This window comes from Micrasema longulum, unplaced genomic scaffold (genome assembly GCF_059751315.1).
Source record: "Micrasema longulum isolate JH-2025_06_02 unplaced genomic scaffold, ASM5975131v1 h1tg002432l, whole genome shotgun sequence".
Classification (NCBI taxonomy): Eukaryota; Metazoa; Arthropoda; class Insecta; order Trichoptera; family Brachycentridae; genus Micrasema; species Micrasema longulum.
The window spans coordinates 1-72,089 of NW_028279577.1; the positions used below are offsets into that span (position 1 = coordinate 1).

Here is a 72,089-nt window from a genome sequence, read left to right on the forward strand (position 1 = left end):
TGTTCGTGCGGTTATTTATGTTAAATTTTACTTGGATCTTTAAAAGGTGAGTACCTATTTTGTTTATATGTTGCATAAATTAATTATGCATCTTCTTATTACAGCATGTTATTATGTTTTTTTTACTTGTTAGAACTTTTTTGTATGACTATGTTTTTTTTAAAGGTTATAAAACTTTTAAACCAAACACAATATAAACGGCATTTCGAAAGGTGTTTCAACTACAGTGTCTTATGCACCACTAGGTTTACTTCAATATTTGGCAAGGATTTAGAAAAAAATCATCATAATACCCATATTTTATTTTAATTAACTGTTAATAAATAGAAATCACTGTTTATTTTTAACATCATAAAATAATAAATTAATGTGAATTCCTCACTCCTTTAAATCCACCTAGAACAAAGTGGTAAATAAATGTACCACCAGAATTCAGGTATTTTTTTGTGACATTTTGTATTAATAAGTCTTCTCTGTCGAAATGCGATCGCTCAGGCAAATGTGTGGTAAAACTATGTACAATATATGCACAAATGTTGAGATCCGTACATTATGTAAGGCTGAGGTGAGCATTATCGACGAAATCAAAAAAGGAGCTCTGCGTTGGTTTGGACATGTAGAGCGAATGGACAGCAAAAGAACGGGTAAAAATATTTACAATGCGAATGTTGATGGATGCAAAAATAGGGGAAGACCGAGAAAGACATGGCATGATCAAATCCAAAAAATACTTGAAGATGGACGCGCGATAATCGGCTCGCGTGCATTAGAAATTGTATAATTGTAGAGAAAGCGAGATCTGTGTGCAACGATAGAGTGATTTGGCGTTCTATCCTCTCTGCCTACCCTTACGGAGAAACAGCGTGATAATTTGTTGTTGTTGTTGTTGTTTACTAGCTGGACCGAATAGGGGGATTTGAATTCGAACTGATTTGGTCAATTTCACTTTATGTACCTAAGTATTCGGCAAACTAACAAAAATGAATAAAATACACGAATGAGTAAAATATGTGTACCCGAAAACATGAATAAATTATTGCACACTTCCAACGTGTTACTCTCCTGACGCCATATACAAGTAGGCGCTGGGGTCGTTTGGTCCCCCGTTCGGATCATGTGTAATTTTTGGATGCTTAGTGGGGGAAAGGTTAATGTTATTTTAATTAACTGTTGAAAAAATATAAATGACTTTATTTCGAATGAGATTATCTCCCATCAAAATGAATTAAAATACAGTCGAACTCAGTTATAACGATTACGGAAATAGCGAGATCTCGGATGTAACGAGGGAAACATTAGTTGACATTTTAGTTCATGGTTTTCTCCATACAATTATTCACTGTTGTAACGAGCTACTTCTCGGATATACCGAACAAAAAAATTATACACAAAATCTTCAATTGTTAAAAACATAATTCTCGAAATAAGAATCTAAGTAATAAAATCTAAACAGTCGGCTAACGTAAATGATAAATACCGCCGGGCGTTGGGATTGGATTATGTTTATGATAGCTATGTAAGTGTCTGGGTTACCTAATTGGATTTTTCACCGACAATATTGAAAAATGAACACACATGGTTTTTTTAAAATCCAAGCTTTGTCCGGCACATTGTTACAATTAACAGCTGCTTTTGTAGTTTATGAATGACATGCTTGTTTGGGGGTTTATACTTTTTTTTTAGATTTTTTTATATTCTAGGCTTATTTCAATACACAATAAACATTGCAAGTAGGTGATATCAAATGAGTTCTAGACCAGATCAGTCAAAACCTATCCCCTGTAAAAAATTATGTTTGAATTATATGTACACACATGTACTTGTTAACTTAGTGACAATGTGCAATACCGATTGTATAAAAAAAACTTTTCTCTGGTACAACGAGTAACGCTTATAACGAGCAAATTCAAGTGGTCCCATCTTCCTCGTAAAAACCAAGTTCGACTGTATTAAAAAAATAAAAATAATTCTGCATGAGTTCGCTTGCCGTGTAAGCTCGTAATAAATATTTAGGTGCAAATGTGAATATGTAAACTAATATGTTTATTACAATATTTTGAGTTTGTCCAAATGTTTGTTGACAATAAAATGGATTTCGACCCCTAGGGAGTCATAAGATTTGATGATAAAACCAACTGGTCCAAGAAGACGCTTAAAAATAGGAAAATTGTTTTCAGGCGTTGCCTAGGATGTGAAATAATTCGATCAGATGAACCTCTTCAAAACAATAAAGGTTTCAGCTCTTTTACTTCACTAAAGTCAACAGATGGAAGAATTGAAGAAATATGGATGTTCAAAGATAGGCAAAATAGTGAATGTGGCCACTTAAACCATCCAATGACAGGTCATAAGCCCTGTAATGCCTAGACTTCCATATTCCCTTCTCTAAAATGTTTACCATCCCCGTTGTAGTTTGTTAATATGTTTATACTTGATTAATATAATTAATTCATGTTTGTATGTAAGAAGAAAATATGTGTGTTTATGATGTTGTGCATGTAAGCTACTTGTTTTCTCATAATTCAGCCAACAGCTGATCATATTGTAGATTCGGAAAAGGATTTGGTACAAAGTTATGTAATAAAAATTACTTGTCGATGTAATTTTTCAAAAGACGGACCCAATTTTAGTTTTATCATTTTATTGACATTTTATATTACTTAAGTATACAACATTGGTTTCAGTTTTATTATACGTATCGGTATTTAAAAATACTAGTTTCATTTAAGATTATTTTGCTTTATTAGGTGTCAACCTGAAAAATATTTTCAATAATTTGCCCAGAAAATTCTGATTTGTAAAACTATACTTCTGAAAGACACTTTAAATGAATATATTTTGGCATGGGCCATATAAGATAATATTTTTCATTATTTTTATTCAAATGTGTTGAGCAAACTCGAACAATTGCTTAATTCTTCATTTGAAAATATATCTTGGCACCCATAGGGTAGATATTTAGTTTCCTACCTAAAATTAAAAAAAATATTTACATTTAAATTCTCAATTTAAAAATAACTGTCAGTATTTTATTGTCTACATAGACATTTTTTTTATCCTGAGGACATCCTCAGGATAAAAAAACTGAATGCTTGAAATAACTGCGTGTATTTTATTTTTTATGGTAGACATAAAATTATTTCACAACCCGCATTTGTTTTACTGTAAAATTTTTAGAACATTAATATTTTTAACAGTTTGTGGCATTTACATTATACAATCTAGAATCCACATCATGGACCTTTATAATTTACGTTCAGTTGTACATTTTTGACACACTTCATAAATGAATGTGTAGGCCATATTTTTTTATTCTCTTCATTCAATTTATCTATAGCATTTAAAATACGAACTTTTGCAATAATAATAAATTACATAGGAACTTAACTCAATATTATTTCAATTATAAATAGTTTTTTTCTTTTTGATTTCCTAACACTTAATTAAAAATAATTTCATATAAAATTGTTGTCCTAATTAAGAATAAAATCCTAAAATCTAGATATGTTTTTTTTCACTGTACACATTTTCGAATGGTAATTTTACATTAATAAACTTTTCAAAAACACATTAACAATATCAACATGCCCTATGTAAAGTACTCTGTAAGTAACATTGTTGAAGATCTGAGATTTTTAATTTTTGTGCATATAAAAAGCAAAAAATATATGTAAAGACACATAATTTAAAGACGTATACAATTCAGATACAAAGGTTAATTAATTAAAAATATGTGGTGACAGAACTCTGTAACCCGCCCATTCCTGTGATGTAACCGGCATTGCAAATTGCATTTAATTAATTAATATCTCGGCAACTACTGTGAATATTACCACAATTTTTTTGTAATCTTCAAATAAACCCCAACACATAAGAAAAAAAATTATATCACATATTTAGGTATATTAGATATTTATAAATGAAATATTTTGTCCATCAGGATCTCTGAAAATGACAAAATATCGAGTACCCTGAGACATATACGAGTATATAAAACATTCATTTGAGAGAAAGAAATGTAATCTAATTAGATCACTAAGCAAAATGGGCATATTATTTTGATAAAAATTTAAAAGACAGTGATAATCAAGCAATCATTTCCTAACCTCAGGTTACCACACAGTGACTCGAGGGAGTTTTTTCACACAGTATGTTAAAAGTTAAGCTCCCTTGTGCAAAGTATGTAATAAATTTGCAGATAGAGCACTTTACATAGCGCACATCAATATGTATATACAGGTATAAATTAATTCGTTTTGGTCTGAATTTTAGCATTATAATTTTTTTCATTTCAGAAGTCACTGTTTTGATATATATAAAATAGACTAATTGCACAAACACACTAGGCCTCATTGCACATTTAAGTAAGTCGGTAAATAAATAAAAAAACGGTTTAAGAAGCAAAGGCGTTACATTATTATACCTCTAGATTGTTCTAATAATGTTTTTTAAAAACTTTTTTATACAATTCTTAGTAATGATATTATTAATGCCACTTGATATTGTTACATGCAAGAATTCAACAGCTCTTGATATTCAATTAATTTAACCATGTTTGAGCTGATATTACTCATTTTACTTGGGTGAATCTATAAGATAATTTCTTAAATTAAGTTTTACAACTTTAGATGATAATCTGCAACAGAAGATTGTAAAACTGTCGACTCAGTTTTACGAGTTACTTATGAGAATATACAATTTTCAATGAAATAGTATGAATGTATTAATATAAGTGTATTTTTAATGTTACTCACTTAACCTTTTAAAAAGATAGGAATGTGATTTTTTGGCAGGAAAAATCATCGATGTTCTCATAGAGTGAAAAGTTACTTGGTGAATTATGTAAAAAAAAAACAAGTTGCTATTTTTTGTTCTATGCCTGACATTAAAAATGTTTCTGCTTCTTAAAATTCACAACCAATAAATAGACAAGCTAAATAGATTGCATCAGCTAGTAAACTCGCTCTAGTGTATTGAAAAGACAATAAAATGGTCACTTTTTAAGATTACCGTCACTTACACTTTAAAATATCTCAATTGCAGTTTTGAATGTGGACTCTAGAGCAAGATTTCTGTTATGATTATTTAAAATACTGTATTTAACTATGATGAAAATAATATTAAATAATGTTAACAGTAACACTTTTATTTGATCACAGAGGTCACTAACAGTTACAATTGATTATTAATTATAGCCCATTGAAACAGTAAACTCATAACTGTGGCCTAAATTTTAATCGGATGTTACAAATTCAACAACCTCAGAGACTAAAACTTTACAAATCTGTGGCCGTTTATTTTTTTATACAGGGTGTTCTTTAAACCCTGTCAAATCCAAAACCACGATGAGCAGTATGAGCAAGAAGACATATTGGCAGATTAAAATAAATTTTTAGAACGACTAAAATCTTAAAAACTAAAAGATAAATAAAAAACAAATGGTTGCCTACTTCTGCAGGGGAGAAACGAGGAGGGGGGAGTCTGATACACCGTCAACCGCACGGCCGCGCCCTCCTCGCTTCTTCCCTGTAGAAGTAAGCAACCATTTGTTTTTTTTAAATATGCTAATATGTCTTTTTGCCCATACTGATTATCTTGGTTTCAGATGTGACAGGGTTTAAAGAACATCCTGTATTTCATTAACAAAGTTAAATTTTTATCGGTTGATAAAATAATTCTTCACATAAAATTGTTCTGCTTAATATGACGGACTGTCATTAAGGAAAACTATAAGGAAACTTATTTAACTACTTAAATCTATTCTGATAATATATTTATATCTATTTGAAAATGTTCAAAAACTTGGTTTCACTGATTAGAAAAGATCTCTGTTTTAACATATTTAATTGAGAATAAAGTTACGGTGAAAAAATAACAAATGTAACTATTAAATTAAAAAACAAATTTATATAACATCACAAAAATAACTGCTTACTTCAGCTGGTAAATTTCAGATTCTATGTGCGAATTCCCACGTTGTTATAGCTTGTTTTCACACCCACTAAACACTTCAATTATTTTGCTAATCAAAAAGAATCTCTTGTAAGAAAATTGTAAGCAAGAGATGTTAATATTTAGAGTATAATAGTTGTTTAGCGATATTACCTTCGATGAATAAATGTGAATTATATACTTTTAATTGATCCTAAAACTGATATACATTAAATTTGTAGCAATCAATAAGTTTTATGGTACTTTGATGACTCGAACATCAAAGCCATAACTTTTTTATTAAGTAGACTCACACTGACTACGACCTACTCTCTCTAAACCATAGATTTATTGACAGAGTTTAAATCTTGTCTTGACTGGCAATAGCCATACCTGGATTTACTTTCTTTGAGGGTCATAGCTGTCTATGTAGCTATTAGACCTAGTCATGACAGGCAGTAGACATGCCTTGATTTATTGTAATTATTCTCTACGGATCTAGAAAGATTACACCTAGTCACAACTGGGATTAGCCATTTCATTATTTGTTCTCTCTAGATTTGTAGATATTTGACCTAGTCGTGACTGGCAGCAGCCATGTCTTAACTATTCTCTACAGATCTAGAGCGATCAGACCTAGACATGACTTGCAATAGCCATGCCTTGACTCACTCTTTTGAGGTATAGACAGATTTAGACCTAGACGTGACTGGCAGTAGCCATACTCACTCTTTGCAAGTCGTGAATACATAACTATTATAAATAACAACAACAAAATAAAAGAATTTCACAAATCACTAGCCATAATTTTTCTATCAATTCCTGATGACTACCATCAAGTCTCGAAGTTGACGGGCATCAGTCATCATATAATTTCGGTCATGACTTTGTTACATGCCAAGCACACTTTGACTGTCATGGAGTCATGAATTTGACTACCGCGCCGGTCCTCGTGGCGAGGCCGGGCCATTGTCAGACCGGGGAGTGGGTGTTTGTGAAGCTGGTCGCCGAGTCGAGGTTCCGCTTCATGCTCTCCAACTTCTCCATGTCTTCGGTTGAAGAGTCGCACTTGTGGACCACCAGAGAATGGTAGAAGTGTACAGCAAACGCCACAAACACAATGAGAACTACAAATAAAATCAATAATTTTATACTCGTACAGAAAAAAGTCATCTTTACTTTATTAAATGTAGGCATGTATATGTGCACTAATCGACCCTGTCCGCACCCGATGGTGTATAAGGCACTAAATTGGTACATTAAATGCAGTGTATATCAATCATCTGTTACATGAAAGTAAAGTGATTAACCTTACTCTTTGGGTGTCAGCCCAGGAACATGAAATGTTGAAGTGTAGAACCACATTCTTAATAAATATTTCATGTTTACCTTCCCAGGAATTGAACCCGGGACCTCAAGTATGATAGGCGAACGCGCCAACCACTATTCACAAAAAAGCAGATTTATCTCCACTTGATTTCAGGGCTTATGACCTGTTTATTAGCTGGTTTATTTGGCCATTTTATGCACTGTGTAGAATACATATAGAAATTAATTTCAAGCATGTATCTTTGTTGAATTACCTAATAAAATAAAATAATTATTTTTTTTTAAAAAAGCGTGTCCATTATATGAAGCAAAGTCTCGTCGCATTAAAAAAATAAAAATCTTCAAATTAGTCACTCTCTGTAGTCCGGAATACAACCGCTGGTATAAATAAACAAACTCAGTACTATGGGTACGTTTCATGTCACTACTTTTCAAAATAGTTTACTCTATAGGGCGCGTCTATTTATTAATATATCAATGGTAACCGCTGGATATCACGGTCGATATATACATATATATCAAAAACAGAGAAAATATCCCATGAAAGAAGGGAGTTTTATATTACCTTTAATTATTGAACATTGTATTTAAGAACGGTTCAAAATGAATAATACAAATTATATAAATTACTAGCGAACCTGACTGACGTTGTCCTGCCCAAACGTTGGTTTGCTTGCTGTTAGCTTGGAAAAATACTTTAACCCTTAGACTGCTAAACAACGATATATCGTTGTTGTTAATCCCTATCATAAAGTTCTAACTAGACTGATGCTGACGTCATAATCCCCAAAAGGGTAAATGAATTCGAGAACTGCTTGTTGCACTTAACCGTCAGTGGTATAAAACATTTTCAAAACATAAAAAATACTTATTCGACGGGTTATTATTCAGTTTCGTACCTATTTCAGCCCTACGGAAAATTTAATACAAAAAATGTTTTCTTACGCGCGGTGAAAATTCGAGCATTAAATTGTACAGCAAAGTTTCTTGAAAATTAATAAAAAATAATAAAAAATATTTTAATAAAAACGAACTACTTTGAACGACGTCACTTGTTTATATGAATCAACCAATGATAAGAGGGTTGTGGAAGATTTCCGGTTTGCTAATCGTCAATGGAGCAATCAACAGAACAAATCAAGAAGAAGCGGAAGAGAACTTGTGACGTCACACGCGGATTAATTTCGGAAATACAAAACTTTAAAAAATCGTAGCGCTGATAATACGATACATAAAAATTGAAAAAAAAAGCTTTGTTTAGTAGTTTATTAACAAATATATATATTTTTTTAAATAACTAAATTTCCTCATTATACATTTATTCATGATGTTTAAATTTGCAGTGATTTTAAAAAAATAGAAACGACTAAATACAGAAAACTTCTAGCTAGCCGGGAACGGAAACAGGGAATTTTTTACATTGCAAAAACAGTGAAATAAAAAATAAATCATTTTAATATTTAGAATTTTTAATCACTTATATGATATTTGAGAAAAATAATTATATTCTGTGTCTTCCCTGCTATTATACCCGATCCAGTGATTACAAAAATATTGATGTATTTCCGTAATGAATAACTAATTGAATACTTTACCTTTAATATAATAACTCTTATCTAGTAAGGTCCCTATATCACCGGAAAACCCCGTAATTAAGAATATAAACAAATAAGTAAAGAGCCATAAAATATAAAAAATAATTCACCATGGAACCTAAATGATTGTCAATTAGGACGTTTGAATATTAAAAAATCATTTGTTGATTTATTATAATGGGTACCTACAGTAATGTGAAATTTAAATGTCTTAGCTTTTCATTAGGTAGTAATTATTACTCTACAAACAAAACGTAATTATTACTATACAAACTCTATTCTAGAAACTATTCTACAAACAAAACGTAATTGTGGTAAATAAAGTATATCAGCTCGATCTTGATCCAAAAATATTTCAGAAATGCTTCTTCGATTTTGAGCTCTTCATAAGAGTCATATAACTATCATCACTATCACTTAGAAGTTGATCGTTATTGTCGAATTCACTTTCGGAATAGGTTGAGCAGCTAAGGCTTCCGTGTTTCTAGGTGAGGTATTATTATTTCTATATCACTTTTAATATCCGTTATCATTTTTAATGATATACTTTGTATATTTATTCACAATAAAAAGGACCCTTTGCAGAGTTAACTTGTCAGTTAGAGTAATAAAGTAAGATTAAAAATATATATAAATGTACACAATATGTAATTTACCACAGCTGTTTGTAATTTCAGCAACTGTTGTCTATCTCGCTCAATCCATTATGCGCGAACTAGCTATTAGTGAAACGGAATATTTTTCTTGGAACTGATATCGATTTGTGAGACAGTTGTACGAAAACATTATTTTTTAAATTAAAATTATATTATAACATCTACCAAGAAATAACATCACTTCTTAGTACATTTACCCGTTATCATGAAGTTTCAATCTAAATAACTCCATACAAACATTTGGACATACTCAAAATATTGTTGATCGAAATAATTTGCATAAAAAAAATATTTTTTAAGTATTTTTAGGCATTACCTAGGAGGTGAAATAATTTATCCAGATGAAACTCGCCGAATTCAATAAAAGTTTCAGCTCTTTTAGTTTGCAAAAGTCAACAGATGCAAGAGTTGAAGTAATGTAAAAATAATCGTGAATGGTGAATATTTCGCAGTGCGTAAAGTGGCCATTTAAAACAGCCAATTACAGATCATAAGTCCTGTAAATGCCTAGACTTCCATATTCCCTTGGCAAAATGTGTTCCCTCTCTGTTGCAACAAATTCCAAGATATATTTTACTCAAATTTTGTTTAGCATGCGTTGATGGAAGTGGTAGGTTTGATAATAAGGGCACTTTGCCCCGCAATCAACAAAAAAACCAACATAATACTGTCGTTTCAATAATAGTTATTAAAACAATGCGCCTTGAGATTGCTGCGCAAGATCATTTTTGTTTGTTTTTATTTTCCATTAAGAAAGGGTTTACAACCGCTGTACGAGAATGTGTTGCGGGCGGCACGAGTTGTCCATCTTGCTCACTCCACTGGGCTTGAAATAGATATTTATGAAATGGAAGATTTTTCTTGGAATTGCTATTAATTTTTAAAACAGTAGTGTGTTTGGAAAACAACGTATTCGATAAAATATTTTTAAAATGTATTAATAATAAGATTTCTGATTAGATTCTTGAAAAACTGCGTAGCAGCGTAAGGGTTAAAATGATAACTTGGTACCTAGGTACTTGTTTATGGTTGAATTCCAAAACATAAAATAATTTATTTTCAAATATAGAATTATTTTTGCAAATGACAAACTCGGCCCTTTGGATGCACTTTATACATGAATGCGATTTGTAAAAATTGACTTAATATCAGTAATTAATATTTTAGTATTACCAAAAATCCAGTAAAAATAAATAAATGGGAATAAATTATAAGGAATGTAAGGAAATAATCTTATTGGGATCCATAAAAAGCGAATATTGTTTGTAAAAATTAAAAAACAAACCTTTTTTAAACACAAAGAAAAACGTTCTTGAATTTTTTTTGTATATCGTCGAATGCAACCCTGGTAGTCAAAAAAAGAATTATGCTTCTAACTTTTTTTTACAGATTCGATTGAAAATTTTAATATCTACGAACACGCGCGGCGTAAAGATCTACATTTCGCTGAAAACCGCACGTAAATCGGTTAAGCCGTTTAAGATAAGTGCAGTGACATCACACGTACAGAAGAATTATATATATATAAATATATACTAGCTGACCCGACAGACGTTGTCCTGCCCGAACGTCGGCTTGCCTTGGAAAAAGACTTTTCATTGATAAGTAGGTACCAAGGTACTTGTTTGTGATTAAATTCCAAAACTAAAAATTGTCAATATTAAGAAAATATTGAATTTAAGTAGGTACTTGTTTATGGTTGAATTCCAAAACATAAAATAAATATATTTTCAAATATGGCATTCTTTTTGCAAACTTCAAGCTCCGGTTGTCTCACCAACAAAGGGATGTACTTATGCAGGAATACGATTTTTTAAAATTTATTGAATTTAATATTATTTTAGTATTACCAAATATCCAATAAAAAGAATTAAATGGGTAGAATTATTTAAGGAAAGAATCTGATTGAGATCCACAAACAAAAATGTTGTTTGTAAACATTCAAAAACAAACTTTTTTTATACACAAAAAAACAACATCTTTCCATTTTTTTGCAAATGCATTCTCCTCGAATGCAACTCTGGTAGATCGATGAATAAAATATTTATGCTCCTAACTTCTTTTTTACATATTCGATTGAAGATTTTTATATCTACGAACACGCGCAGCGCAAAGATCTACATTTCGCTAAAAAACCGCACGTAAATAGGTTAAGCCGTTTAGGAGGAGTACGGTGACATCACACGTACAGAGGAATTATATATATAAAGATAAAGATTATTGACATTGTAATGTAACACTTGATATTAACAAATTACAACAGGGATAGAGAATACCTTAAATAAGGGAATATGGAAGTCTAGGCATTTACAGGGCTTATGACCTGTCATTGGGTGATTTAAGTGGCCACTTTACACACTGTGTAACATTCACCATTTTGCCTTTTTTCTTGTTTGCAATATTTGGATCACATGCGGTACGTGGTTTTGAGAGTGAAGTAGATAATTAGCCAAATATTATCTATCAATAAATTTCTTTGAAAAACAGTTCGAGTAATTTTCTTGACAATACCAGCATCCTAACACTTGAATCAACATGACTCAGGTGGGTTTAATTTTGAATAGCTAATAAAGTATTGTATCTTGTATTCTAAGTAGCAAATGGAAATGCGAAAATTTGTGACTTCTGCGTGATTTTTATGTTTTTTTACAATTAATTTAAGCTAATCACATATTTGCACGTTTGTATCAACACCTAGAGTTTTTCGTTATTTATAGGAATATAAAATTATGTAACTATTTATTGCAAATATTCGAAATGCACATAACCCTAAAAATTTGACCTAAATAATGATGACAAGTTATAGTAACTTTAACCTCAATTTATCTTGCAACTCCGTGACACAAAATTTCATAGTTTCTCTAAACATCTGGTTTCGTTTAAGGTATTCACAATTACGTACGGCACACCACAGACTTTAAAATTATACTGTTTAGTATGATATTTACCTGGGATGACAATGACAGTAGCTGCGGTGGCTGCCACAAAGGAATAGTCCCAGAATTTTACCCAACACAAAATGGCGATCTCAATCAGGAAGAGAAACAGACCTGAAATATTTAGAAGCAATATTACATATAGGTAAATGAGAGTACTACATCATACTAAAGTTTGCCCACCAAATAACGCATCTGAAGACTTAAGTCTCCTTGACGGTGTCCACATACAAACGACTCATAGAAACTACCTGTAATCTAATGGTCTAAGCAACTCTTATATCTTCATTGAATAAAAAAAAAGAGGTATGTGAACCTTTTACTGACCGGGATCAAACTAATTGAACATAATCAATTAGCATTATAATACATTTTAAAAGCTTTGAAATTATCTTTGAAAGCCACCAGATCTGTATATTTGACATGGCCCATAATAAAAGAGCCTAAGATAGTAGCTAGAAACATAGTAGTAAGTAGAAGAAGAAGGAAAGAAAGACAAAGAGACAAGACAACAAAATGTGTTACGGTTTAGTTTATTAGTGTAGAGGGCAGTTCATGAGTTCCTAGTCCATGGCTCACTTATATACATACGCAAATGGCGCTTTTTCTTCTACTTCAGTTTTGATCCAAGGGGTTGGTTGGCAGTAAATCCTTTCATCTCTTCCTTTACTCCACTCAGTCTTCAGCGATCCTCTTCAACCCTGTATAGGAGTTACAGTCCAAATCGTGGCATATTTGCTCTGCCAATCGATCCCTCAATCTCTCCAGTATATTGTGCGGGAGATTTTCATGTCACAGCAGATGACCTATCCGTCCTGTATACCTTTCCGATATGGTATTTGATAAGTGCCTGGTTTCTTTGATCCTGCTGAGAGCTTCGTCTATACGTCCACATTTTTGGTCCACAGCGCTTAGTTCTTCCAAAAAGGGTATTTGAGTCTAGGGTATTTGATTTGAGTATGTACTTTCTCAGGCCTGTTGTCGCAGTAATTACTATGACTCCAACTTGAGAAATACTCTCTTCTTTTTCTTCAGCCTTCTGTGTTCCACTGCTGGAAAGATCCAGCAGTGGAAGATGCCAGGCAAAGATGCCTCTTTCATATCCTTCTTCTTTCGGCCGGTTGCTGCTTGCAGCCAATATTAACTTTATTTTATCGAACCATCTCTTTTGAGGTCTTCTCTTATTCTCCCAAGATCTCCATCTTAAAATTTTAGGGGTCTATATTGTGGGGTCTTGTCTCACAACATGTCCTGCCCATCGTCTCTTTATAAGGTCAGAAATGGGTCGCATACAATCGGCGTAGATTCAAAATATATTTTAGATAGACATTTGTTCCAGCTTACCCAGTACTGTGCTGAACGCCCACGCCAGCTCTATGAATCCCCTCATCCTCTCGTGAGGAGACTCCCTCAGCACGTCCCCGGCGCTCATCTTGCTCACGGCGTCTATAGTGGGCAGCAGGTACGTGGATATCATCAGGGCGAAGATGTGGACAGCCACCAGCACCGTGGTGCACACGGCGAACATAACAAATAGCCACTCCGGAACGTTCGTTGGCTCGTTTATCTGAAGCTCCACCATCGCTATCATAGCGAATCCTGCAAATTCCAACAATATTATGAGCATATTCAAATTTAACAAACGTACCAAGAAGTCTGTGCATAAATAAATACATACACAAACTATTGGCTTCTCTGTACGCTAAGTACTCACCATTTCCACAGCGCCATGTTAAACAAACATGAAAATGTAGATTTATTTCATGTATCCTTATTCAAAGTAAAATCGATACTTAACACGATTTTTAACAGAATTCTTAAAGGAATCATCATCATCCTCTTTCCGTACCTAATGGTGCATAGGGCACTGCATTGGTACACCAATCGCAGCGTATCTTAATCATTTTTGCTACCCGAAGGTAAGGTGAACCGTCTTACGCTTCAGGTACCAGTCTAAGGACTATGGAATATTCTAGTGTGAAAACACACGCCAACCATGCCGGGAATCGAAGCCGGGTTCATGCAAATATACTCATACACAAATATCAGTTTATATTTATAGACAGTCGAAGATAATTCTGTTAACTTCCCATTGTAATCGGGGCCCTGAGCCCTGGGCTTAAAATTAATTCAATTTTAAGTATCTTCGTCGGTAACCTATAATTAAACGTAGTTAAGCAGAAAGCAGCCAGTCCACAATTTAAAAAAAATGGGATATTGATGTTATCGGGCGCAGTAAGGTCAATTCTATGTTCTGCTAAAAACAGCCAAAACGCTTTCATACAAAACATTGTTTTAATCACCTTCTGAAAATGTTGTCCATCGCAAAAACGGCATTTTTCAATTTGCAAAAAACACCCACAGCACTAGAAAAATCTTAACCTATTTTAAAAATCATTAAAACTTATCAAACTTATAATTAAATTCTTGTTTGTACAAAAAAACTGATAAATTCCTTGTTTATCATTTCAAGTCAAAAACATTCCAACTGTAGTGTAAATTTGTTTTTTCACTCTTTTCACAAAGGTGCTATTATCTCAGTTTCACTATTCTATGGCTGGCTGCTTTCTGCATAACTACGTTCAATTGAACATGTTTAGAAGAAAAAAATGTATGCATATTCTTCTTTTCATACAGAAAACTTAATTTTACTTTGTAGATAAAATTGAAGATAAATATTAACTTCTCATTGTAATCGGGGCCCTGGGGTGCTATTCTGAACCACTCTCGTGAAATACCAGCCCAGGTCTATAAAGAGCCTGGCTACTGTGTGGAAGGCGAGAGTTTACATTTCGCTAAAATAATTTTCTTGTAGCTATTACAGTTTTCCTTAAAAATTGAAAAAACTGTCAATAGGGACATATTTCAGGGTTTGGTGAGGTGAAGCGTCAAGTGGAGGGAGAATATTAAAGTTTGAACACCCCATCCAAAGGTATCACATCACCTTAGTTTCAAAACTATATATTTATTTGTTCATTTCAAAAACAAAAAAATACTGGACTGTACCTGATAGTAGCTCGCTCGTGGTGGCCGTAGCCTTCAGCTTAGCCCGGGACATGTGCAGGCGGCGCCAGGAGAGCCCCTCGGCTGACTGCGGGCTCGGGGGCTCGGGCTCCCCCGCGCAGTGGCAGCAGCAGCGGCAGGACCGGGACGACGCCCCCGAGGGGGTCCCGAGACGGCGGTCTTCGCCGTTCAACTAGACATATTTTAAACAATTATTTAGGACTGAAAATAGATTATACATGCCACAAAACTAAAAAAAATGAGGGCCGATTAAAAAAAATACATCTGACTTTTATTACGAATTTTACAGCCCATACATAAATGTTACACATTATTACACTGACTTATAAAAAAAAACATGTTGTTGCCTTACCGACCGCATATCGTATTTAGCATTTTTTTTATTTATTTGTAATTAGACTATCTATCAAAAATAGCAAAATATTTTTTTTTAACGTTTTTATGTATGGCATTTTCAACATCGCTATTTTTTTAAGTTTTGTGATTTGGGAATTACTCCGCCTGTGACGTCGCGAGTTCAAGTCGGTGAGTTGTCCTCACATTTAAAATTAGCACCCCGTAGCTATCTAAACACACTAAACGTTAAAACACATGACTACCCGGATGCCGGAAATCTATCACAACACATAAAACGCTATAATTTATTGGTTATTTTCACGAAACCCGTGACGCTTCAATTTAGTTCATTTTTATAAAAACCGTCTTGATTAATTTTTTATACATTTTCGAGGAATTTCGCCGTACAATTAATTGCTCTCGTGTAAGAAAACATTTTTTTACCTAATATTCCGTAGCACTGAACTTCCTGTAGAAAAATTAGAAAAAATATGAACCAGGTAAATTAAATAAATTTATTCGAATTAATATTATTATGTAACAATGTATTATTGTAATAAAATGCAAATTGTGTTAATAACTATATTATTAAAAACAGATCGTTCATTTGAAAATGGCGTCTATATTGTGACAAGCTCTTAGCTACGTGTTAGCACAATAGATTTGTGTTATATTATGTATTAGTATGCCAGTCAAATAATTACAAATTCAATTCATCTGAAATCCAAGCCACCATCTTGTAAATGTGAATTTACTACATACAAAAATATTTCAACAGAAATGTTGACTTTTCAAAATTACCCACATCTGTTATTTTGTTAACATTTTGTTGCAAATAATTATTAAAGCATAATGTATTTATAATGTATGTATATTAATTATTCATCTTCATAATTCAAAGTACCAGGGGCGAATCGTCTAAATAAGCGATTATGCAACAACAACAAACCATCACGCCGTTTCCTCGTAAGGGTAGGTAGAGAGGATAGAACGCCACATCACTCTATCTTTGCATACAGATCTCGCTTCCGATACAGATCTACATTCATGCATCTTCTCATGCACGCGCGCCGATTATTCCGACTTATGACATGTCCATCTTCAAGTATTTGTTGGATTTGGTCATGCCATGTCTTTCTCGGTCTTCCTCTATTTCCGCATCTATCAACATTCGCATTGTAAATATTCTTAGCCGTTCTTTCGCTGTCCATTCGCTCTACATGTCCAAACCAGCGCAGAGCTCCTTTCTTGATCTTGTCGATAGTGCTTATCTCAGCCTTACATAATGTACGGATCTGGACATTTGTGCATCTATCGTACATGTTTTTACCACACATTCGCCTGAGAGATCGCACTTCGATAGCATTCAGCCTAGTTTCATCCCTGTTTTTCCAAGTCCAATACTTCGCTCCTATATATCAGGGTCGGGACCAGGACTCTTTTATGAACTGCTAATTTTGCCTCTTGCGACAAACATTTATTTGGTGATTTAAGTGCACCGTTCACTCTGTTCCCGGCACTCACCCTCCTTTCAATATATTTCTCTCAATCCCTAGTAAACATACTTCCCAGATGCACAAATTCCTCTACTTGTTTTAGTATAACTCCATTCACAGTGATTTCACATTTAGTCATACTTTCATTTCTTTCATAAACCATCACATTCCATTTATCGACATTTTTTATTTGATTTTTTATTAATAAATTTCATAAAAGATTCATGTTTTTGAAAAATTCTATACATATCTACTTTAACACATCTAGTAAATGTTATCACTGTAACTCTCCAAAAAAGAGACTAACTCTTGTGCTTGGAGAGTGACTTACACTGTTGTAGTTGTTTATTTATAAGAGTTTATATAATTTTAAATACGAGTACATCAGAAAAAAATAAAAACATAGGATATATAAAGAAAAAAACATAAAACAATAATACATTCCTACTAATTAAAATTTAATGTAGTTTTTACACTTGTTCTAAAAATTTCTTTAGATTGACTTTAAATTTATTTATTCATATATTATTTTTAATAGTTTTTAGTTCATTGTGAAGATTATTATAATTTTTTACACCTTTGAGTAGAAAGCTATTTTGACCGTGACTTGTAAATGTAAAGTAAAAGAGCTGAAACCTTTATCACGTGGGTGAGATTCATCCTTCACGAATTCAACTTCACAAAAGTCAACAGATGGAAGAGTTGAGGAAATGTGGATGTTCAAACATGGGCAGAATGGTGAATGTTACACAGGGTGTAAAGTGTTAACTTAAACCAGTCAATGACAGGTCATAAGCCCTGTAAATGCCTAGACTTTCATATTCCCTTCTCAAAAATGTTTTCCCTCTCTGTTGAAATAAATTTAAATAAGTTATTACATTATCACATCATCGCTTACAAGTTTGACGCCAAAACGCAGCACGTGCGTTTGTCCCGCAGGGCGCGAAACGTCTCGTTTTCGGGTAATTCAAACCATGCATATTTTAAGCCTTTGCCGAAAATTTATCCGGCGTCGCTCGTAAAATACTGCAATTTTTTGTTTATTTAAAAATAATTTCAAAAAGTGAATAGATCCTTATTGATAACCATTTCTGTTTCTACAAACTTATGAGCTATTTCCGTTTCTTAGATTTTCAATGTCAAAGACTGCTGATATGTGCAAGGTGAAAATATCCTCACCTGACCTTCCTTCGTCACAATTTACAAATAACGATAATGTCCGCTCCGATAATTCCCGCGTTACCAGATTCCACCTTATCTGAGCTTCGTGTATTGTTTTTTTAATTGTGCTATCGCTTTTACAAGTTAAGTTTCACAATATTTACTTGATCATCACCAATAACAACGCATGCTTTATTTTATCGAATGTGTTCGTTCTAGTTAGCGTGCATTCAATTTATGGATTGAATTAAGTGAAACGGTGGGTGAACGTGGATTCACGTTAAAGTTAATCTACTAATCTTCGCGTTAAGGTATTTTCTCAATAAGTCGTTTCTAGCAACCTTGGTTTTGTCGATTGGTCTGAAAAGGAAAACTTACGAATCATGTATACTACCAGTGACTACATTTGCATTACAGACCATGGCCCTCACACAAAGAAATGTAGAAAAGCTCAAATGTACACAGCGATCCATGGAAAGATCCATGCTTGGAATAAGCCCAAGAGATAAAATAAGAAATGAAGAAATTAGGAACAGAACCAGAATAACGGATATTATGGATCGCGTAGCAGGACTGAAGTGGCAATGGGCAGGACATGCTGCGAGACAAGACCCCACAAGATGGCCCCCTAAATTTTTTAGATGGAGACCTTGAGAATAAGCGAGGCGTCGGAAGACCTCAAAAAAAGATGGTCCGACGACATAGCTGCTGTAGGGGGTAATAATTGGCTGCAAATAGCAACCGACCGAGAAAAATAGAAGAATATGGATGTTAAGCAAATAACAGCATTTAATGATAATATTCCTGGCCGATTACCTTTCGTTCCCATCCTTCCTTTGACCCATCCTTGTGGTACCTACTTAACATCAAGATAGAAGATATTCAAAATTAGAAGATTCGGATTTAGAACAAAAACCAGAAAACATTTTTGACTTTACATAAAATTGGATAAAAAAGTGGTTGGAACCGTCGCGCGTCGTGGAAAACATTGTTATATTTTATAGTTCATTTTGTGATCTAGTGCCAGAAATTGAAGAACATTCAGATAATATTAAAGGTAGGTATCCATTCCATATTCCTATCCTTTCTCAAATATTTCCCAATTCACAAAACTGAATGGAATTCGATTTTCATTTACAGTCCGCCTTTTCGTTAACAATGGAAGAGGCCTATATCCAGCTGCGCAGGATAGAAGGCTGAAGAAGAAAGAGAAGGAGAAGAAGAAGAAGACCAACCTTGGACCCTGGAAACACCGTCTCCATGCTGAGATTATCCTTCAGCATCAGGCAGTCCAGACTGCTCGCAGGGCTGTCAGCCACGACGGTGGAAAAGGGGCGTCGTCTCGCCAGGTAGGGCGGCACCTCCCAGGGCTGCGCGCGCGGGGGCGGCTGCCGCGGGCCCCGCGGGATGCGGCTCAGGTACTCCGAGGAGTGGTGGAGCAGGGGCCGCGGGCGGCGTGCCGGGAGGCCCGCTTGCGTGCCCTGAGACACTTGTAGCGGCTTGGGGTCGGGGCCCTCAATCAGGCGCGAGTCCGGGACGCCATTGCTGTCTAACATCTAGAAAGAAAGAAAATCGTAAACTCGGGGATGTTTTGAAGTTCGTATTATCGTTGTGTCTAGGGCGAAGAAGAATACAGTTCTGTGGGTGAAATAGAACCGGAATCCAGGACGAATGTTTTCTACTCGATGGATGTTGTTGGATAAAAATATAAATGGCTAATGGATGAAAAAAAATTAATTTTATACATTTAGAATCTAGAAACAATGACATAAAATATATGCTTTCATAAATGATGAACGATTAATTGAAATTGAACATGTTAAGTCCTTAGGACTAACAATAGACAGACGATTGACATAGATAATTCATACAAATACAAGAGTTACTAGATACTCCACCCTGATGCTGCAAAAACAATTAAAAATTAATTTAACTTTCGGTCAAAGAGGATTGGCCTACTACTCGGTTAAAATGTACAATCTACTTCTATTATCCATAAGGACAATTGTGAGTACTAACTTCACAATACAAAATTGCTATTAAGAAATGTATGGTGGAGGTGGATTGCGCACGGATCGATAAATGGATCAAGCCAAATAGGTAAAAAATAGTGCACTGTTTGTGAAATTTGGTCTACAGGTCTTTATAAATTGGTTATGTTTTTTATGATTATTTTAGTTTATATTGCTTATCATGTTAATTATAATTGGGTTAATTCGATTAATTACGTTTTTATTGTTATATGTTATCTCGGTTAAATAACTAATTTAAGGCATGTTTTGCTTATTGTAAAATGTTTCCCTCGGCACGGGACACCCTAGTGAGAGAACATTATTCTGTATAAAAAGAAGAATACAAACATTGTAAAAGTATAAATAAATAAATAAATATCAATAATTTAATTAGCAAAATAGCAACATTGTCGATTCTTTTTTTGCCGTACAATTTAATGCTCTTATTTTTACCGCGCGTAAGAATACATTTTATATATCCAATTTCCAGTGGGGCTAAAATTCCTCGCACAGATTATCGTCGAAATTACTTGATATTTTCATACAAATATACACATTTTCGTACATAAATTAATACCGTCTCGATATGTACCGATGAAAATAGCGTTTGCAAGCACGGCCCTGTAGCTCAATCACAAATAACTATCGACGTGCTTAAAAACATACTAAATATTTGAGCGATCACATTTATTTATTTATTAATTGTTTATGTTAGCGTACGCTTCTTATACAAAAGCTAGTCTACTTGAAAGTTAGTGCTTACTTCTATAGTAGTTGCCTCTAAAAATATACTCATTGTTTCACTTGACGGATGCAAATTGATTGTTAGCCATTATTAATTATTCCTGTCGCTGAAGATAATTGGTTTAATCTCTGGTATGTCCATAATATGCGCATTGGGGATGTCATTTGCACTGCGCATTCACAACCTGATAACTGATAACTCATACATAACTACTGCTCTGACATATTTGTGTTATTTTTAATTATGTGCAACATTACCTAGTGCATGTTGTGCATGTTCAAACATACCTTTAGATAACTCGAGTATTGTAATGTTAATATTAAAATATTTCTCTTGCAGAACCAAATGTTTCTTTCTTTATTCGGTAATTATATAAATCAACGCTGTTTGCACCCTTTTGAAGTGATTAAACATGACATTAACATCACTGCAAATCGATATATTTTATATGATAATTTTAAAATGAGAACTAAAAGTAAAACTATATGGTAAAGATCAACAAATTACAACAGGTCTGGAAAACATTTCAGAGAAGGGAAATGGAAGTTTAGGCATTTACAGTGCTTTTTAAAAAATGTTTATTTATTCATATTTTTTCTCTTACAAACTATAATTATTAATAAAAATAATGTGACCTCACTGAAATTACCCGTGCCGAGGACAGTTAACAATATACTTTTTTTGAAATATTTTTACATTTGAGAATAAACAAAGAAGACTTACTTAATAAACAGAGATAATTAACAAAATGGTGACAGTTTTAAACACTATGTATTAATGTTTATAATTAATTTATGTACATCTATATTATTTATATTACAAAACGCACAATGAAAGAACAAAAACCTAACATAAACTCTACACTTGTGGAGCAGTTGATTCAATATTGGTTTGGGCGAATGAGATAATCCATTTTACTTCTATCTAGCTCCACTATCCATTTTTTATAGCCTTTTTGAACATTTTCTCGTTACTAATTGTTTTAATAGGTAGTGGAAGTATGTTATAGATTTTAATTGAATAAAACTCTCCTTTTGTTTTTTTTTGTGTCCAACTTTTACTTTTTTTTTTATTTTTTATTATTTGTTAATGTAATATTTCTAGAATTTTTCTGTTTATTCTGATTCTGCTTTATTTTTATTATTGTAAGTCTACGGTGAAAAATGTTGAAGTCAACGGAATATAATTTAAAGATAAATGTATTCGATAAAACCTTGCACATAACAAAAACAAGGTACAAATAATTTGCAACTACAAAAAAAAAAAAAAAAAAAAATTGAATAAAACTCAAAACCCCTTTGTCCGAAAGTGGTATTAGTTTTTATTTCATGTTATTATTATTTTTTTATTATTTATGACCTATCATTGGCTGCTTTTAGTGGCCACCAATTTGCCTATGTTTAAATATCCGTATTTTTTCAATTCTCCCATTTGTTGATTTTAATGAAGTTAAAGAGCTGAACCTTTATTTTTGTAAAAATATTCATCCGATTGAAATATTTCACATACTAGGCAACGCCTAAAAACATTTACCAGTTTTTAAACTTCTTCTTGGACCTTAAGCCCTTTAAATGCCTAGACTTCCATATTCCTTTCCCTAAAATATTATCCAACCCTGTTGTAATTTGTTAATCTCAGTGCCTCCCCACGGGGTGAAATCCAGTATTTTGACTACAAACATTTTTGGACAAGCTCAAAATACAGATAACTATGTAAAAAATTTTAGTAGGTACATATTGTTAGCCCAAAACATCATTGACATAAACCCGAAATTTTCGATTTTGAGATACACATGCAAATATGTTAATAAATTAAAGTTTTCAAAAAAGAAAATCTTGAAGTTAGATAGTTGACCTATGTGAAAATGCGTACCAAATATATTGAATTAGTAACTTATATGTAAATATGAGTTATTACATCATTACAATGGAATTCCATCAAGAATTGTCAACAAATAATTTTAATCATAAAAATTGTAAGCAATGTTTATTGGAAACGCAGCCGGCGGTCATAACGCGTGACGTCAAAATGACGTGATGCCAACTGCGAGCCGCTTTTTATACCTATGTGCTCATTTTTAAACCCGAAAATTAAAATTAAAATTTGTTATAAATACATTGATAGTTGTATCATTAGAATCGTAAAATCAGCTCTAGTAATAAGTATTATTATGATTTTTACGTTATTTCTGACTTGCGAAAATACGCTTTTATATATTCCAAATACCGTATTGTGGAACTGCAATTCTTGGTAACAAAGGTCTACGACGTATGCAAGGAAAGCGATTTGTTGATGAATGTAAAATTAAAATTTCTAAATTCCTCACAAGTAATGGTCAAAATAGCTTTCTCCTCAAAGGTGTAAAAAATATAATAATCTTCCCAATGAACTAAAAACTATTAAAAATAATATATCAATAAATAAATTTAAAGTCAATCTAAAGAAATTTTTTGAACAAGTGTAAAAACTACACTAAATTTTAATTAGTATGAATGTATTATTGTTACATGTTTTTTCCTTTATATAGCCTGTTTTTATTTTTTTCTGATGTAGTCGTATTTAAGATTTTATAAACTCATAAATAAACAACTACAACAGTGTAAGTCACTCTCCAAGCACAAGAGTTAGTCTCTTTTTTTGGAGAGTTACAGTGATAACATTTACTAGATGTGTAAAAGTAGATCTGTATAGAATTTCTAAAAAACATGTACCTTTTATGAAATTTATTAATAAAAAATCAAATAAAAAAAGGTCGATAAATGGAATGTGACGGTTTATGAAAGAAATGAATGTATGACTAAATGTGAAATCACTGTGAATGGAGTTATACTAAAACAAGTAGAGGAATTTGTGAATTTGAAATATATTGAAAGGAGGGTGAGTGCCGGGAACAGAGTGAACGGTGCACTTAAATCACCAAATAAATGTTTGTAGCAAGAGGCAAAATTGGCAGTTCACAATGGAGCCCTGGCCCCGACCTTGATGTATGGGAGCGAAGTATTGGACTTGAAAAACATGGATGAAACTAGGCTAAAATTGCTGTCGAAATGCGATCTCTCAGGCAAATGTGTGGTTTAACTATGAACGATAGATGCACGAATGTTGAGATCCGTACCTTATGTAAGGCTGAGACAAGCATCATCAAGAAAAATCAAGAAATGAGCTCTGCGCTGGTTTGGACATGTAGAACGAATGGACAGCGAAAGAACGGCTAAGAATATTTACAATGCGAATGCTGATGGATGCAGAAATAGAGGTAGACCGAGAAAGACGTGGCATGACCAAATCCAACAAATACTTGAAGATGGACATGTCCAAAAGTCGGAATAATCGGCGCGCGTGCATGAGAAGATGTATGAATGTAGAAGAAGCGAGATCTATATGTAAATATAGAGTGATGTGGCGTTCTATCCTCTCTGCCTACCCTTACGGGGAAACGGCGTGATGGTTTGTTGTTATTGTTAATCTACTTCAAATAATTTAATTTAGTCTGATCCTTTGCACACCTCTAAATCCGATTATCTCAGAACAGGTTCTTAAGATATATCTCACTGTTGCTCCAAAGCAGCCCAAGCTAGTGATATAAATATAATAGGGAAATATATATATTTTTTAAACACTTTTTTTACGTAATATAGGTCTATGAAATACTGTCAAAAAATATTGATACTTATTAGTAGAATAAAAATTATTTTTTAAATTGTAATTTTGAATTCCCGCAAAAGTGGTCATTGCATTGGCCACGCCTCTAATACGTCACGATTCATTTTCATTTTCAAACTGTTAAAGTTTTTTTTAGAACATCGTCACGAATTTTGAAGTCACAACTATCAATGCCAAACATGTCGCGTTTTTCTAGTCTTTAAAATATAGCTTGATTAGAATGACAGTTGTCAGCAAAAGTGACGACATAACTTTGTAGTTACATCTAAGGAGGGATTTATATTGACACACGAAAAATCATTCGTATCTCTGGCGTGTTAATTTTTTTTATACAATGCTTGACATAATCAACATAATTATATAAAATCAGCTATAAAACTAAAAAAAGCCTAATTATTAATGATGTTCTTACAAGATTACATCATTTTGCTAAAATGTTAGAAATGGACAAATTGATCAATGTAAATCGATCGAATAAAAAAATAATTCATTCGATGTTGTTCATGAAAAAAAGTATAAAATGTCTTATTTTTGCTATACAGGGTGTTCTTTAAACCCTGTCACATCCGAAACCACGATGATCAGTATAGGCAAGAAGACATTTTGGCATATGTAAAAAAATATTTAGAACGAAGAAAATTTGTGAAAATAAAATATTAAAAAGAACAAATGGTTGCTTACTTCTGCAGGGGAGAAGCGAGGGGGGCGCGGCTGCGTGGTTAAATGTGTGTCAGACTCCCCTCTTCCCCCTCGTTTCTCTCCTGCAGAAGTTAGCAAACATTTGTTTTTTAAATATATATTTTTTAAATTTTATTTGTTCCAAAAAAATATTTGAATGTGCCAATATGTCTTCTTGCCCTTACTGATCATCGTGGTTTCGGATGTGACAGGGTTTAAAGAACACCTGTATGGGCTTGTTTTTGCGTTTTTATATCAATTTTCGGAAACAGAGTTCAGTGATCAGTACTTTCCCACCACTAGTCACATTAGTTTGGCAGCTGTCATTTTAATCAAGCCTTATTTTAAGGACTATAGTGAGATATATTTTTTAATTTATTTTTTTACGTTACATATTTATTTTTATGTATTTGTTTACTATACGGCACAAGTGCCTTTAACAATATCAAATATACAAAATAATGAGTTAGTTAGATATACAAAAATTCAAAAACAATATTAAAACATGGGTATAAAAAGAAAAAGAAAAATAACAAGAAATATATATATATACATGTATAATGTATATATGTCAGCATACAAAAGGTATTAAAAATATAAAATGAATAAATACCAGATCATTAGCATAAGTAGCTTTGAACACATTTCTCCACAATATCCATATTGATTTAGAAAATACAATTAATTATTTTAAATCCATTTCATATATTTTTATCGGTACGAATAGCACGTGATATTTCCGTAGTATGCTGCAAGGATTTTGTACTAAAATTCGCTACGTGTGAATTTGGCCTAAGGCTCTGAACTAAAAAAAGGCTTTAAACTTAAACCTTTCCGGTTATAGCTGCTTCATTGATTAGTAATTAAATCTATAAACACATATTATTTTTTCTTGTAATTAATTAATTTGTATCGTTTCATCGAACACAACATAAAATTAATCGGTTTCAGGTTCATTTTTAAGTAAAAAAAGGCTTGTAACTTTTTGGGTTATAAGCTTCACTGATCAATAATTAAATATATGAACGACACACGTTTTGTTTTTTTTTCTTTTGTAATTAATTAATTTTAGTTCCACCGAATACGTAAACTGAAATAAGTTAAAAATAGAGTCTGGTTAATTAATATCGGCGGCCTCCGTGGTGTAGTGGTCAAGACGATTGACTCACGCACGGAAGGTTCCTGGTTCGATTCCCGGTGAGAACACAAAAAATATAAAATGTGATTTTCCTCAAGCCTGGTTGTTCTGTAATGTAATTCACCACTGTAATTGGGCCTCCTGGCCTGTTGTGGTGCAAAAAAAAATATGAAAAAATGAAATGAAAATATTATTTAAAAAGTTATTTATTTTATTTTACTAACATAAACGGCAAATCTGCCTTTTACAAACATTTATAATACTAACATATTTGGCCTTATATATTTTTATTTTAATAAAAACATAAATTTCCTTATACCCAAGATTTATAAAAATAAATTAACCTAAAAATTATACAAGATTTATATTTATAAAATTAACCTAAAAATTATACAGCATATTCAGTAGAAAGTACAGCATATTTATAGAAGAGATGCTAATCTGAGACTTGTCTGAGAGATTGTCTTCATTTTCAAATTATAATAATGATTTTTTTCAATAAACAAAAATCTTTTTAAAAAAAAAAAAATTTTAAAAGTTCACCATCAGGAATGTTCCTCTGATGTCTCGCGGTCTGCCCCCGACACACCGTGTATAATTTCGGTAGTTTTTCTTAGTAAAAATAAATTAACATATTTAATGTCAATTTACTAGGAATTGAACCAGGAACCTTAATTATGATAAGCAAATGCGTCAAGCACTACCAATACAAGGCGGAATTATCTCCACTCGATTATATTCTTCAGGATTTTTACCTGAGAAGCCATTAAGTCGAAAACGCGTGAAACATCTAGTGAAAAACTGAAATCCTGGTTCTATTTCACACAGAACTGTACTCTCCATCCGCCCGGACACGGAGATATGAAAATAATTGGAGTCGGGTTGTGGTCTAGTAGTAGTGCCGGGGACGAATTAAATACCATGGCCGCGATTATGAACGGCTATCTTCGAGATGGTATACAGGATGTTCATTACACCCTGTCACATCCAAAACCACCATGATCAGTATAGCAAGAAGACATATTGGCATATTAAAATATTTTTTAAGAACGAATAAAATTGAAAAAAATAAAATATCAAAAAAAGCAAATGGTTGCTTACTTCTGCTGGGGAGAAACGAGGAGGGAGAGGGGGAGTCTGATACTGCGCCGCGCTCCCCTCACTTCTCCCCTGCAGAAGTAAGCAACCATTTATTTTTTTAAATATTTTATTAAAAAAAAATTCTTTGCTCTAAATATTTTTTAAATATGCTAATATGTCTTCTTGCCCATACTGATCATTGTGGTTTCGGATGTGACAGGGTTTAAAGAACACCCTGTATACTAATATCAATATTTATGTACGAAAGTGTGTATATTTTTATGAAAACTAGAAAAAAAGTATCTTTCGCCGGTAACCGATAATTGAACATGTTTAGAAAAAAAATTGTTTACTGTATTGTATTTTTTATACAGAAAACTTTATTTTACTTTGTAGATAAAACTGAATATAAAATTTAACTTTATATCAGAATACGTACCCATAGATCGTTAGATAAATAATAGTTAACGATAAATAACTAAAACATCAAAATCGTTACCTAAACACATCAAAATCATCACCTAAACACATCAAAATCATTAACTAAATACTTCAAAATCATTATTTTAAATTAAATTCATTTACCTTGTTATTGTGATTCAAATCGACGTGGCACATGTATCCAAAACCATTTCGGAAGTCCAGAATTTCAGATTCGTCACTTTTATTATTCATACTAGCTTATTATTTTGATTTAATTTAATCACTTATGTGGCACATTTTTACACAAAATGTTTGCTAACACGTTTTCCATTAAAAACCTAGCCAAAATTTGGCCAAAGAAAATTTATTACGTATCGAAAATCTTATTTATCCAGTTTATTATTATTAATATTTATTCTTGCTCTAACTATAATATTTTTTTTTCATCTATTGATATATTTTACATGCCCCTTATTATTTCTGGCTGCGATACGATCCCACTTACGATTTAATGATGCTTACACTTACACACACCTAAACACTTACTCCCACAATAATACACATAAACACACATCTACACTTAATCTCATACAAATACACATAAACACACCGTTTTGTTGTAACATAATTCAATAATATGTATTATTATTATTTAGAAACTTTGCTGGTCTGTCTTTTAACCGTATTTAAAAAAAATGTTATTATGTCATTGTCGACTGTTTGTTTCTTTAAAATAAATAAATAATAAATAATCGACTGATTTTATTTTATGAAAGCACGAGTGATCGTCTAAAATAAGCATTTTATCACAGTCAATTAAGATTTGACATATTTTTTTAAATCAAGTAATTCTTTTTTTATTTAATACTTTTAAAATAATTTAATAATGTGTTCGAGGATTTTTTTTATAAACTTTAACTTAAAATATGCATTTATCAGAAAACCTCCAGATATACGAGTAATATTGAATGATACCTCATTCAAACTTTGACAGTATGAGGTGACATTCAGTACATATTTTTTACTGCGGGTATTTCAATGAATTTATAAAATGAAAATACTTATCTATTTATCCACTTTTATTTTTTATATGAACTAGATTTCTGGGGGCATTAATCTTCCCATTAGCATTTATACCGTAAGATTTTTCTAGTGCTGTGGGTGTTTTCTTCAAATTGTGAAATGCCGTTTTTGTGGTCACACTATTTTCAGAAGGTAATTATTACAGTTTTTTGTGCGAAAGCAACCTCGATGTTTTTAGCAGAACATAATATTGACCTTACTGCACCCGATAACACCAATATCTCTTTTTTTTCAAAATTGAGTACTAGCTGCTTTCTGCATAACTATGTTCAAATGAATTTATCTAGATTGCATTAAGGGCACTTTATTACGACAAAAAACCAACCAAAAAAGTCATCTTTATTTTTTATTTTTAGAGAAGCATATTTTGGTTGTAAATACTTCATTTCTACAGTATGATTTAGCAAAATTTTCATATTCATACCGGCCATTCGACGGCATTAAAATTGTAATATTAATATTTAAAATCTAAATATCATTCTTTAAATAAATATGTCTTAACCTTTTCCCCACTAAGCATCTAAAAATTACACATGATCCGAACGGAGGGACCAAATGACCCCAGCGCCTTCTTGTATATGGCATCATCATCATTCATTCCCTTCCCGCACTCGATGGTGCATAAGGCACTGTGTTGGTACACCAATCGCAGTGTATCCTGATCATTTTTGTTACATGAAGGAAAGATGATCAGTCTTGCGCTTCAGGTGCCAGTTCAGGAACAAAAAAAATAATAGTGTATTAAAACACCGTTTCAAATCAATATTTCTCATCAAGCATGCCGGGATTCGTATATGGCATCAGGAGAATAAAACGTTGGAAGTGTTTATGACCGTGCAATAATTTATTCATGTTTTCGCGTACACATATTTTACTCATTCGTGTATTTTATTCATTTTTGTTAGTTTGCCGAAAGCTTATGTGCATAAAGAGAAATTGACCAAATCGACCTATGGGGGATTCGAATCCCCCCTTCAGTCCGGCTAGGTTAAAAAAATTGTCTTTCTCTCATGAGCCAGTCTGTATTAGAAATTTAATTATATTAGAAAGCCTTTTGCAATTAATAACGCACCCAGGGAATAACAACGTCACAACTCAAAAAAACTTTTTTTTACAGGGGTGTTTTACGAAAGTTACACACACTTCTGCGCTACTAACTTTAGCAAATTCAAAGCTACAATAAGTGATTTCAATATTTGTTTTTATTTATTAAATAATATTAACAAATAAAACTAATTTAAAAAAACACGGCCTAAACTTCCTATTCTCAAACTTCTATTATAATTATTCGACCCTAATTTGAATCCATTCAATATAAGACATTTGTAAATTACTGGCGACACGCGATTTATGACACACGTTGAATTTTTTATTTAAAACGCGTAGTAACACTTCATATTTCCCCATAATGGCGATAAATAATAATTGATTTGGATAATTATATTTACGTGCGACACTTGTCACTACCGAACCCGCATTCGTCAGAATGTCCACAGCTCGCGGAGTGGCGACAGAATGAAAACTGAACAGAATTTAGCCAAACGGATCGCTTCTGTCAGATCTCTGGCAAATTGTCCGATTGGTTCGAACAGGGCCGAATCAAGATTACCGAAAAAAAATATTGCAGCGTCGTTCCCTAATCCGCACCCGGGGCGGTATTCTGAATTTTCTCTACCCCCTGAGAGTGGTTAATTTGGGGATTTTTTTTATGCGACGACACTTTGCTTTATATAATGGCCACACTGATGATTACACGCACAAAAGATGTTTTAAATGTTCTTGCAAATATACTCTTTTTTTTTAATAAAGAATTATGTTTCTAATAATCAAGTGTTGATTGTACTATACGACATTTCTTAGGGATCCAGATGCTTACTAACTGAGATAGATATGTTCTCACCATCACTATGGCAGCATCATCTGCATGGCATGTGATGTTAATGACCTTATCTCCCTTAGTAGATTCATTACTTTTTTTATTCTTTTAAAAGCGTTTTTTTGTATATATTTATTTTGCTTGTGTAAGAAAAGGTTTTAGGCGTATATATTGTTGTGCCATATTTAGTTATAAAGGTGCTAAACTTGCTTTGTTTCTTTGTTGTTCTCATTATGTGTTATTTTCTAAATGTTAATATTATTTATTTCCCGAATTGAGTTGTGGTAACTCCTGAGAATGTAATTCAACGTATTATACTTGTAAAATACTTTGTGTTATATGATTTATAAATAAAAAAAATATATATAAAAAAAAGGAGTTGCATATTTTTTGCCTTGCTTATTATGTACAAGGCTTATAGAATATATAGGCTTAGGCTCAAAAAATTGCATAAGAAATAGCATCAAATAAAAAACTTACCACACCTTTCCTTATAAAAACACTATCAATCTCAGAACAATAACGGGAAGACGCACTATTACCTTTTGACAACTCACAGTTCAAAACTGATAAGATTTGTTTCTTACCAAAAGATGTGTCGCCTACTGCTTTTGTCATAGTTTCTAGTGTTAAAAGTTTTTTTGACTGGACACGTGTAGCAATTATTATTATATTGTGTTTTATTATCCAATGGTCATTTATTTATTTAACTTTTTGTACATAATGTTATTTGTACATTGGCGGGCTTATTGCCAAATGTCAATTTCTTCCAACCAACCAATAAAATAAAAGTTTTAATTTTATAATTCAAGTTACAGAACATATTGAATAGAAAAAAAAAAGATTAAAAAGCTAAAGATATATAAAAATAGAAATAAACGTATTTGTTTATAAATTACCTTAAATCAAAACTATTACTCAATGGGAAAAAGGAAAAAATAGTAAAAAGGAAAGGAGGAGAGATTAAGGAAGAGATTTATTCATTTACTGGGGGGTGGTTATTTTACTGGTGCTTTGACCCTATTATGTTGGGCTCATTGTGGACATTGTAGACTTCTTCGTTGAACCATATTCTCTAAACTCCGTTTCTCTAAGCTTCGATAATCTTTCTTAGTATTTTCCTCTCAAATGTAAGGAGATATGTCTCATCGTTTGTGGTCAATATGATACGACAGGAAATAAGAAAAGCCTCACTGTCTCGCCCGCTGTTTATTTTTTACTTCCTAATGCGGCTCTTCATTCGAAAAGTTTGCCCAAGCCTGCCCTAGTGACGCGCGGAAAATGTAGGTTTTTGCGGAGACAGCCGAAATACGGCAATTTTCATCTTGAGCCCGGACGGTTCTACGGAGAAAAACCCAAATAATTACATTTGTAGGAAATTTTATTTTCTTTAATTTTAAATGAAAAAAAATACACGCTAAAAAGATTTTTCACCTTTTTTGCATTTTAGAAATTTTGTTAGCTACGGAGTTAGATTCGGATTAATTATCATCCCAAAAAAAATATAGAATGGAATCAATAAAAACTACCCCATAGCTTTCCCGCTAGGGGCCCTTTTGAGCACAAATTGACTGTATTATATGGTATAAAAGTTTTGTAATCATTTCAGCGAATTGATCATGCCCAATCAATTTGATCCCAGTCAGTGAATAATTCACTCCCCTCTTTTTTCAATCCAATGAAGTGCATATTATGTACTTCTGGATTACCTTATTTCAGCACAAAGTTGCTAAGGCTACCAGCGCTGCTATTCCAAATGCTCTCGCGCCCGTAGAAAACATCTTTATCTCACGTATTTTGTATGTAAACACGCGAGATAAAAGCTTTTTCTGCGGCCACGAGAGCGTTTGAAATAGCAGCCCTGGGCCTCGATTATGATAAGAAGATAAAGACGTCATACCTTCACCTTGACGGTATAGTTGAAGATAAATTCTCTCTAGCGAATATGAAGGTATACTACCGACTCCCCACCTTTAGGTTTTGGGTAGGTATATCGATATGAAATAAAGGGAAGCGCACGTCACGGTACACATATCTACGACAGCTTCAGTATGACGTCATAGTTGAAGATAAAATTCTCCCGACCGATTACGAATAAACACTACCAATCCCCCCACCATCAAGTTTTAACGTAAGTACATCGGTTTGTATCGACGGGTCTAGAACCCCTCGATACGTTTATCTACGTATTGAAAGTATTTACATTTTTATTCCACCGACCAATTTTTCCTTAAATTACGATTTATTAAAAAAAAAAATTGTTCTGAGATTGGCACTTTTTTTCTTAAAAGCCTAATTTTCGTAATCGGTCGGGAGAATTTTATCTTCAACTATGGCGTCATACTGAAGCTATGTCATGTTAGTGCGTAGATATGTGTACCGTGACGTACGCTTCCCCGTGTTTCATATCGATGTTTCTATCCAAAACATGAAGGTGGAGGGTCGGTAGTGTATCTTCGTAATCACTCTAGAGAATTTGTCTTCAACTTTACCGTCATACTGACTGTTAGACGTCCTGATCTCTCCATCATAATCGAGGCCCAGGAGCTCCTTTAGGCAGGTTTTCTTGTTAGGCCACGAGAATTTATTTTTTCCGTGTATGTGGACACCGCCAAGAAGACTTGTGACTTTTTTTGCTGGCGCTGTTTTTTGTGAATTATAATTCTAGCCTTGCTCCATTCACGAATGCGTAATGGGAAAAAAACGAAAAGTACGAAAACAGTGGTATTCTAAATAACAATATGTGATTCAAGTCAGGAAAGCTGAACAAATAAAGTTTCACTGTGACACAAAAATACTAGAAACGATTACTAAAATTTGTTTACATTTTTTCAATCTAAGAAATCGGTTGTGTTGTTTTTTGTTCTGAATTCCTAACAATGCAGTGAGGAGGCCAGGTCACGTTTCTGGGAATCCCCTGCTAAAGGTTTAACGACGAAATATGACAGACGGGCCTGTCTCAAGTGGTTATTAATACATATCTGTACGTAAACGTATACTAATTGTACTCTCTTAAATTGCCAATGTGTGTTTGTAAAACATCTTTTTGTCGATGCGGTGCGGTGTGTCGTAAGTAGAGATTCTAAGCTGTAAAATTATTTATTTATTTATTTATTTATTAATGAAATCATACAGTCTTTATATAAAAAACAAGGTACAAAAGAACAATTTTAAAAAGTAAGACCAATTACAGATTTCACACTAATGAATGCAGGAGGAGAGGGGAAAAATAATTTAATTCTAAAAAAGTAAAAATAAAAATATTACATAAAAAGTTTATAAAAAGGAGAAGACATTGTAAAGCTACTCTACTTTCCTCCCTCTCTCTCTGCTTCCATGAACATTTCAATTTAATTGTAAAAAAAATCACAACTAACAACAAATTATTCGATGCAGGTAGTAGATGTAGGTAAGTATAAATTAAGAGTTGAAATCAAATTATTAAAATTAAAAGTAAAAGTTAAGTTAATAAAAAATTTTAGCCTTATAAAGGCCAAAATCGAGGGGGGGATGAGAAATTTAGGGGTCTCGCGAGGCCTGAGGTCAGCGCGGGTGGCTGGAGGGAATCGCATTGGAATGCGGCCGAATATGCAAACCTACACCATATGTTAGAGGAGTTGTTTATACGTAACTATCTTGTACGAAAAGATATCAATATGCGAAAAATGTATAAGGAAAAAGCGGGTGCTATATACGTCATATTCGTTTTTTACCGAAAATTACCGTAAAATACCGTAAATTACGGTATATTACCGCGCCTTTTGGTAAAATTACGTAATTTTACATCCATAGTCATAAGTCATAACTCGTAACTCGCGGGTCCAAAAACTTGCAGCACTGAAATACTCTATTTCTTAATAGGATATCCGATGTCAGACAATTTTATTGAATATATTTGAACATTGTTTTTTATCACTTTCTCGACAACTGCGCGTCGGACTAATTTCGCCCAACTAAAATCGACGTTTGGCTGTCCCGTTTCCCGCACGCCAAAACCGAACCGACTTGGTTTTTTTTTATGAAAGCGTATCAGAATAATGTGTCGGTATATTCTCCGTTTTTAAAAATTATTTATCACATTTGCATGCCGTACCTTCAAAAACGGCAGATAAAACTGGGCACTTTTTTGGGTTTTTGGATGGTCCGAACTCCTTTAAAAACAATTTAAAAAAGCAAAACGCGCGCGAAAAATTGTAAATATCCATAGTGTCCAAAAAAAATTACTGTTCTAGTACCCATAATCTAGGGAGAAAATACGTTTGTATAAAGAAAAATGAGACTGCGTTTCCTTTGAATTCTTAAAATTGTAAACATATAATATTCTATTTTTCATGCAGAAAACTTAATTTTACTTTGTAGATTGAAGATAAATTTTAACTTCCCATAAGAATACGTACCCTGGGCCCTGATTACAATGGGAAGTTAACATTTATCTTTAATTTTATCTACAAAGTAAAATTAATTTTTCTGTATTAAAAATAGAATGTGCTTACATTTTTTTTTAAACGTGTTTAATTACCGGTTACCGACGAAGGTACTTTGAATTTTCATACAAATATACACACTTTCGTACATAAATATCGATATTGGTTTATACCGTCTCAGTATATCCCGATGAAGATAGCTGTTCGTAATCGCGGCCCTGGGTACGTATTCTGATGGGAAGTTAAAATGTATCTTCAATTTTATCTACAAAGTAAAATTAAGTTTTCTGTATGAACAATAGAATATGTTTACAAACATTTTTTTCAAAACATGTTCAATTACCGGTTACCGACAAAGATATTTTGAATTTTCATACTAATAAACACAATTTAGTGCATTAATATTGATATTAGTTTATATCGTCTCAGTATATACCGATGAAGATAGCCGTTCATAATCGCGGCCCTGGTCTCGTATTTTTGTACTTGACACAGCGCTTATAACAAATGGATGTAATTAACTAATTTCACATGTCATATTTTTACTCGAGCGTCTTTGGTCCCTCATAAATCGAAATATTAATCAGTCACTTAATCACTACAATAAATTAATTAATCAGTTTTCTTACACGTCGCTTCCAAAAAAAAATTCTGCCAACAATAGCGGCAGATTTAAAAAAAAAAAAATTAGTTAGTTTTTAACAATTTTAATACGTCTTGTTATAAAATTAACAATATTTTTCGTGATTTCTCTCGTTAAAAACGCCGTCGTGTATTCATTTTCGCAGCGCTCACGTGTGAACTGCGGACGAATTTCAGTATTGTCCCAGCGTTCTGTCCCGCGCTGTCGAGGCTGTTCACGGAGCTGGGAAAAAAATATTGTCATATCAAATGTATTGTCCACATGTAAACGGCCTTTTATAAACAGTTTCGGGTAAGGGGCGGGCGCTTTCATTGTCCACAAAAATATATTAAAAGAAACTTGTGGGATGTTTTTATTCGATAAAAAGAACCGACGAGTTGTACTCCATCGTGTACGTACGTATTACCAAATGAAATATTGTGTATTTATATTTTTCATAATAACTTAAACGAGACAATTCTGTCTCACTCAATGAAATTCTCGGATTTCCATTATTTTAAAGTTCATATTATTGTATTTGGCAGAAAAGATATAACTTATCAGTGCGTATAATTTTCGTCCAATATTATAATATATAGGTTTACCTAATAAAGTCCTAATCACAGTTTTCTGAGATGTTATAAATAATGTGACGTTGCAGTTTTCAAACCAAACACATGCAAATGGCAGATGCGAATCGACCTTTTTGAATTAATTTATACATTTAAGATTAACCAATATAATTTACAGTTATTCGAATAAATCTTTTATCGTTTTAGTTATTTTAAGTTCATTATTGAAAATATTATACTGTTCTCTTGTAAGAAGTAATTTAGATTTTAATTCATCAATATGGTCACCCTGCTATAATGTTCATGTTTATAATATAGAAAACATTCAACATAAATTTCTACGATATATAAACTACAAACTAAACATTCCAATACAAAATGTGAATTATGACTATTTATTAACACTGCGTAACCTAACAACACTTTCTGAAAGAAGAACTATTAACGATCTTATTGTACTGTATAAAATTGTAAACTCTCTTTTTGACGCACCAAAAATACTTGAATTGATTAATTTTAGAGTACCTGCTGTCAACACTAGGAGTAATTAATTGTTTCATTGCTCCAGTACTTCTTCCAACCAACAAAACAATTCATTGATACCGAGACTGCATAGGTTAGGTAACACTTATGGAACGGCTGCAGACATTCTGTCCAATTCTTTACCATCTTATAAGTCCACAATATCAAGTTTATTTGTAGCTGCTCGTCAAACTATTATTGACAATTCAATTCCATAAATAAAAAAATGGTTTATTTTTATTACCTTATACTTGTTTTTTATTTTTTACTATTATATCAAATTGCATTGTAGTATTGGCAAATACGCATTTCATAGATACATATTTTTATTTTTTATTTTTTCGTGATAATATATGCTTGCTTGTTTATTAACTTAACTTAAAAATGTCTTTCTTGCTTACCGTAACACTTTATTTATTGTTTGCTTTACAGAATTTATTTCATAAGCTTATATCTTTGCATTTTTTGTTTATATGCTTACTGTTTTTTCTTGCATACCTTTGTTATTATTGTTTTTTTTTTTACTTAGTAAAACTTTTTATCATATCCTTTTTAACTAATTTCACAATTTTTTTCTGTTTATTCTGTTTATTATTTAGTATGTTAGCATGTATTTCATTTTTATTTTTTGTAAATGCCTTTTGGGCGTTAATGAACAAAATAAATTATTTCTATACTCGTAATAGGGAAATATCACATACTACGAATACCGATAAAAATATATAAAATGGATTGAGAATAATTAATTGTATTTTCAAAATCAATATGGATGTTCTGAAGAAAAGTTTTCATACATATTTTTTTTAATACGTCGCTAGAAAAACGCGACATGTTTGGCCTTGATAGTTGTGACGTCAAGATTCGTGACAAATCATTCTTATGTTGCTGAATTTCCACTCGTCGATGCGCTTTGTAGCTGCAAGACTTTTTGTGATGTTAGCTTTCATATCATATCAAAATTAACTTCCACTGTAAATGGAGTCTAGATTTTTAACCGTCCATGCGCTCTGTAGCTGCAGGACATGTAATCTAGATTATATTTGTAAACGGTTATTTATAAATCAAAAACACTCTCTACTAAAAAAAAATTATTATCCCATTTGGGAGCTAGATTTCTAAACGTCCATGCGCTATGTAACTGCAAGACGTATTGTTATCTAGCACTTATATAATTATTAAAATTACATGAATGGAAATGGGAAACTAGAATCCCAACCGCCTATGCCCTCTGTAGCGCAAAGCGTGTTGGGATGCTTATTGTACAGCGCCCTTGAGGTGATTTCCACAAAAATGGCGCTATATAAATTATCCTGAATAAATAAATGTTCTAAACAAATTTGAATCGTCAGGAACAAATAAACATAAATCGTGACGTAATAGGAGCGTGGTCAATGGAATGACCGTTTTTGCGGCAATTCAAAATGTTCATCATTTTTTATGCTACTAATAATTAGCGACAGTTCATAGACCTTTATTTTTTTTAATGTAAAAAAAAAGCGTGACATTTCATTTCATGTTGTATAACGCTTCTTCATATGATATATAGTAGAGTATTTTAATAAAAAACATTAAAATGTGCGTACTTACACCAACAAAAATTATGTTATTTACACGATTACATGATTATAATTTACACATTATTTACATGAATTACATGATTATAGCCTAACAATAAATATTAAAAAAACGAAAGCGTTACACATTACGTCCCCATATAATAGACCAAAAGAAGATTTGTTAATATATGCACACACTCACGAATGCTTGCATATCAATCCACAAGACTGCAAATGCACAAAAATAGATCACGTATCAAAATATAAGTATTTAGGTATTATTATAGATTCCACTTTTAATTGGGAAGAACAGATAAAAACAGTTTGCAATAAGCTAAGAGTTTGCCTACTTAACATGTACCATTTAAAACCATACATACCATACCCAGTGCTGAGACTAGTTTACTTGGGGCTAGTTGACCCAATTATTCAATATGGATTAAGAATATGGGGATTAAGTTTTAAATCTTATACGGATAGAGTCTTGAACTTACAGGTACAAATTTTAAAAATTATCGTACCTGTAAAAATAAAGAATGAGGCAAAAGACAACAATAAAATATTATTTGATTTTGTTAACGTTTTGCCAATTAACAAGCAGTGTCAGTATAAGATAATGACAGATTATTTCCTCGATTGCAATTTTAAATCCAAAATAAACCACCAAATCACGACCCGACAAGTATTGGCACAGCAGCTGATGGTACCACGACAGAAAAACTACTATGGTGACAGAACACTGGGTAGTGTAGTACCAAAACTGTACAATTTAATACCAGCTGAAAATCGTGAAGAAAAAAACCTAATTTCATTAAAAAAAATAGTCAAAAAATTATTAAACAGCAAGTGAAACTTAAGTGTATAAATATATTTTATTCTTTAATTATTATTAAACTATGTACTTACTTATAAATTTTTAAAAAAATGTAATGTAACCTGCAGACAAGCTTCGGCTTTGCGGGAGCAAAAATACAATTATGTATGTTACTTATTTGTTAAAATGAATAAAACTTTTAAAAAAAAATATATGTTTACACGTTTACTTGGTGCATCGACATACATAGATGTATTTACTCTAAGATCGATATGCACTCTCACATTAATAATAGGCTATCAAACATTCGAATACACCACACAAAATATAAAACTTTTAAATTGCTTTTAGTAATTATTTTTTTTTTCATTTTAATACTATTTCTATTTATATATATATTAACTAGATACTTTTAACATAACTTTTTTTATTTGATTTTATTTTTAAACTGCTTTCAGCTATGTTTTTTTCCCTTATTATTTATGTTCTTGAAAATATAAAAATTAGCTCACGGACAACCTCAGCATGTTATATAATATGGAAACTTCACTGGTCCATAAGAGTTAAGTCTAATTTTATTTACTCTCAAACTATGTAATCGCACTGTATATTTCTCGAATAAAAGAAAATAAAATAAACAAATAAATTATATTACCTAAAATAGTAATGTATCTCAAACTCCATGAGACCAAAAACCCTTGCGCAGTTAGGATACAACATAATGGAAAGTGGAAGCATACTTGTACATATTAAAAAATACAAAAATTAAAATAATAACATAAATAACGATTCCATATAACTATCTCAAACAACATGCAGCACCGTGTATGCACCATTTTGTGATTTAAAATAAACTTATGCGATATCTCGCAGCGGTCTCCTGGAATGGTCCTTACCCTAGACAAAATCCGATTTTGAACACTCTTCCTGAAGTTTTGGATGACTTAATATGTTTATCCAGGCGCTACATTTGTGCACGAGATTCAATTCAATTAATTTATTTGAAATAATACATACATTACAAACTAAAAATTTGAGACGTACATATTATAAAAAAGACAAAAAACACATAAAGAGACTCTTGTCAAAATAGTAGGAGAATCCTGCTCCGGAAAACCCCTTCGGATACATGGAACAGATCAACATTGAGACCGATGTTGTTCAGCATAGCGGTAGCCCTTCCAACAGGCATAACCATCGGCGGGTTGGTCCTGTATATCGGAATATGAAACAATCTATGCTGACGCTGTTTTAGGTAATTATCAGGAACATACAAACCAATGCTCAACATAATCTCAGAATTATCGATCATACCGCGCAACAATCGATAAAAATGTAAAGTCAAATACACATTCCTTCTAGTCTCTAAACTGTTGTCGCCAAGCATACCCAGGAGAAACACAGTCGGGTAGAGCCAAGGATAATACCCGCACTCTCTCATGTAGAGATATCTCAGAAACTTCTTTGGGATTTTCTCTATCATAAGAGAATACTTCAGTTCATGTGGCCCCCAAATCATCGAGCCACTCTCGAGTCAACTTCGCACCAAGGAGTTGTAAAGAGTTCTCAGTACGCGGGTATTTTCGAAAACCCTGGCAGTACGCAGAACAAATCCTTACATCTTCAATGCATTAACCACTGATTGTCTCTATGTGTTCACGATATATTAGGATGCTCACAAATCTAACGCCCAGATCCTTAACATTCGATGTTCGTATAAGATTCTGGTCATTCATTTTGTAGCGAAAAATCAGAGAAGATTTTTGGGCCCTAGTGAAGGACGTGACCGAACACTTGGAAACATTAAACCCAAGTTTGTTTCGCCTTCCCCATTCAGCTACATTAGATTTATCCGCTTGGAGAAGACGAAAATCGTCAGAAGTTGTCACCTTCAAGAATAGTTTAAGTCATCCGCAAACAACAGAAAACGCGAGTTCAAAATTACATTTTTAATATTATTAATGAAAATTGAGAACAACAATGGACCCAGGTGAGAGCCTTCCGGGACACCCGAGAAAGTATGGAAACACTGACGCAAATAGACCGTAGGAGACGTATTGGTTTTTATTTTGGAGGTAGCTCGCCATTAATTTTACCATACCATCCGAGAACATGGTCGACAGTGTCAAAGGCCTTGGCGAAGTCATTATATGAACAGTCTACCTGATGTCCTGCATCCTGCATCCAGAGCTTCCGTGACGTAGTTCGTGAAAACCATTAGGTTTGTCTCAACCGAGCGGCCTTTCCTGAACCCGTGTTGTTCATCAATGATAAATGGCTCTACTCGGGAAGCGACGATTCTACATATTACAATTTTAAATACCTTCGCTCGAGCAGAAAGAATTGCTACAGGTCTGTAATTTTCTACGGGTGACATCTGTTACATGTAGATAAAGTGAGCAGTTTTGCATCAGTCTTACGCTTCAGGTGCCGGTCGCAGCAAATTGAAATATTACTGTATCGGACATCGCCGCGCGTGCGGTAATGGGACGTACAACGCGGCCTGTGACGCGGCGAACGAGCGCCAAGCATTAGACACCGACACCAAGCCGAGCGGCCCTTTTGCGGGCTCCCAGGCGAAGATGGTAGCAGTACGGGGAAAATAGTGGGAATGACCACGGAGAGGCGGTCGAGTGGCCGCCAGGGCGACGAATGGCGCTCGGACGAGAGTGTACGATGCCAGTGTTTTTATAGTAATATTTATATGTCAGGTTTTCATGTTTATTTTCGGCTAGGAGTCTCGATTTGTAATTTAACTAGCTGCCCCTTAAATAAAGACGGTAAATTATGTCACTCGCAGGGGCAGAAGTTAGAATATCGAGACCCTAGCCACATATTGTATCGGATTGCGGGGAATCAGACCCTGTCCAATCCCATTAAAACTTATGCCACCCTTTTTATCAGTATGTAGGACCTTTCCCTGTATCATTTGTACATTAATTAAGATACGGGGAAGAGGTTACTCGTTTCATATGTAAGACTTATCCCGAGGGAATTATTAGACCTCATAAGTATGAGCGTAAAAACAATATGTGAAATTGTCCACCCAATAGGAGAGCGTGCTACGACGTAAGCCGGAAAAGTCCGACCCCTTCTCGCTCTCCCTTGCGGCCTATGTATGCTGTCTCGTACCGTGCCCGACCGTGACACGGTACAAATTTGTTGATAGAATCTCTGCCTTTTTTATGAATAAATGTTGTGTATAAATCAAGACCGCGTTTTTATTGAAATCTACGCCCTCTCTGCCTTCGATGTCGCCGCCTGCCCCTTTGAAGAAGATCGCCGAAGACTCAGCCTGAAGAAAGTTATCTCACCCGAGATAGCCGGTCAAATAGCAGCTGCAGAACCACCCCTATCTACAGTTCAACTGTATGCACGGCGAGGTGTCGTGTATAATTACAGTGAACGAACCACCTTTAAAATAAATATTTCACCATTGCACCGCGAGGCACTTGATTTCCTTTTACATGATTCTTACCTGAGAGTAAGCATCCATCATTTAACATGTTGTCATACTTTCTATTACTTTAAAAACTATCACATTCGACTTTTCAACATTCAACATTCATCGGCAAATCGCTCTCCTTGGATACATCGTAGACCTCAAGTTGCAAATCCTCTTTGTTCCTAGCAGGAAACACGGCATCATCAGCGAGTAATATAAATTTTGAATTCATTATCCTACCTCCTATTTGGTCACCTAACTATAATGTTAGTATTACCAGGCTAGAAAGGGTCCAACAAAAAATATTTAAACAGGTCGACTACTCGTTAAACTTTAACTTCTCTAACTACGCTGAAAGTATGCAGTAACGTAGAATAAACACTCTTCAAAAGCGAAGGACCAATTATTTTTGTACAATTTAATAAACAATAAAATTGAATCCCTAATCTCCTTGAAAGACTTCCAGTCCGTGTGCCATCTAGACCGACAAGAGAAAATATTATGTTTTATACAGACAACGCTTCAACGAACTGTTTAAATGTAAAATACCTAGAATATGCGAGCAATATAACTATAACTGTTGATATTTTTTATGACAATGAACATAAATTTAAGTCACAAGTCGTAGAAAAACTGAGAGAAGCACATATTCAAGTAATTATTATTATTATATACATCTTTTTCCTTTCTTATATTCTACATTTATTATATTAAACGTGTGTATTATTGTCTTTAATATGAACAATATTTTTAGTTTGTGCATGGGTGTCCTACTACACCCTACACTAATATACAAAAAAAATTGACAGCATATTTTGTACATACTGTTTGTTTACCCAATAAAATAAGCAAATTTTCTAAAAAGGATTTTATTGTGCTATACGCTGGTTTCCCGCATGCATATACATATATCTGGACGCCAACATAAATTATAACATATAAATATGCACAAAATTCAAGGTATCCGGAGTGAATCGTCTAAATAAGCGATTATGCACAGCTTTCTATACTATATATTAATATATATTTCACTTTCGATAATAATGCTTTATAGTTACCATGTTTATGGGAGAATAAATTAAATAATTGTTATTTATTATAAACCTCCACCACCTTTTATATCTTCCTACAAAAAAATATCTGTGAAGTGCGCCAGGGCCCAGCCCGTTCTCAGTGAACGATGAAACTAGCCGATTATCTCAACAAAAAAGTACACTGTAAGTTACGTCTTTAACCTAGTCACATTTTTTTAGTGTTTAACCCTTATACTGCTAAACAACGATATATCGTTGTTGTTAATCCCTATCATAAAGTTCTAACTAGACTGATGCTGACGTCATAATCCCCAAAAGGGTAAATGAATTCGGGAACTGCTTGTTGCACTTAACCGTCAGTGGTATAAAACATTTTCAAAACATAAAAATTACTTATTCGACGGGTTATTATTTAGTTTCGTACCTATTTCAAGCCTACGGAAAATTTAATACAAAAAATATTTTCTTACGCGCAGTAAAAATTTAAGCATTAAATTGTACAGCAAAGTTTCTTGAAAATGAATAAAAAATAATTTAAAATATTTTAATGAAAACGTATGAAAGCTGTTTGTAATTTCGGCAACTGTTGTCTATCTCGCTCAATCCATTATGCGTGAACTAGCTATTAGTGAAACGGAATATTTTTCTTAGAAGAGATATCAATTTGTGAGACAGTTGTACAAAAACATTATTTTTTTAAATTAAAATTGTATTATGACAACTACCAAGAAATAATATCACTTAGTACATTTACCGGTTTACAAATTTCAAGATATATTTTACTCAATTTTTGTTTAGCATGCATTTATGGAAGTGGTAGGTTTAATAATATATAACAGAGCACTTTGCCCCGCAATCAACAAAAAAACTATCATAATTATTTCGTTTCAATAATAACAATGCGCCTTGAGATTGCAGTACGAGATCAGTTTTGTTTGTTTTTATTTTCAATTTAGAAAGGGTTTACAACCGCTGTACGAAAATTGTCTATTTGCGGCACGAATTTTCTATCTTGCTCACTCCATTGGGTTTGAACTAGATATTTATGAAATGGAAGATTTTTCTTGGAATTGCTATTAATTGATAAAACAGTAGTGTGTTTGGAAAACAACGTATTCGATAAAATATTTTTGAAATGTATAAATAAGAGGATTTCTGATTAGATTCTTGAAAAACTGCGTAGCAGCGTAAGGGTTAAACTATCTTGCAGATTACAAATATTATTTGAATATTTGGAAACTAGTATTTCGAACATTATTTCCGACGGACTATTTTTCTTTGATAGGATATAGTTGATATATTATGTATCACATAGGACATGTGGCGTTTGCAGTGGCCGTTTTTTGACATTATTAATTTTAAAAGGAATCGGCCAGTGCTCAGTGTTGACATTTCAATCATAATGGAAATATCTGCTGAATGTCATTGTGATATTTTTTAATAAACTTTTGTACAAGTGCTGCATTAAAATAGTGTAGAATAAAGCTATGTAAATCGCGAAATTGATAATAATTGTTACATGAGTTGATTTCCATAGAACCACAGAAAAAATAGCTATTTATAATTATATTACTTACATATTATGTACTTATATGCAGGTTCAAATGAATTAATATTTTTTGTAGATTACCCATAAAATAAATTACTGCTCGCCAATGCGGCATTGTTGCTAGTTCTCTAAAAATACAAGGATGAAAGGGAGACTTTATTCTTCAAATATCAATAAAAAAATGCAATACAAAAAAAACCTAAAAAAGACGCATGCTGACGACCTGCCTTGTATGTTAGACTGTAGAGTTTTCTATTAATATATTATTCTTGTTCCTCTTGGTCTAGGTTGTATGACTTGTTTATGACGATGGGCTACTGGGCACTTCTGGAATGATGACCAGCTGTCCTTCCATCTTTTTGGCGGCCTTCCTAGTAGTCTTCTGCTGCTAGGGTTTTCAGACTTGGTAATTTTCGCAAGCCTCGTATCTTCCATGCGTTCCACATGTTCCCTCCAAAAGCGCCTGTGCTTCTTCCCCACCTCCCTATGTCATCAACACCACAGACAGACCTTATCGTCTCATTTCTGATTCGATCTCTAAGAGTTCTTCCTGCGATGGAGCGTAGGGTTCTCATTTCCGCTACTCTGAGAAGACTTTTTGTCCTGTTGGTATTGGCTAGGTCATGATGGGTCGGACTTTAATTAACTTGAATCGAATTGATTATTATTAAGAATATACTTATGGTATCTTAATTTGAACGATTGGCATATGACATTTAGGTTTGGATATTAAAGTATTGTATTAATAATAAATATGTAAGATAGGTTAAAAGTTATATAAGAAAAATATATAAATGTACTTACAAACTATGAATAAGCAGTTTCGTAGAGCTGAAATATATTATTTATTTATTTATTATGTATTATGTATGTAAATAAAAAAAACAACCAATGAATTGCACATATTTTTTTCTACGGAAATTATCAATATTAAAAATTCCAAAATGAATTGAAATAACTCTATAAATAAATGTTTTGTACGTAGAATCATAGCTACTTTTTATAATTTGTATTTATTGTAATATTTAAATGAGACGGAACATTCGTAAATACGTGTAGTTATTTTTGTAACTTCCTCATACGTAAATTCAAAAATGTGTCGATTATTTATATATTTTACTTAGTTAAAAACATAATTTTACGGGTCAGTGCACGGAATAACTCGTGACGTCACGCCGTACTTCCGAAATCGCTCAGTGAACGTAATTACAATGTGTACTTACTGGTATACTGGCGAATCGGTATGAAATTTTTGTCTAATGACTATTAAATTGTAGTACGTACAATGTTTACCTACTATTTATTTTTTCAACATGTGATTACACTGATATAGTCGAAATATGTATTTTATTATGACGTCAGTTCGTGTATGACATGATTCCCGATTTGATATTTTGCATGTTCACTTCTTTTGACGTCAAGTTAGTACTTTGTTAGAATAAATAATTTTTAAATATTGAAATTGGACCTTAATTTGGCGTTTCCGCAAGAAATATGGTATCACAAACAAACGATGAATATTGAAAATATAATAGTTTTTATTAAATCTCTTTTTGATAGAATTAATAATACCATCCCAGTTTACTCGTAATTTTATTGTCACCCAACAATATACCGCGGTCTGACTTTTATTCATACAAACGCATTACCGTATTTTCTCCCTAGATTATGGCACTTGAGCAATGATTTTTTACTAAATGTCATTCAATATTTGTAAATAACCACTAACCGACTTCTCTATGTCTACTGGTTTCGAGACGAACCCGTCTATTCGTCAGGTCACTAAGTAAACCAACATGCAAAACCCACTATACACCTTCACCATAGTTGTTGCACAGAAATATAAAACCAACACGACATGCATATCAAAAAGCACATGCACTGATTAGGACAAACATGCCGTGATTAGATTATAAAAATATTTTTTGTTGTTTAAGAAATAGATACATCAATTACATGCAGAGTAACAGGGGCTATAGATGTTATAAATACCCTCCCTAAACCCCCACCCCCGCCCATTCACTAACATACCACTAAATATTATTAACCCAATTTTTAGTGCAACCCTTACGTGCGCTGATTAGTTTGTGAAAATGTTTGATGCTGTGGGAGAAATAGTTTTAAAAAGCGGGAAAGGATGAAGGGAGGGGCGTGAATTTAATAGTTTAAGGGTGACCATTACAACGGAACACCGTATAACGGGTTATATTCAAAGGTTGTTTGATTATTGATAAAAGTAACATTATTTTTTAAAGCTTTTCTAATGTGAAATATTTCCATATTATTTACATTACTAAGATTAAATCGCACACTAAGTAGAAGACTGTTGTAACTCAAAATTGATCGATTTTGAGTTATGGACACAGTCAAATCGTGAATTTCGTTCTGCATGTTTGACTAAAACAGTCTTTATTCTATCACAAATGCCTGAGAAGTTATAATGTGTGATGTATTTTTTCATATTATATTTTTTTGAACCACAACAGGCCAGGAAGCCTAATTACAGCGGTGAATTACATCACGAAACGCCCAGGCTTGAGAAAAATCACATTTAATTTTTGTTTTCTCACCGGGAATTGAACCCGGAACCTTCCGTGTGTGAGTCAAGCGTCTTGATCACTACACCACGGAGGCCTATTCTATTACATTTTATATTATTATATTATTTATATTTATATTATTTTATATCTTTAATAAACAATAATTACATCATCATCAGTGGCGCTACAGCCCGCTGTGGGCCCTGGCCTCCTCCAGAATTTGTCTCCATTCGTCTCGCGGCTCTTCTCAAGTTCGTCAGGCTAATCGCTCTAATGTCACTTTCGACATTATCCAGCAATCTTAATTTTGGTTTGCCTTCCGGAGTGGTATAAAGAATCTTTTTTGGTTAGTTATCATTTATTCTGTACACATGGCCCAGCCATTGTAATCTTCCTATTTTGATGAGTTGCGCAATGCTGGGTTCGCCATACAGTGCCTCTAATTCATGATTAAACCGTCTCCTCCACACTCCGTTTTGGTTGACAGCACCAAATATCTTCCTTAATATTTTTCTTTCAAATACTAATATCACATTTTCATATATTTTCATCATAACCCAGCATTCGGCACCATATGCAATGACCGGTCTGAGGAGAGTTTTGTAAATAATGGTCTTAGTTTTTCTAGTGAGCAATTTGGATCCCAGATGTTTAAACAAGCCATAATAACATCTGTTTGCTGCTGATAGCCGTGCTCTAATCTCGGTACTATAATTGTTATAATTAGTCATTTCAGTACCTAAATATTTAAAGGAATTGACATTGTCTATGTGGTGTGACCCAATGTCAATTGCCTGTTGTACAAAGTTTGTTCGTGAAGTTCTTGCAAACATATATTTAGTTTTAGTTGTATTTATTTTACAACCGATGTCATTTGCAGCCATTTCTAGCTTTAAGAAATCAATTTTTAATCCCGGGACAGTTCTGGAGATTAAGTCTAGCATAGGCCAATATCTGGCTAATATAAATAATTACACTTTTATTTCATCCTGATGTACCTACTACAAATTTATTACATAAAAATATACTGAAAACCTTTCACATATTCTTAGAAATATAACTTTATGTATAGTGAAACTAAAGTTTTACTCTCCTGTAAAATCAGTACTTTTGAGTTACAACAGTATTCTCCCCAGTGTGCGAAATATGCTGTATGTTATAACAATACGTAAGTGCTGCCTGCCTCAGCACAAGTATTTTCTATATCTAGTGAGAATAGACAGTGTAATAATACGTTTGCTTTTAATGTCAATTTAATTTGATGTAATTGTATAACCCTTTTCACTGTTTTCCAAGCAGAACATATTTATTTATTCTATTTTCAGTTCACAAACAGTAAAAGATATCACAATATAAATACAATTTATAAAATAAAAAACAATAGCACTAAAAATCTTTCACCAATTATATGTGAACATCAATAGTCACAAAAAAAAATAAAAATTGTGTATAGACCAAAATTTAGTTTTCATTTTAGGTTATTAAAGCAGTTTATTTGAATTTATTTAAGATTAATTTTAATAAAATTTAATTTAAGATAGATGCAATTTATACAATCAAATATAATTTTACTAGGTTATTAAAAAAGTCTCGTAGTAGTTATAAGTTTTTTTAATGTATATCAATAAATTTTAGTAATAATAGTCACAATATAATAACATAAATAAAAAATAATGCGTACTCTTATTTAGTGTTTCCGTTTTATTATTGTTGTACAGCAGCCAGCCATAGAAAAGTCAAATTGAGATAATAGCACATTTGTGATAAAAGTACAAATGGAATGTTTTTAATTTGACAAATGATAAATAATGCATGCATTCGTTTTTGTCAACTGACAATTGCCAGCCCTAGTAAAACTCTGATATACAGGGTGTTCTTTAAACCCTGTCTCATCCGAAACCACGATGATCAGTATGCGCAAGAAGACATATTGGCACATTAAAATAAATTTTTAGAACGAATAAAATTTACGAAAATGAAATATAAAAAAAAACAAATGGTTGCTTATTTCTGCAAGGGCGAAGCGTGGAGAGGGGAAGGGGAGTCTGATACACCGTCAACCACGTGGCCACGCCCCCCTCGCTTCTCCTCTGCAGAAGTAAGCAACCATTTGTTTTTTTAAATATTTTATTTTTTAAAAATATTTGCGTTCTTAATATTTTTTCAAATATGCTAGTGTATCTTCTTGCCCATACTGATCATCGTGGTTTCGGATGTGACAGGGTTTAAAGAACACCCTGTATGTGTATGAGTGTGTGAGTATTGTGTGCATGCGAGAGTGTGTAGTAAATATAAGTGGACTTATTGATCAATGATTATAAAATATATATATATATCTGTCTTCTGTACTATAACAAACGTCAATTTTCTCCGATATATGTTTTTATTTGATAACCTTTAGTTTGTATTTTTAGTTATTATTTTATTCTGCACCAAGCACGAAAGCTTGCCTCATTTTGTTCCCTGTAATAAAAAATATCAAATAAAAAAAATATAAATAAAAATGTCTATTATGGTGATCCTCGGCGTTAATTATATAAAAATAATTATATACGTATTCTAATTTAATTCCGTGTATGGTGTCCATCTTAATAACGGTAATTAGCAGAGTGAATAAATAATTGTTTGGTGACGATCTTCACAGTCAAGGTTCGCCCATTATTTTAAGTTTGCAGGTAGCTGTGTGGTTGTCCATTACTTGTCACGCTAATAAATAATAAATTATGTTCACATTATAATAATGACTACTTTATATACATATGGAACCAGCGGACAATGTGTTTTATTTTATCACAATTTGTTATAGAAAAATGACTAAACAGAAAATGCGGTCTGTCTTTTCTTCATTCAAATATATTCCCGTATTTTCTCACAGGGTTGTGGCACTAGACTAATGTTTTTTTACGCACTATAGATATTATAGTCCTTAAAATATAGCTTGATTAGAATGACAGTTGTAAGCAAAAGTGACGACATAACTTTGTAGTAATGTCTAAGGAGTGATTTATATTAACACACGAAAAATCATTCGTATCTGGCGTGTTACTTTTTTTTTATACAATGCTTGACATATAAATCAACATAAATTTATGAAATCAGCTTTAAAAAAAAAAAAAAAACTAAACGAAATCTAATTATTAACGACGTTCTTACAAGGTTACATAATTTTGCAAAAATGTTAGAGATGGGACAAATTGATCAATGTAAATCGATCGGATAAAAAAAAATCATTTGATGTTGTTCATGAAAAAAAGTATAAATGTCTTATTTTTTAGTGAATAATTGACTTAAACACACTATAATAGTCTTGTTTTTGCGTTTTTATATCAATTTTCGGAAAACAATAGAACGTACTGGAAAGTTATATTTAAATTCGTATTGAAATATTTCAAAATATCACCGCGTTTTTTTCCAATACAAACAAGGTTGATTTTATAATCTAAAACGAAAATACCTGCTTATTTTAAGGGGGACAAAAGATTTTAATTCCTGAATATTTTAAACAGGTATGTTTAGCTCGTATCACTATCATTGTCTTTTAGTCTAGTTGTAAATGGTGTAAAGCTGTAAATATGTTTTATTATTACATGTATATATTATATTAAATTGTACATATTATATTACTAACACATGTGAGAGATATGTAAAAAAAAAAACAAAAATACTCGACACTGGCCAGAACACCCGAGTTGAGATGTGAAAAAGTCATGAAAAAACGAAGAAGAAGAAGAACATTGTCTTTGGTATTATTATCCATCGTTATTTTAATTTATATTATCTGTGATATTATCTATATGTCTAATATTACTTTGTACTATATAATCTGTGTCTAATATCAGAGATAATGTAGAACTATTACTAGTTTCTAATATTATCTAACTAAAAGACAAGTCGGGAGTTGTCAAAAATAAAATAATGGCAGGAGTTTTGAAAAGGGTTTGTATCGATCAAATTAAATGCAAAAAGGTTTTTAGTTTTTTAAAATACAATGTTTTATCAATGTATTTGCAGGCGACTGGACTCACGGGTCTGGCTGTATCTGTTTAAACAGAGTTTCATATTTGCATGAAAAAACTGATAAAATCGATTTGATCGGTACACGGTCAGTGATCAGTACTTTCCCATCACTAGTCACATTGGTTTCCTTGTACTGACATATGGCTGTGAAACTTTTGTGTTCACGAAAAAAAATTTACACAAATTATCAGTGACACAGAGAGCCATGGAAAGGAGAATGCTGGGTATTTCGTTGAGAGACAGAAAAACCAATACATGGATTAGAGCGAGAACAAAGGTCACCGATGTGGTCCATAGGGCTGCCAACCAGAAATTGAGCTGGGCTGGTCATATAGCCAGAATCACAGACTCTAGATGGACCAAAAAAGTCCTGGAATGGCGACCCAGAACGGGTAGAAGAAGTGTCGGCAGGCCTCAGACAAGGTGGTCTGATGACATAAGACGAGTTGCAGGAAGTGGTTGGATGCGGTTGGCTCAGGATAGGGAAATATGGAGACTAAAGGGGGAGGCCTATGTTCAACATTGGACAAGAGACGGCTGATGATAATGATGATGATGACTGTATTTTTATTTGTTAATAATAAAAATTAAAAAGAATATTTATACTTCCCTTTGTCTCTACCTTGTAGGCAATAAGGTGATTTTTACAAAAATGGCGCTATAGAAATTATTTAACTATGTATGTATATAGAGTTAAAAGTTTAAACTATTAATTGTATATGTAATACGTGTGCACAGATAATGACACTTAAAAAAGGCTAATAAATGCCTTGGATGTGGCCATGATTTAACCCTTTAGAAGGCGGCGGGAGAATACATACCACATATAAATTCAGGCTTTGCGGGCGGGCACCAAAATTATACTCACCTTTAGAGTAATAATTCTTTAGGCTATATTGCATAGAACAAAAGCGATCCAAATTTTTTATTTGGTTTTTGGTTAACAAAACAAACGTTTAACGGACGGTTTCGTTTTTTTTGAATAAGAGAAATACTTGAGTTCTTATTTACTTTTTTTAAATATTTTATTAAATATTTTAATTTTCGGACCATTTCCTAAAAGTCTTAAATAACTTGTGCTGGCAAAATGGAAATAGAGTTGTGGTAGAATGGGATTTGAACCTCGGATTTTTGGCCCGTAAGTCCACTATACTAACCACGGGACCACAACCAGGTTTTTATGCTTGTTTACGCTCGCAATAGGGAAATATCACATGCTACGAATACCGATAAAAATATATAAAACGGATTTTGAATAATTAATTGTATTTTCGAAATCAATATGGATATTGTGGAGAAACGTTTACATATATCAATGCAAAAAATAAAATTTAATATAAATACGTTGGTAGAAAAACGCGACATGTTTGGCCTTGGCAGTTGCGACGTCAAGATTCGTGATAATTTTATAAAACAAATTTCAATGGTCAGGAACAAATAAACATGAATTGTTACGTATTAGGGGCGTGGCCAATGTAATAGCAGTTTTTGCGGGAATTCAAAACTACAAATTAAAAAATATTTTTTATGCTACTAATAATTAGCAATTTTTTTTTGCTGGACAGTATCTCATAGACCTTTATTACTTAAAAAACGTTAACAAAGGGTGATGTTTCGCTATTCTCAACCTAAGTACCTACGTCCCGTTGTATCGCTGAGCTAACTTCGTGGTCAGTAATCATATAATGGTTTTTCTCCGTATGGACGACTCTATGAGGTTATTACTCAAGTATTCGCGACATAATGTAGTTTATGAATATATCTACCCTAAAACACGTAAAAGTGTCAGATGCTACCCTTTTTTTGCAGTATCTGTCAAATAAACCAGGCGAGTTGCTGAGTCGATTTTTTTTACATTTCTTGAATTTTTGGTGGAAGTTTACAAGAATGTCTACAAAAAATCCGTACGTACCAATTTGTCTGGTTTTTATGATACATTTAGAGTTTTTATATTGATGTTTTTAAAATATACCATATATTAATATATTAGTTAATTTATAGCACTGTAAAGTATGTGGTCTAATAATATAGGGTGTCCCAAAACCTCATTAAATTATATTTTTTATCAAAACACATTGTTTGTTCTCAAACCAACAGTGGTACGTGAAAACCAGCACAGACAGAACTTTCAGGTGAGGGGTCGCCTTTCCTTCTCAAGTCAAACAACTGGTGAACTTTTTTAACTCAAGCACTTTATTATAACAAAGAACAGGTTGTTAAAAATAAAGCGGTGAATCACTGTTGAATCTCCAGACGGTGTCTCGAATTTCTTCTTTGGGCGATCTCCGCTCGTCTCTTTCTTGCGGCTTCTTGTTCGGAACTGCCTGTCTCTCTCAGAAATCTTGTCTTAAATAATTACCCTCGATCCCTGGAGCCATTTCCTTTTTTACTACATCTAGGTGCGCCTATTTTCTAGGACACTCCCTTTTTTGTGGTTTATTTTTATTCCATACACATATTCTTAATTTAAGATATAATTACACAATACCTAGGCTAATTATTGCTTATACTATCATAGACTTATATATCCTAGAATTTTGTATAATGATTTATATAATAAAAAGTTCAAATAAATCCTACAAGTCAATGCTACTACTCTAGTTTATCTAGCTAAAACATATGAATGTTACATTAAAATAAAATTACAATACATTATTCATATTCACGAAAGACAATGTCATCTTATCATTTATCGGGCCAAAGTATTTCCGTATTATTTACGCAATTATTTCAAATTTACTAACTGTAAGAACACACAAATGCCTAGCTCCAACGCAACGATTGCATCCTTTTGTAAAGCGCTGTCTGTAATTAGTGCATTCTTAGCCAATGAGAAGTCGTCTTATGTTTACGTAAATAGTAAAAACTAGCGTCGCCTTTGTCCACGGTATCGATTGTTTACGTAAATTGCATGTGCCAAAAAGAGCCGACTATATCTCCGGTTGCATCCCGCCTCTAGTTCATTTCAGCTCCAACCTTGTCGCTGAGAACACGTGTTCAGGATCCCGGTCAGATTTCACAAAATTTATGAGACTCCCTTGGTCCATAATACAACTGCATAAAAAACATTTGTTAGCGAAACAATGTAACCTACTACAATATGTTAAATGAATTTACTTACTAGGTTTCTTAATAAAATCTACCCTACTCTATTCGTATTACGTAAAACTAATTTTGGAACTAACACACATATTGCAGTTAAATTTCAAGGGTATTTTCTTTTCAATGTATAAATATGAACACAGAGGTAACGTGTGGAACACAACATCCAACTAATGCCCGCCTTGGCTTTGTTGACAAACGTTTACCCTTTTCACGAAATAAACGTTCAGAAAGCACCCAGCCATAGAAAAGTTAAATTGAGATAATAGCACATTTGTGATAAAAGTAAATAATCAAATCTACATAACAAATGGGATGTTTTTAATTTGACAAATGATAAATAATGCATGCATTCGTTTTTGTCAACTGACAATTGCCAGCCCTAATAAAACTCTGATATACAGGTGTTCCTCAAACCCTGTCACATCCGAAACCAGGATGATCAGTATGAGCAAGAAGACATATTGGCACATTAAAATAAATTTTTAGAACGAATAAAATTTACAAAAATAAAATATTTAGAAAACAAACGGTTGATTACTTCTGCAGGGGTGAAATTTGGAGAGGGGAGGGGGAGTCTGATATACCGTCAACCGCGCGGTGGCGCCCTCTTCGCTTCTCCCCTGCAGAAGTAAGCAACCATTTTAAAATCAATATTTTCTTTTAAAAAAATTCTTCGTTCTAAATATTTTTTTAAATATGCTAATATGTCTTCTTGCTCATACTGATCATCGTGGTTTCGGATGTGACAGGGTTTATAGAACACCTGTATATTGTGTCATTATGTATTAAACATATAATTATTTATTTATTTATTTATTTATTTATTTATATACGGCATTTCTGCCGTTTACATATATGTGGTATAAAGAGTGCTTAGAAATAAAAAGATTAAAAATAAAAAAATCGAGTATGAAATATTAATATACTCGTACTATACACATAAATGAACGAAACGTATTACGAAATGGAAAAAAAATATTTATGAAGAAAAAAACATATCAAAATTTAAAATAATGGTCAAGACATATGTGATAAACAATTTATAAATTAAATATATTTTCAATGTTATTATTAGAACACACATAACAATATGTATGATATGTGTGCCCTACTTTAAGATTTAAATTAAATTAAATTAAATTAAATTATTAATTACTTGAAATACATACATATTTTAAAGAAATTATACAATAACAAAATACATAAATTAATCAAATTATAACTATTCCAACCCAATCTTCTGAAGATGATTTGCTCTTTTTGATAAAAATATATTGGTCACTTTATTTTTTAAGTTAGGCAGAGATAAACTAAATATATCAAAATGTGATGCATATTCATTCCCGGTATTCTGTAATCTAACAATAGGTGAGTTATATTGAGCTACCGTTCGATAATTTTGACAATAACATATTGTAGATGTTCTGCTTAATCTAGGTGGTACATAGAATGAAATCAATTTCAGTAGATCAGGGGTATCAAACATTGGTTTTATTATTTTATATAAAGTCATAAGATCGGTCGATGTTCTTCGTTCTTGCAATTTAGTTAATTTAAGAGAGTCTAAAATTTTGTTATAATTTAATTGATTAGTAGAAAACCCCATCTTAAAATTAATATATCTAAGAAATTTATTCCGACTTCTCTCGATAGAATCTGAGAAAGTGATTTGATAAGGTGACCATATTGGAGAATTATAATCTAGTTAGCTTCTAACAAGAGATGTGTAAAGATATTATGTTTGTATATTAGGGTACTTGATTATAGAGAATCACTTAATTCGTTTGTTATCATAATTCAACTATGTGGTATAGACATTTCGTTGATAAAAGATTCTGTTATCCTAAAAGTGCCGCTCTTTTAGCAGACTTTTATTATAACTTTTGTCTTTAACTTGTTATGCATATATTTTTTAATATTATCTGGGCCGCGATTATGAACGGCTATCTTCGTCGGTATATACTAAGACGGTATAAAATTAAATCGACATTTATGAACGAAAGCGTGTATATTTGTATAATTGAACATGTTTGGAAAAACAAATTATAAAAATATTATATATTTCATACGGAAAACTTAGTTTTACTTTGTAGATATAATTGAAGATAAATTTTAAATTCCCATCACAATACGTACCTTGATATCAAAAAAAAAAACAAGGGCTTTAAATACGTTTCATAAATTTCTAAAGTCTTAAACATAAATTATGTTAATAACTGTAGGAGTATATTTTTCACACCATTTTCCACCAGGATAGGAAATTCAGAAAAAAGTTGGGGGTATATTTTACTAATAAAAACATCTACATAATTCCATTATTAAAATAATGAAAAACAAAAATTTAACCGGGGCCGCTAAAGGGTTAAAGTCTTAAAATCATGTTATCTTTAAAATGTTTTCTCAATACTAATGAGAAACATCATAAATCCAATAAAAAATGTGTGTAGTTATTTGTTCCGTCATTTACATAAACATTCTTAATTTATCAAAATTGTTTAAAAAAATAAAATAAAAAATGACTTATGGTATGTAGATACACAGTTAATAATAACGTTTCTACCTCTCTTATAGAGTATAAACTCGTGTTAAGAGAGGGAGTTTTTACATTAATTTTCATTTTCGAATCGAGTTCCTTAAAATAATATATTATATTCTAAAAAGAACACAAATTTCTACTACATAGTTTAGGATACAGTTAGTCTCATGTGTTTTGAAAAAAAATAAGCTTAAATTTTTTGATATTTGGAATTGATTTTAGGATTTCTGAAAGATTATTAAAGTTTTTTGTCCCCACATATGAACAACAATTCAAAGCTGCAGTTGTATTTGTGATTTTTTTCTTTTAATGTTTTTATAATAGATGCGTTTTTTAAGATGTCATCAATCAATTTACCGGGCTTATGACCTGTCATTATCTGGTTTACAGTAACATTTACCATTCTGCCTTTGTTTAAACGACGATATTTCTTTGATTATTCTATCTGTTGATTATTGTTACTTGTGTTTTGCCACCATGTACTTAATGATTTACAATAATATTAATAAAGGTTTGTTGTAGGGATGTAACGATACATAATATTGCCGATACGATACCGATCATTAGAGTAAATAATCGGCGATACCGATATCGGTGGCTCAGTAGAAATAGAAAAAAAAAGACAAATAAATAATGAATTATTGTCTTTATTCTGCATAAAAGTTACCTATTTTTATTAGAGGCTGAGCCTTGAGAAGGTTGTAAACCAAAATGTTCAATTTTAATTCGAAGAAAATATTTATTTGTATGGAATAATCAAGAATATTATCAAGCAATCAAAGTGCTAATTAAGAAAGTAATTACCATTCAATTACACAAAGTGGTAAAGTAAACCGATACACAAGATAAAGTCAGTAATTAAAGTTAAGTTTTTGTAGATTTTTGTTAAGAAAACAAAGTTTGTTCAAATTATTAGCAGACAATCTGTTACGCAAATCATTTTGTATTGAACCTGCAATTGAAAACAGACGCTATGAGGCAACTGAGCTCAGTTGATAAGACAAGTATTATAGCTTTTCAAACTCTTAATATCGGCTGTATATAATCGGCGATGCCGATGTATCGGCCTGCCGATTATATCAGCAGATAAATCGGTATCGGAATCGTTACATCCCTAGTTTGTTGCATAACTATGCATTGAATTCTTAAGAACTTTGTCGAGAACAATAACATATAAACTTAATCTTCTCTCCGTGATTCTGAAGCAATGCTAATTTTGTCCAGTAATTATTACATATTATTTATTATGATGTTTTGTTTGTTATTGTAATTAAGTTACTAATATTATGTAATGAACAAATTTACATACAGGGTGTTCTTTAAACCCTGTTACATCCGAAACCAAGATGATCAGTATGGGCAAGAAGACATATTAGCATATTTAAAAAAAATATTTAAAACAAAGAATTTTTTTAAAAATAAAATATTAAAAAAAACAAATGCTTGCTTACTTCTGCGGGGGAGAAGTGAGGGGAGCGGGGCGCAGTATCAGAACCCCCCCCCTTCCCCTCCTCGTTTCACCCCTGCAGAAGTAAGCAACCATTGGCTTTTTTTGATATTTTTTTAAAAAAAATTTATTCGTTCTAAAAAATATATTGATGTGCCAATATGTCTTCTTGCTCATACTGATCATCGTGGTTTCGGATGTGACAGGGTTTAAAGAACACACTGTATATCTAGCATTTACTTTGTGTTCAAACATTTTAAGTAATATTAGTGAGTGTATAACTACTTACAGACTTTTTATGTCTACGGGTATCGAGACGTGTTCGTCTCTTCGTCAGGACACTCACTACACCAACGTGCGAATACTAAATTACAGTTTTACCTTTACCATCACCGGGGATAGAACATAGTATTTACGAAAAAATACACCAATTATATGCAGAGTAACAGGGGCTATAGGTGTTAAAAATTATAATTCCCTTTTCGCACCTAATGGTGCATAGGGCACTGCAAAGGTACACCAATCGCGGCAATCTTGATCATTTTCGTTACATGAAGGTAAGATGATCATGATCAGTCTTACGCTTCAGGTACCAGTCCAGGGACTATGAAATATTCCAGTGTAATAACACCTTTTTAAATAAATATTTCATCTCAACCATGTCGGGAATCGAACCCGAGACCTCTTGTATGGTAGGCAATCGCGCTGACCACTACACCACGAGGCCGACAAAACTTTGTTGTTAAAATTATGTTATAAAATACCCTTCCCAAACCTTCACTCCCACCCATTCACCGACATACCAATAGTGCAACCTTTACGTGCGCTGATTAGTTCATGAAAATGTTTGATGTTGTGGGAGAAATAGTTTTAAAAAGAGGGAAAGGATGAAGGGAGGGGCGTGAGCTTAATAGATATAGGGAAGTAGTAATTACAATGGAACATCGTATAATAGGCTATATTGAAAGGTTGTTTGATTATTGATTAAAGGGACATTATTTTTTAAAACCTTCATTATGTGACATTTATCAGCCTCGTGGTGTAGTGGTCAGCGCATTTGCCTACCACACAAGATGTCTCGAGTTCGATCCCTACAGGGTTGACATGAGATATTTATTTAAAAGGGTGTTTTTACTCAAAAATATTTCAAAGTCCCTGGACTGGCACCCGAAGCGTAAGACTGATCATCTTACCCTCATGTAACGAAAATGATCAAGATACGCTGCGATTGGTGCACCAATTCAGTGCCCTATGCACCATTAGGTGCGAAAGAGAATGATGATGATGAATTATTTATTTTTGAAATCAATATAGATATTGTGGAGAAATGTTTTCATACATAACTTTAAAAAAGAAATTATTAAAAAAAAGTTGTCCCTAGAAAAACGTGATATGTTTGGCATTGATAATTGTGACGTCAAGATTCGTGACGATGTTCTAAAAAAAGAGTTCATGACGTATTAGGGGCGTGGCCATTGCAATGACTGTTTTCGCGGGAGTTCAAAATTTAAAAATATTTTTTATTCTACTAATAAGTATTAATTTTTTTTTTTTTACTCAACAGTATTTTATAGACCCTTATTATTTCAAAATTGTAAAAAAATATATATTTCCCTATTCTTATAGAGCAGAAAAATTTCTTTCGAATTACGTACAACTTTCACCATTTTGTTTGTATTTTTGGAGCTCATTTTTAAATTAGAAAAAAAGCTGGCACAACTCATCTTGACACCTTATATTTTTTGTCAGGTGAAAAACACCGCGTGCCGTGTATATTTATTAATAAATCAATGAAACACTATGCTTCGATTTGTCAATGGATTCCGAATGATTTGTTGGCGGAACATCAATTTTATAAAATATACTAGTTTATACTACGCTACCTAGTTTGTATGATGTAAAGTTCAGTATATGATATGTTCTAATATAATATATGACATACACATATAGATTGATAGATTCTCGAGACACTGGGTTTAGATTATAAATATCTGTCTATAAATCTATAAGCAAGTGTTATAAATTTAGATGACATTGCCCTTCGATTATTTGTGAAGATACATTATACAATCTCACACCTGTTCTAATAAGCCAAAAGCGAATACAATGCATTCGTTATTCGTAACGAATATTTATTTAACAGCATTTTGAGCGTGTCCCGATGCTTGTAGACAAGGTTGGATTTCACCCCGTAGAGTTATCAAGATAAGCATTTATTTATTTCGCATATTAATTTATTTTATTACGCCGGGGCCTCTTTTAACCCGATTTAAAAATAGCTCGGTACGATAATGAAATGTCATCATTATTCCCTTTGCGCACCTAATGGTGCATAGGGCACTGGATTGGTACACCAATCACAGCGCATCTTGATCATTTTTTTACATGATTTACAGTTTTTAGGTGATCACTCTCACGCTTCAGGTAGGGACTATGAAATATTCTAGTGTGAAAACACCCTTTTTAAATAAATATTTCATATCAATCATGTCGAAAATCGAACTCGGGACTTCTTGCATGGTAGGCAAACGCGCTGACCATTACACCACGAAGCCGATATATATATTTTATTTTTCATTTAATTATAATTTTATTACATCAGTACAATAATGAAATAAAAAAATATATAAAAAATAACAATCTTTTTTATATTTCAGTGCTGCAGATCAGCATTTATTTATTAATTTTATTTTTTATTTTATTTTTGGACCACAACAGGCCAGAAGGCCTAATTACAGTGATGAATTACATCACAAAACACCCAGGCTTGAGAAAAATCACATTTAATGTTTGTGTTCTCACCGGGAATCGAACCCGGAACCTTCCGTCTGTGAGTCAAGCGTCTTTACCACTACACCACGGAGGCCGCCGCAATTTAGTAACATATTGTATTTTTTGTAACCCACCAGGTCTAGAGACTTTACGATGGGACACATTTTTTAAGAACAGTTTTTGTTTTTACTGAAAAATACATTTATTGATTATCTTTTCACATTTCTATTTTTTCAGTTCTTTTTTTTTCTTTGAAGATTTTTTTTTTAATTGGAAAAGCAACAGAAAATTTATAAACAATTCATATTATAATGTAATTGTATGAGTCCAGTTTAAAATGTTCACGACTAAATAATACTTTTTATATAAACAGATTTACAATATTTACGAGTACCTACCTATTTAAAAATATTTTATAAATATCATACAAGAGAGATAAATTTAATAATAATGATTTCATTCCCAAAGCGTTAGGAGGGATGAAAAGGATAAGAAAATATTTGGAAAAAAGATTAAGATAAAATAGGAAAAAGGTTAAAATACTGTTAAGGAAATTACCCTTAAAATGCGTATAAAGGATATTTTTTTTTTGTTTATAAAATAAAACGCAACAATTAAAATACAAATAATCAAGTCCTACTGAACTGCATAAAATGCAGTTCGTCAGCAGAAGCTTATACGAGTAGTTAAGTTCTAATATATATATATATAATCTTATTTCTTAAATTCTATAACATATAAATACGCAATGCGGCTCTCCATAAAGGCCATTATTGGCAAAACTATCGTACAAAAATTACTTTTAAGTTTCAATTGATTTAACCTAGTATTTTCATAATTATTACACTTTTTAGAAACGCTTCACAAAGCATGAAATTTCACAAAAATGAGCCGGGCACAGGGTAAATTCTATGTGTATTCGGCCGGTACTCTAAGTGTTAACGTAAAATTATACGAGTTAGTATTAAAACGCTTCTCCACCATAAGTCGTGCAAAAAAAAAAGTTAAATGTGTAAAATGCACATTCATGTAAATAAATATTTTGCATAAAATGACATATGTTTTATATTAAATCAAAATTATGATGTACGAAGCCTATGTCAAAAGTAAATTGAGTTACATGATCGCCTTCTGGGGAACTGGTAACAAGACAGACATAACAAGAATACAAAGACAACAAAATAAAATTCTTAAACTAACATACAACCTACCCTACCTGACCTCTACGACTGAACTGTACAAAAAACATACCAGTTTGACATAAACTACTTGACTAAAATTGAGACCTTAAAAATTGTGCACAAAATAACACTGGGAAACATACAAGACGACGACATAATATTAGTCAAAAATGCTGACATACACAAATATAACACCAGACAACAAAAACACTATCATATTGAAAAAGCAAAGACAAACACAGGACAGTCAAAAATACTACATAATGGACTTAAACACTACAACGACCTACCTTACTACTTAAAAACTTTTAATGGAGACAAATTTAAAATCAATCTGAAAAAGCACATGATGACTGAACTAACTAGACTAGACGACACATAAAATGACTAGACAATATTAAATTTCTAATGTAACCCTAACGGGTTTTTTAAAATTGTAAATAAATAAATAATAAAAAAAAACAATAGTAAAAATATATGCAATACTCACACTATTCACATTATTTCAGCAAACACATAACTTAAAAAAAAAATGTTTAACGATATAATGTAGGGACCTTTTTACAAAATATTTTTATTGTTTTAAAGGTGCTCGGTAAGGTTTAGTAAACTGTTATCACTTTCCTTGGCCCGGTTTAGGTCATTGCGTAAACATCTTCAAAGTTGATAACAATTATAAAAATTACAACGTCAGTTTAATATGTAGCCATGTTTCAATTATACATTTCGACACTACCCACAGTTTGAATTCATAAATGCAACTGAGGCTATTTAACAGAGTCATCCACGTACATATTTGTGAACAAGAGATTTAAGCACTTTGACATTAATACTGATGGTATAATTACATAGATGGTGTTATGCAAAAGTGTGTCAAGCTGCAAAATCGACAAAAATGAGTTAATAATACATTACAACCGAGATGAAGAACATTTAAGAGAAGGTAATATAGAAGTAAGACTGATCATCTTACCTTCATGTAACGAAAATGTTCAAGATACGCTGCGATTGGTGCATTAATGCAGTGCCTTATGCACCATTAGGTGCGGAAAGAGAATGATGATGATGGACATTGTGGAGAAATGTTTTCATACATAACTTTGAAAAATATATTTTTTTTTAAATATGTCCCTAGAAAAACGCGATACGTTTGGGCATTGATAATTGTGACGTCAAGATTCGTGACGATATTCTATAAAAAATTGAACGGATACATTCAAAGTTCATGACGTACTAGGGGCGTGGCCAATGCAATGACCGTTTTCGCGGGAATTCAAAATTCAAAATTTAAAAATATTTTTTATTCTACGAGTAAGTAATTTTTTTTTTATTTGGCAGTATTTCATACACCCTTATTACTTCAAAATTGTAAAAAAATATATATTTCCCTATTCTTATATATAATATAGATGTCCAGGCATCTACATGGCCTATGATCAGTCATTGGCTGGTTTAAGTGGCCACTTTACACACTGTGTAACATTCACCATTCTGCCCATATTTGAACATCTATATCTATTTTATTTTTTTTTATTTATTTATTTTATTAATGAAATCATACAGTCTTTATATAAAACAAGGTACAAAAGAACAATTTTAAAAAGTAAGACCAATTACAGATTTCACACTAATTTATTATGAATGCAGGAGGAGAGGGGAAAAATAATTTAATTCTAAAAAAGTAAAAATAAAAATATTACATAAAAAGTTCATAAAAAAGAGAAGACATTGTAAAGCTACTCTACTTTCCTCCCTCTCTCTCTGCTTCCATGAACATTTCAATTTAATTGTAAAAAAAATCACAACTAACAATAAAATATTCGATGCAGGTAGTAGATGTAGGTAAGTATAAATTAAGAGTTGAAATCAAATGATTAAAATTAAAAGTAAAAGTTAAAATTAAAATGAAAAGTTTAAATTAAAATTAAGTTAAAAGTTTAAATTAAAAAATAAAATTAAGAATTAAAATTAAAAAGTTAAAATTGAAAGACAAAATTAAGAATCAAATTAAAAGTTAAAAGTCAAGCAGGAGATAAATTTAAAATGTCTTTAACTGATCTGATAAAAATATGGTATTTACAGTGTAGTATGTCGATGTCACTAAAACTGTCATTATAGGTAATCTATATTCTTCGTAGAGTGCTATTTTTTAAATAATTAGTCATTGAGTTAGGAATGTCGAAGAGTACAGATTGACGAGTTCTACGGACAGGGACTCGATATGACTATGACTATTTTTTTTAATATATTATATAGCTAAGCTAAGTAATCAATCATATTTTTGAAAAATGCGCCTGATGTTGGTGGGCTTAACGCACTTTTGCATAACACCATCCAGTTAGCAATTAGCATTGTGAATTCGTAGATTACGATAGCAATAATTGCCAAAATAACTTTTTTTTTTAATGGTTCATACTGAGTACCAACCATTCTCGATCATCTGTTAAAGCAAGGTAAGCTTAAGCTTAAGCTTCGGAGAACCACATTTAAAAGCATGTTTTTCACGCCAACCTTCGCAGCAATCGAAACCGGGACCTCAAGCATGGTAGGCGAATGCGCCAACCACTACACTACTAGGCGGACATTTCTCCACTCGATTTCCTTTTTCAAGATTTTCACCTGAGAGCAGCCAACGAGTCGAAAACACCTGTCCAGAATGTATTTTCTATTTATTTATCAAAAACATTCATCTTTATTCCCTTTCCACACCAAATGATGTATAGGGCTCAGCGCCCGTACACGAATTGCAGCGTATCTTGATATTTTTAGTTATATGAAGGTAAGATGATCTGTCCTACGCTTCAGATACCAGTCCAGGGACTATGAAATATTCTAGTGTAAAAACACCATTTAAAATAAATATTTCATATCAACCATGCTGGGAATCGAACCCGAGACCTCTTGCATGGTAGGCAAACGCGCTGACCATTACACCACGGGGGCGACATTATAAGAACATTTGTTGATTACAGAGACTCAGTTTATTTATTTATTTGACGGACTTATGCAGTCCATTCTAACAATGGTAAATACAATTTCTTATAATAAATACAAGCACTAATAAATTAAAATACCATTAAATAAAATTAAAGCTAGGACAAAAAAAATTACTACCTCAAGACAAGATCCGGTTTATCTTAGTGAATTTTTTAATCTATAAAGACTTACACCAAAAAAGTCCAGATCTTGTCTCGAGTTTACAATACGACACAATTGGGACATGCACATTGGTGCATGCAAGCCATAGTTTGTGCTGTGTTGATCGAGGAACGGCACATTATTATTTCGCAACCGGCGGATCGGAACATTGAATGCCACCTGTTCCAATAACGATGGTACATCAATTAAGCCATTCAGAAAATTAAACATAAATATGGAGTCAATGTTATTTCTATGTTTTTGTAGACTTGAGATTTTTAACATTGACTCCATTTCTCCGTAAGTGTAGTCTCCCCTCTCGAGGCCATCATCCATGCTACTTTTCTTAGCAAACGATGTTGCACCGATTCGATATGATTTATCCGGCCTACATAGAAGGGAGACCAGATCACGGATGCATATTCTAAAAGAGGACGAACATGTGAGCAATATAGTGTTTTAACCGTGAACATATTCGTAAAGTCACTAGATGTCCTGCTAACAAAACCCAAGAGTTTCCGTGACTTGTTAATCATAGTATAGATATGTTCATTAAATGTTAGTTTACAGTCCATGATAACTCCGAGGTCCTAAATAGACTTGACTACATCTAAATTAATATTTTCTATTTTATAGTAACACAACCAGGAACGACCATGCCTGTGAACTTGCTCCATAAAATCCATACATGCACACACATTCACACATAAACACATATATATATATACACACACATACATAATACAATTTATACATACATTTTGGGCCTTACTCATAAACTTGGTATAAAGTTATGCCTAGGAAATAGTGTTAGAAAACGGATAGGAATGTCACCCTTATCATAGTGGTAGATAAGAATGGTCCTAGCCGTAAATTTATACCATGTTTATAGGCAAGGCCTATTAAGTTTATTCATATTTATTTACATGAGTATTATGCATTTAGAATCTATAACCTTCCACTGTCCATTAAAATAATTAGTAACGAGAAAATATTCAAAAAGGCTATAAAAATGGATAGTGGAACAGGGTACGTATTCTGATAGGAAGTTAAAATTTATCTTCAAAGTAAAATTGAGTTTTCTGTATGAAAAATATAACATGTTTCCATTTTTTTTTCTAAATATGTTTAATTACCGGTTACCGACGGAGATACTTTGAATTTTCATACACACATGATACACACTTTCATACATAAATATCGATATTAGTTTATACCGTCTCAGTTGAAGATAACCGTTTATAATCGCGGCCCTGGGTAGAAGTAAAATGGATTGTCTCATTCATCCTAACCACTAACAGAAAACTGACAGTTATGTCAGAATTTAATTCTACTTCAAAATGTACTATTTTCTCTTCATATTTTCAATGGGCTTTTAAGAAAAAAACTAGTCGTCGATGTCGGTTATTTTACACCCTTTGGGAAGCATACGGCCACCGCAAGTCGTCTCTGTTCATCGATTTCCTGTGCCAGCTCCTTCGCTTCGTCCCAAGACAATTCAGCCCCACGAAGTTTCGCTGGGACATCTTTATTTATTTATTTATTTAACTTTTTGTACATAATGTTATTTGTACATTGGCGGGCTTATTGCCAAATGGCAATTTCTTCCAACCAACCAATAAAATAAAAGTTTTATTTTTATTATTCAAGTTACAGAACATATTCAATAGAAAAAAAAAGATTAAAAATTTAAAGATATATAAAAATAGAAATAAACGTATTTGTTTATAAATTACCTTAAATCGAAACTATTACTCAATGGGAAAAAGGAAAAAAGAGGAAAGAGGAAAAAGGAAAGGAGGAGAGATTAAGGAAGAGAAAGGAGATGTTTCTTCAGACGTGATTTAAACAGAGATAATGTAGTAACATCTTTGATGGTGGATGGGAGATGATTCCACAGTCGAGCCGCATGGACACTATATGAGTTAGATCTCATCAGATCTTATCATCTTTGGACATGTAGAGCGAATGGACAGCGGAAGAAAGGCCAATAAGACGATGCTAATGTAAAGAGGAGAAGACCGGAAAAGACATGGTTTGACCAAATCCAAAAAATACTTCTAATGTAGTCCGAGCGAGTCCAAGCGAGGTCCGTATACATAGACGGTGGTATATGGCTTTCTGCCATCTCTCTGCCTTAGTGAATGCCTAATAAAATGGAGTGATGATTCATTTGATTTAAATCGTCTTAACCGTCAAAAAAAATTACCCTCATCTATATAATTTCCGTATAACTGTTTTTGTGGTGTTTTTTTGTGCAGAAATGTTTGATCCCTGGACCTCAAATAAAAACAACCTCGTAGTAGGTTTTTTGGAATGCTTCGTAATTTGGTTTTAAATATTTGAAACTTTACCGGTCCCAAAGACAATATTGTTATGATTACAGGGAAAGAGCTCTAAATGTTATGTGATTTTAAATGCATTAATTTTTTTAGCAACAAAGAGGAAAAACATTTTTGAGAAGGATGAAAGTCTAGGCATTTACAGGGCTTGTGAACTGTCATTGGCTGGTGCAAGCGCCAACTTTACGCATTGTGTAACATTCAACATTCTGCCTTTTTTCTGTTCGCTTACTTCATATTAGGGCGCCATTAAGATCTATAATATTTTTTTTTTTTTTATTTTTTTTTTTTTATTATATTGAAAACATATTATACATAAATTTATACAATATTCCCAAGGAGTTTTTTAAAAAAAAACTCATTTAGGGACATACAGATAATAATTTTTTTAGAGACGTTTTTAAATTTTAAACTATAATATTATTTACAAAAGCAGAAAAATTAAAATTATGATATACTACAAATTAAAAAGGGTATGAAAAATACTTGAAAATAACAAAATAAACAGAATACTAGGCATGGAAATAAATTCAAAATAATGTTTACATTATGCAATCTGGGAAAGAAAATTGAAAAAGTTTAAAAATTACATGTATGTATATATACATACTGAACTAGTACAAAATAAAATCATTTTTTTTAATTAACAAAATATGCGCACACCCAATACAGGTTAATTTTTTTTTATCAAAAAAGTTGAAAAAAATGAAATTATGTATACAAGCCAAAAAAAGTATATAAAAAGAAAAAAACACAAATAACATTTAAATAGTATTAAAAATTACATATACAAGCAAAAACGGTAAAATATTATAAGGTATATGTTCAAGATGCGCATTCTCTATAAACTAACATTATTTATTCAAAGTACTTCTGGAAAAAATAATTCTTCAATTCGCACGTCCTGTTTCTATATTTTGAAATAGGTACTTTAAATTTTTGTGGCAATTTATTAAATTCCTTGAAACCTATGTATTGTAAAGATCTAGTACCAAACTTCATAGACTTCACAGATCCAATATATATATTGTTTTTTGATCGAGTACTGTACCGATGGATGTCTCCAATGAAAGCTGGCTTTATGTTACTGTGCATTGAGTCGAGAGTAGTATTAATGATAGTGTCAGTTATCTCGAAATAGGAAAGCATACTAAAAGGCATGATTTTTGTTTCAAAATAAATGTCCCTTACATGAGTATCATACGGTAGGTGAAACACATTTCTGATCGCTCTATTCTGAATAATCTGCACCTCAGAAATTTTGCTCTTAGTTGCAAAACCCCAAACACAGCATAGGTATGATAAATGCGAATGGACCATAGAAAAATAGATTGCTCGAAGCAGCGAAACTGGAAGCATTCTCTGAAATCTGTACAGTATTCCAGCTACAGGGACAATCTTTCCTTTCACGTGCTCAACATGTTCATTCCAAGTAAGCTGCGAGTCCACTAACAGTCCCAAGTACTTAGTGCTATTTTTTTTCTCCAGACGATCATCACCAATAAAGACATCAATAGATTCATTACTCTTGTTTCCAAATAGAAGGTAGTGAGTCTTTTTTGCATTCAAGCTCAATTTATTTAAACGCAGCCATTCCGCCAGATGTAAAACGTCACTTTCAACCATCTTCTGTAAATCTTGTTTGTTTTTACTGTGATACAAAATAGTCGTATCATCTGCATAAAGCTGTATTCCTCCTTTGATGCCCCATTTTGTCACATCGTTGATGTATATAAGAAATAGACCCTTGAGGTACCCCGCAGGTGATTTTACCAGAATTGCTAAACTTACCTCCAACTTCTACCAAAGATGATCTGTTTGAAAGATAGTCTTTAAAAATTTCTAAACGTATTCCAGTTACACCAATATACTGAAGTTTTTCGATCAAAATGCTGTGGTCCACAGTGTCAAAAGCCTTTTTTGGGTCTATGAAAACACCAGCAGTATAATCACCTTGGTCTAAATGTTTATGTATCGTAGAAATAAAGTCAAAGGATGCGTTTTTTGTACTTGAATTCTTCCTGAAGCCATATTGTAATGGAGTCAGTAAATTACAGTCATTTAAGAATTTGGAAAGCCTGTCTTTAAGTACTCGTTCAAAAATTTTTGAGAAAACAGAAAGAATGGATATGGGTCTGTAGTTTTGTACATTACATTAATACGTACTCTAGAATTGATTGATTGCGTCTGTCCCTTATACTCGCGCACAGGAATTTTGAGCCTCATTGTCGTGGTATGAACGCTAAATCAGGGTCATTTTCGTCTGTTGAAATTTAATATTCGAACGGAATAATAATTATATACCTGTATTTTTGTTAATATTTACCTCAATTTGCTTTTAAAAATAAACCATGATAATATATTTTAAAACTATTATTATCACAATAATTTTTACATCTAAAGTGTTTTTTTTTTATAAGTGACGAGAGTATATTATTTTATATCACAAAAAATATTACAAAAACAATTTGGGCGCGCTTTATAGAAATTTTTGTAGGAATATATGAACGGTGGTGGTGATTTATAATAAATAAAAAATATTTTACTAAATAATCACATGCTGACTTTTTATGTCTAGGTTTCGAGACGTACCCGTCTTTTCGTCAGGACACCAATTAAAGATGAATGGAAAAACAAGTAAAAATTCAATAAAATATACACGGTTTTAAGATAACTTGTTTATTTAGTTTTTGAGCTCTCCTGGAATATTTTTTTTGTTATGACACTATTTTATCGGATGCGCGATGTGTAATTAATTACACATGGACTTAAAACGGTGCCATCCGCGCATGACCGGTAGTGACAACCATATTTATGTAATTTTACTACAATTAGACAAAACTAGATAATTACATAATTAGCAGTTAATTCTTTTAAAAATCTTCCATAATAGTGCCATTAATTATTATCCTGAATTAATCAGATTTCTTTATCTAAAAAACATGTAAATTCAACAATATTTTGAGTGTGTCCAAAAGTTTGTAGACAAGGCTGGATTTTACTCCTCAAGGAGGAAATATATTGCAACGGAGAGGAAAAGCATTTATGAGAAGGAAATGTGATAAGGGGTCAATCATTGGTTCACTTTGTTCCTCATATATTAATGACATCACTAAGTGGGATTTAAGGGGTACTCTTCAATTGTACGCCAATGATACTGTTATTTTTTACCATAATCGTTACCTGAAAGAACCTGAAAACATAATGGAGACAGATTTCAATAGTCTAGCTGACTGGATGAGATCAAATAAATTAAGTCTGAATGTTAAAAATACATCCTATATGATTTTTGAAAACAAACAGGACTTAAA

At 32.5% G+C, this 72,089-nt stretch overlaps 1 protein-coding gene across 2 annotated transcripts; it reads right to left on the reverse strand.

The window, feature by feature from the left end:
- Positions 1-2,624: 2,624 nt before the first annotated feature.
- LOC148272219 (calcium release-activated calcium channel protein 1-like) lies at positions 2,625-30,789 on the reverse strand. Of its 2 annotated transcripts, XM_088240343.1 has the most exons (7): positions 30,735-30,788; positions 28,366-28,541; positions 19,700-20,020; positions 15,454-15,643; positions 13,792-14,046; positions 12,460-12,561; positions 2,625-7,058 (listed from the first exon to the last, which is right to left on the reverse strand). In XM_088240343.1, exons 2-7 carry the CDS (start codon positions 28,453-28,455, stop codon positions 6,904-6,906), a joined length of 1,113 nt encoding a protein of 370 aa, XP_088096469.1. In that variant the 5' UTR covers positions 28,456-28,541; positions 30,735-30,788; the 3' UTR covers positions 2,625-6,903. The 2 variants fall into 2 exon arrangements, with proteins under 2 accessions (XP_088096469.1, XP_088096470.1); XM_088240344.1 differs by lacking the exon at positions 28,366-28,541 and having other exon boundaries at positions 30,735-30,789.
- Positions 30,790-72,089: the final 41,300 nt, after the last annotated feature.

Excerpts from the sequence above, each read along its gene's own strand:
- LOC148272219 (XM_088240343.1), bottom strand. The coding sequence starts at position 28,455 with ATGAATAATAAAAGTGACGAATCTGAAATTCTGGACTTCCGAAATGGT. Across the intron at positions 14,047-15,453 it reads CACGAGCGAGCTACTATCAG|GATTCGCTATGATAGCGATG; the intron begins GTACAGTCCAGT and ends TGGAATTTGCAG. Across the intron at positions 7,059-12,459 it reads TACTGTCATTGTCATCCCAG|TTCTCATTGTGTTTGTGGCG; the intron begins GTAAATATCATA and ends TTTTATTTGTAG.